Source organism: Tamandua tetradactyla, chromosome 10 (genome assembly GCF_023851605.1).
Source record: "Tamandua tetradactyla isolate mTamTet1 chromosome 10, mTamTet1.pri, whole genome shotgun sequence".
In the NCBI taxonomy this organism is placed as follows: domain Eukaryota; kingdom Metazoa; phylum Chordata; class Mammalia; order Pilosa; family Myrmecophagidae; genus Tamandua; species Tamandua tetradactyla.
The window spans coordinates 9,642,048-9,714,136 of NC_135336.1; the positions used below are offsets into that span (position 1 = coordinate 9,642,048).

Sequence of the window (72,089 nt, forward strand, 5' to 3'; positions counted from 1 at the left end):
TATAAGGAAAATGCAGATAAGACTACAATGAGATATCACCTCACATCTATAAGAATAGCTACTCATAAGCAAACAGGAAACCACAGATGTTGGAGGGGATGTGAAGAAATTGGAGCACCTATGAACTGCTCATTATAATGCATAATTGTATAGCTGCTATGGAAGACAGTTTGGCACATACTTAGAAAACTAAATATTGAGTTGCCCTGTGACCCAGCAATACTACTACTCGGTATATATCTAGAAGAGCTGAAAGCAGTGACTCAAATGGATATTTGCACACTGATGCTCATACTAGCATTATTCATAATTGCCAAAAGTTGGAAACAATTCAAATGCCCATCAACAGGCAAGTGGATAAACAAAATGTGGTATATACATACTATGGAATATTATGCAGCAGTAGGACAACATGAGGTCATGAAGCATATGACAACATGGATCAACCTTGAAGACATAATGTTGAGTGAAATAATCCAAACACGAAAGGATAGAAACCCTATGAAGTCACCATTATGATCTTCGTAAAGGTAAACTCGGAGGCTTATAATAGAGAATATATGGGACCTAGAGATACCCAGAAGTTAGAGATGGGTGAACTGTGAGCTAATAAGGTTGTAAGAAAAGGGATAAAAATGAAGTGAATTTATAAGTAATATTGCCATATTGAAGGAGACCATGATTGAAAGGGATTGTAAAGAGCCATGTGTCTCACCAATTAACACTACAAATAAAAATAAGTTATTTATATTTGCATGAACTACATCGAGGTATGAGTCTTGTATAAAGAGTAAATAATAGAAGGATATGGGGGAAAACTACTATTCCATGCTATGGTCTATGTTTAACAGGAAGAGACCAATGGTACTAAGCAATGCCGGGGTAAATAATTGGGGCAGAGGGGAAAGACAAGAGTTTAAGCGAGGTTTTTATTTTCCATCTAGTGAGGGTGGGTTTATTGGTTATTTTTCTCTTTGGAGCAATGAAAGTTATCTAAAATCGAGAGTGTTGATGATTGTACAACTAAGTGAGGATAATGTGAGGCATGGATTGCTGACTTTGGACATTATACATGATGCCCAATGCATTGAGGTGGCTGAAGAATACATTGACCGAGAAGTAGAATGGCAAACTGTGCTGTATGCATATGATGGAATATTGTGTGACTACAGAAAGGAATGAAGTCATGAAGCATGTGATGAGGTGAATGAATCTTGGGGACATTATGTGGCTCAAAGTGAGTCAGAAGCAAAAGTACAAATATTACACAGTCTTTTTTAGAAAATACTTATAAGAAAGTGGGGGCCTGGATTGTAAGCTTGTATAACAGTCACATTTAGTCTAGAGTTGTAAACATTATTTCTAGACTTTGAGATGCTGTGCTATATATGTGTAACCTAATATCTCCCTGGAAATTTGGGTACCTGTGTGACATGTAAGATTGAGTTGGAGCTCTGCAGCTCTGAAAGTCAACATTGCTATATACAACTATAAAGGAAACGAAAAGAGAGAACAGGCTTCAGAGATAAGAATGAAGCCCATTGGGTCGCGACTAAGGTAAATTAGAATACAGGGGTAAGGATGACATGGTTGATATTTTAGAACTTCACCGGAGGTATGAGACCAAAGGAAGAGAGGTTTAAGTTGTCCAAAACCTAAATTTTCTGTAGCACATAATTTAACTCAACTTGTTTGGATAGCTTATTTGAACAACACAAATACATGGGGCCCAGAATGGAATGAGGGCTTGCAATTCTGTATAGCTTCATGTATTGCCTGGATACACCCCAGAGTATGTTGGGCAGATAAATAAAAAGCATTGGCTAAGTTCCTTGAGGGATGGGACAAAAGATATGGAACTATTAAGCTTTACCACCAGGGAAGCCCCTGATACTGTCTCAAACATTAGGGACTTCCAAGTCAATAGGCCAAGCCCTTGATCTTGAGGCCTGCTCTTGTGAAGCTTATTTTTATAGTGGAAAAGCAAAGCCTACCTATTGTTATGCCTAAGAGTTGCTTCCAGAAAACCTGTTTTTCTGCTCAGATGGAACCACTCTCTCTCTAAGCCCAACTCTGAAGCAAAACCATTACCTGCTCTCCTATGTGGGACATGACACCCAGGGGCAAAAGTCTCCCTGGCAATGTGACATAGGACTCCCAGGGATGAACCTGGCTCTGGCACATTGGGATCAACAATGCCTTCCTAACCAAAGAAGGAAAATAAGGTATCAGTGGCCGGAGACGTTCAAATAGAATCGAAAGGCTATTCTGAAGGTTATTCTTACACCAGCTTTAGCTAGATATTGCTAATTACTACAGCTTGCCAAACCACAAACCAAACCATTCCTGTTAACCCTCATGAAGGGCTCTATCTGAAATTCTACAAATTTTCACCCACTAAGATTACTTTCCACAAACCTACAACCTCCAGATGGTTCCTAGGCCAGATAAGCCCTGAAACCTAGAGGGGCCAGCCTCTCCAAGAACATCAACTAGTTCCGTCCCCCTATCCCATATTATGAACACCATTTCCAACATGAAAAAGTTAGAATGGGTATAGCCCAAATACCCCTAAAGATTGGAAAAGGATGAAAGGAGAAGGAGGAGTTATAATAGAGAAGAGAGGATTTAACAAATGAGTATCACTGCTGAATCATTATATTGATATTTCTTTTAGTCTTCAGTATCTTTGAGCAACTAGAAGGAAAATCCTAAAATTGTGGAACTGTAACCCATATCAAACTCTGAAATCTTTTCTATAACTACTTGTACAATGCATTTTTAAGTTCATTGCTTTTTGAATATTTATTTCAGAATAAAAAGTGCTTAAAAAAATCAGATATCAGGCCCACATTAGAACAGTTTTAAGGTTCTCCTCTCAGCAGATATTAGAAAATTCTAAGAAGCACCACCTCAAATTAGACATTCAAGAAAGTTGAGAAGGGAAAATTTTTCCAAATTTTGCAAGAAGGGAAAATTATTCTAAATTTCGCAATTAAACTGGAACACTTTCTAGAAACAAATTTAAAGTAAAATACGTACTTTTTAAAGCCTGTGTCTTTCAGACAAGAGCTTTATCAAATAAGTAGACAACACCAAAACTACAGACAGAGTTGTTTACTAAATGAAGATTCTAGCCTTCATTATGACTGTGGGTTTTGGCTCTCCCAGTATTATCACACCTGGCTTGTTGGGCAATACCTGAAGCAGCACCATGAGTCAGAGGAACATTAACTAGCAAGTCAGGAGAACACAGTTCTAAAATGACAGCTTTCCAACTGCACTTGGTACTCACAAACGAACCAAGCTTGCTCTATATAAGAAAGGGGAAGGAAAAAAGGGTGAAAGGATAGGACCGAGAGTTCCTCTGAATCAAAATATCAGTTCTATGGACAAACCTTCAGGAATTTAGGCTATTCCTTTTGTGCTTTTGCAGTACCTTGTACCTATCTGCACAATTCATTAGGAATTTGTTGTGTGTTTTCCCCCATAAAGCAGGGGATATGTCTCATTTAATTCTATATGTTTAGTGGCACACAATGACACAGTGCTTAATACTCAGAACTCAACACAGTACTATTACTATTATTTGTTTACATGGGCAGGCACCGGGAATCGAACCCGGGTCCTCGGGCTTGGCAGGCAAGCATTCTTACCTGCTGAGCCACCGTGGCCCGCCCAACACAGTACTATTAATTGCGTATAATAAGGTAAGATTGAGAAGTATCCTAGATCCAGAACTACTACTAGCTGAAGGTAGAAAATCTGTCTTGTTGGAAATCTTTAACTTTAGGGATGATAATGAGGGATCTTTTAAAAGAAAAGGGTCATGAAATCTGGTAGAGAGAGCTCAGAGCTCTATCAAACTCTATAAAAGCTGAAGTTCTTCCTTCACAACAAGGAAGAGTCATCAGATGTTGACACCAAGATAAGGATACCGCCTCACACTTCCCAGTCACGCCTGCCCAAAGAGATAGAACTTTTTGATATGAGAGGGCTAGGCTCACTTCTCTCCTTGGCATCTTGAATTTTGGCTTCTGCATTCACTATTCTGAAATTATTTCTTCCAAATCTCAGTAGAGATCTCCTTTGGCCAATTCTCAGTCAACCATTTCCCTTTCCTAGCCACATGATTGGAATTTCCTGACTGTTCCTTCTTGTTTGAAGTCATCATATCCCTTATGTTCTATGACACTGTTCTCTCCGGGCTTTCTTCTAATTTGCAGGCACACATTTTTTGTTTCCTGTCTGTTTTGTAGGATTCTCTTTCTCCTCTCTCCAAGCCATGATTATTTACCACACAATTAGGCTTTTGGCCCTCATCTTATCTCTCTAGACAATTACCACTTTAGAGATTTAACCCACTCATGTTTTTAACTACATCAGTCCTGAAGAGATAACTTCACAATCTCTAATTCTGGTACTGACCTGTACTTTAGCTCCATATTTCCAAATGCTAGCAAGACATCTTTTATAGATGCTTCATCATCAGCTCATCACCTCTTCATGTTTTTTTTTTAATTCCATTTTTTTATTAATTAAAGAAAAAAAAGAAATTAACACAACATTTAGAAATCATTCCATTCTACATATGCAATCAGTAATTCTTAACATCATCACACAGATGCATGATCATCATTTCTTAGTACATTTGCATCGATTTAGGAAAAGAACTAGCAAAACAACAGAAAAAGATATAGAATGTTAATATAGAGAAAAAAATAAAAATAATAATAATAGTGAAAAAAAAGACACAAGCAAACAAACAGACAAACAAAAAAAACCCTATAGCTCAGATGCAGCTTCATTCAGTGTTTTAACATGATTACTTTACAATTAGGTATTATTGTGCTGTCCATTTTTGAGTTTTTGTATCTAGTTCTTCATGTTTTTATATACCACTTGTGCAAATCTGAGTAAGTCTTTCTACCCCTCTGAGTTTATGTTTTTTCATGAGTAAACTTAGGTTGTAGAAGAAATTATTTTGGAAATTCAATGTAGTTTTCAATTGTAGGATGAAAGAGTCTTCCAAGCTAAATGTATAATTTTTTTAATGTTTTTGTTATTATATTTCTTGTACACTGAGCTAAAAATCATTGTGGATGCTCTTTTACCAATATTCAAATTCTTGGACAACTCCTATTCTCTTTAACTGTTCCAAGATTTGAATAGCTATTGTTGGAATAGGCCAAGAGAAATTAAGATCTAGATTCTCAAAAAGGAATGTCTAGAGTCTAATACTTGGTTTCACACCCCTGTTTCCACTAGATTTGAGGTCCAAGATGGAAACATTAATATTTGATTCATTTCCAAATACAGTGGCCTATTTAGTGTATGCTCAGTTGAATTGTTTCAGTGATCAAGTTCTAGGCTTTTCTTTTTTGGGGGCAGTGTGGGGTGCATGGTCCAGGCAATGAACTCAGGCCTCCCGCATGGAAGGGGAGCATTCTACTACTGAACCACAAGTTCTAGGGTTTTTACATGTATTGTTCCTAATTTTTTGCAGCAGGAAGTTGCTTAATCTAGACAAGGACATGGAAGTCTATGCTTTTCATAGGGTTGTGATTGGATGTAGAGGGTCGAACTCAGTGTCCAAGAGACCTACATAGGGGACAAATAGATCCTATTCAGCCTCCAGGAGAGCCACAGAGTCAGCATAGCAGCAAAGGACTCAAGAAAATAAGGCTGCAATCACTGATGACAGGGCAGGGCCCTTTTGTCTGTCTTGGTTTTATAATCTTTGCTGAGGTAACTGGACATTGACTCATGGCTATTTGTCAGAGAACAGAGAGAGAAAGAGGCAGAAAGCAAGTCTTCCTCTGGTGTCCACACACATTCCAAGAAAGGTCCTTGCTATTGAAATTGTTCACGTTGAAGCTGAACAATTGTAAAGCAAGAATTCATCAGGTTGGTGCGAGGGGAACTAAGTTTTGGATGGAAGTGAGAGAGATTCCTTTAAGTCCTTATATAGCCATTATACTGTATTGTTTTCATCTGATCTATTTTAAAATACAAGCTACATCATTTATTGAGCATTGTGTAGGCCTTAAGCAATGCAGTTTAATATATGTAATTATAGCCAACACTCGTATAGCATTTGTTATGTGCTGCACAGTGTTCTTTGTGTATAAGTATTCTCTTAACCCTTACACAAGACTATAAAATCGGTTTTAAATTCCATTCTACACATTTGGAAACTGAGGCAGAAACAGTTCAGAAAGTTATCCAAGGATGTTAAGCTAGTAAGTATCAGTACTGGAGTTAGAACCTACAAAATCTGACTGCAGACTGTGCATTCATAGTCATTACACTATACTGCTTTAAAACAATCATGAGACAACAGGATTCCTTTACAGATGAAAACAATCAGGTGTGGACGGATTTGATGGGTGCCCTCAATGAATATGGAGCCCTCCCCTCCTTCCGGGCTGCTCCCAGCACTTGTCCTATTCCTCACTCTATACCTGTGATCTTGCAGAGATTTTTTATCTCCACTTCCAGCCTCTCTCCCTCCCTTTTGCCCTCCACACTGCTGTAGGATGTCATACAAAAATCTACATGGGCTCCTTCTTGTCTGTAGCATCAGTGTTAAAATAGCTCAGATTTGTGTGGCTCTTCATAATCTGCCTACCCCACCTTTCTAAAACTTCTTTCTAATTCTTTGAAATATAGGCTCTGTTCCCATCAGGGTTATCTCATCATTGTTCCACTTACATATTTTTGAGCTTTGTTTCCTATACAAAAGAATATTCATGTGTCCTTACTAGGGAATAGATTCAATTTACATAGTCCTCAGATATAGCTCACCCTCTCTCCCTGACATCCATACCTCTCTCTATCCCCAATATATTCTTCCTGGGCTGGTCATTACATTATTTAAAATCCTTATCATCCTCATGCAAATTACTTTTTATTTCCTGATTGCTCTGCCTCCAGTGTTGCCTCCCTAAAATCTGCTCTACACAATGCCACTAAAAACTTTTTCAATAATGCTAACTTCCTAGACAATATCCAAAATATTTAGGTTAGTGGGCCTGGAGTGCCAGACTGAGGATTTGGGCACAGAAAAATTTCTTATAGGATATAATATTATTGTATAAACACAGGCTTACTTGCTTTTGGACTATATGACTCAGATTTGTGTTGTAAACCAAGAACAGGACACCAAAGGGGCTTGAGAAAGAGTCAGATAAGATATTTGTAACTATAGCTTCTTTTAGTCCCTATCCCTATTGTGACTGTGTCTTGGAGAAGTTTGCTTTGCTAGGGAAAGCCTGCTGGGAACAGGTGACTGTAGATGGCAGGCTGATGGCATCCCCAGAACTGCCAAGCAGTTCTCCTGGGGTGGGCTGGCCCCTGAAAAACATGATAAGAGGTTCTGATTTTTGTGGGAGGAATTCAACAACCCCACAGCTACAGGGAAATTCAGAATTTGGAATGGCTTGAAAATGAAGAAGTTTGATGAAGTCTCTTAATCTCCTTTCTGATCTGTTAAATCCTGTGGCTCTTTCCATGTTGCTTCCTCCATACCCTCAGAGTGGATCTTGACATATTTCTCTCGTTATGAATTGTTCACACCATCCCTATCAGATCACAGTTTGAGCCCCTCTCTGTTCTTGCTTTCTTCTCCTTCTGATTTTCCAATTACGCTTAAGTTACACCTTTTGAAATTGCCTCGTACTTCTTGTATGTTCTGTTCTGTTTATTTATTTATTTTTCATTCCATTTTCTCTTTGCATAGCAACATGAGAAGTTCCCATTGCTCTATATTCAAGGTCACAGATTTCTCAGTTGTGCCCTATCTTCTGATGATACCATCAACTGTGCTACTCATTTCTGTTACAGGATTATTTTTTATTTATAGCATTTCCTTTTGACTCTTCCTTAAATTTACTATCTCTCTGCTTTCATTACCCATTTTTTCTTTCATGTTGTCTACTTTTTCCATTTAGATCCTTACAATATTAGTCACAAGTATTTTAAGTTTCTTGCCAGATAATTTCAAGAGCTGTGTCATATCAGAACATGGTTCTGTGAATTGTTTTGTCTTTTTATCTCTTGTGTTTTTGCTTGCCTTTTGGTATAATTTGCAACTTTTGTTGTTGTTGCGAAAGCAGTGATAAGAACTGAGGTAAACAGACGTTTAATGTATAGATTTTTGTTAACCTGGCTAGGAGTTGCTCTTCATTTCATGTTTGCTGTGGCTATATGTTGCAGAGGCCTCAAATTCCTCTAGTGACTTTGTTTTTGTCTTCCCCATTGACCCTGGGCCTCCCTAGTCTTCCTAAAAGAAAATCTGTGTCTTGTTGCCTTTTCAGCTTGAAGTGCATTGTTGTTTTACTGGAGTCCTTTTGCTGTGGTGGTATGGTGATGGGGAGGGAGCACATTCTAAAATCTTCTGATTAAAAACTCAGTCTTTTAGTGGGCTTGTGTCTCACAGCTGTGACCTTCACAAGTGTTTCTCCATTGTATAGAGCTTTCCCCACTTTGGTAAGAAAAGAAGGCTAGAGGAGACTGGAGTGGAAGGAATACCTTCCCTCCAGTTGGGATAAGGCTCTACTAAAATCTTTTTTCCCTAGAGAGTAGGCCTTTGTTATATAGAGTACTCATATTTCACAATAATGACTTTTTCCCTCTCTCTGCTACAAGGGGATCTTTCTTGGATCTTTAACATGAAAACATGGTCGTGTTCCCCAGAGGCAAGACCCTCGAAAGTGTAAGGATCCCCCAAAGACTTCAACCTTCAGGAACTTCTCACTCATACACTAGTCCACACTCAGCATCTAGCAATTCATCAAAATTGCTGTTTAAATGTTCTTACCAGTTTATGGCTCCAGTAGCTTCCGTTCCAGGTAAATAGATCTTGAGCTGTGACTCTCTGGATGCATCTATCTCTCCAGATTTGGGAGTGGCAATTTGTCTTGCAAAATGAATTCTATGATGGGTTGAAGACAAATTATGATTTTCAGTTTGTTCAGCTTTCTTTTACCCTGAGGACAAGAGTGACAGCTTCCAATCTTTTTACATGTTGAAGCTGAAACCAGAAGCACTCTGAATCCCTCTTAAATAGTCTAACATCAATGGATGTAGAATCATGTAAGAAAGAGAAATGTATGCGTTCTGCCTTATTCAACTTTGTGGTCAGCTTTATGTAAACTAGAATTGAGGAGAGGCTCAATTCTCTACTCAATGAAATCATTTAGGGTTGATTCATCAGAAAGGGACAATCTGTCCCACACATCACATCCAGAAATCGGTACATTTAGGCTAGTCAGCAGGATCAGTAAGTTGTCCTAAGTGTAAAAATTACATAAATAATTGAAGAGATTTATATAATGCAAGGCATAATAATATTTTGCAGTGGCAGATGTGTGTACCTGCATTCTTGAATAAAATTACAACCTTAAATGCAGCAGGTTATTATCCATACTGCTCATAAATCTGAAACTTAAAAAGGAAACCTATAAATTTTCACCAAATAAAAGAGCCATACACCCAATATATACATGTCTGCTAATTAACAAGCACTAGATTTTACACAGCTGCCTGGAATTTGGACAGAACACACCCCAAATGTTCCCAAGGAAGTAGATACTCATACACGCCATTCTACTATAAGCATTCAAGAGTGTACATTTCTGAATGTTCAAAAAATACAGAGTTTGGAGGAGAGAGTCCTAAGTGTGATAAAACATCAAGTAAATCTTATTATAAGAGCTTAATTGTGTGGTTCTGGCCTATAGCTCTTCCTTACCCATACTACTCTTATTACTGGCATCACTTTCACAGCACAACTCTCCTTTTGCCACCTAATCCACTTAACTTCACTGTTTTCTCCAGTAGACCCAAAGAGTTTGAACCTCTGTGCTTTTGTTTACATTAACATAAATGTAAACAGCTTCTATGCCATCAAAATCTCGTCATTCTTTCAGGAAGATAGAGTGAAACTTGTGGTTTTGGAATGGTACCAGAGGCACTCACAATTTTTAAATATATATATAGGCAGATAGGTGGAAAAATATAAAAACAGATGTATATGTACTTGGCCAATATACCTACTCATGTGTCCAGGCTCTGTCCTCTGAGAAAGCCTAGATGCAATGACACCCCTGTAGCAATAAGCACATCTAGCACTTAGATATTAGTTTATAAATATGATTTTCCAAAAAAAAAAGTAATGAGGACTCCTTGGAGAAGTGACCAAGTCCAGATTTGGGATAGGGAAAATACAAAATGAGCCTGGAACATCTTGTGCCCCCCCCCGCCCCCACTCCCAAAGTAAGGCAGATTTTTACTGGAAAAAAAAAAAAGGATGATGACATGTCAAGAGCATAGGAGGCAATTTGAAAGAGCTCCCAATATCCAAAACAGGAACAGGTTAAGCTACAAAATAATTTTAGCATTGTGCTATAACCCAAACTAAAATATAATTATCTATTAACCCACACGGATAGAAACAAAAATTGAATAAATGAATAAACTGGAGAGAAGGAACAGCTTCTCCTAAAGAAGAATTCCATTCTTTTCTTGTAACATTGTACAATAAATGAAGGAAATAGAGAATCATGATTAGAAAACCACAGTAATGATCATTGCTGGCAAAATCCATCAATGGAGGCTAAAATTGGCAGGTGAAAGTTTGAGAAGAAACAGGATTTTTCATCATCTCAAAATATTTTCCCCAAATTATATATCATTTGCAAAGGGAAAAGCAATAACTTTACAGTAGAGAACTCAGCAGCCGTCACCTTAGCTAAGTGACCAAAATTAACATCACCAATAATAGGACACATTGACATCTTATACCCCTGTTATGCCATTAAAATTGCACAATATTTCTGTGTTTTTTTTGAAAAGCAAGTATAACTTTAATTATCAGAAAATGTCAGACAAACCTAAATTGAGGGACATTCTACAAAGTATCTCTTGAGAAGTATCGAGGTCATAAAAAAAAGAGACAGACAGGATTTGCCACAGATTGGAGGAGACTAAGAAAAGATGTGACATCTAAATACAATGTAGGGTGGATCAGTGGTAGGAATGCTCACCTTCCATGCAGGAGACCTGGGTTCCATTCAGAATGATGCACCGAAAAAAAAAAGTATTTATAAATACAATGTAGGATCCTAGACTGGACCCTGGAAAAGGAAAAAAAATTAAAATTAAAATAATGGAACTCTAAATAATGTCTTTCCTTTAGTTAAAAGCATTGTCCTGATGTTATTTTCTTAGTTTTGATAAATGTACTATGGTTATGCAAGTTGTTAACATCAGAGTAAGCTGGGTGGAAGGAAAATGGAAATTTCTGTACTATTTTTGTAACTTTTCTGTAATTCTAAAGTTATTTCAAAATAAAATAAAATAAAATAAATAAAACGTCCAGAAGAGTCTTATGACATGTTAAATGTTTTGTTTAAAAAGCGAACTTAAAATACACTACAAAAACAAAAGCAAACAAGTCTTACCATGACTTCATGGTCCAAGTCAAGAGTGATTTCTACATGAAACTTCAGCAAGTCCTCCACTAGAAGTCATCTTACACTCATAAGTCTGAACTTCTAGGGTATAATTTTAGAGTTATTTTTCTGATTCTTTTACCGACTCGGAGTTCACTGGATTCCTAAACGGAATGGATTAAGGGACAGGCTAGAGAGGAAGGAGAAACTTGGGGAAGCTAAAAGGTGACTCCTGCAGTATGCATGGATTAGCTAGAATTACATTAGGAATCCAGTGAATTCCTAGAGCAAATATGCTAAACAATCATTCTTTCCCAGGAGCTGGAGAGGGGTGAGTTTTGGTGTGAGAGGGAGTCTGGCTGTAGTATAGGAAATGCACAAGCCTGGCTGGGAGCAAGAGTTTAGGAAACAATTTTAGAAAGAGCTCATGTTTCTAGGAGAGAATATTTTCCTCAACATAAGGTAAGAATCAACTCTGATGAGGCTGGGCATGTCCTATGCCTTTTGGACTCAAACTCCAAATCCAATATATAATTATGACTTTTATTCAGGAAAATTATTTTAGCAAATGAGTCTGAGTTTAGAATCAGAAAGGGCCCATGTATCTACTACAATGGTCAATAAATACCACATGGCAGAAGCCCCCTTTCTAATTATTAAAATACCCCTCTTCCTGAGAAGTAAACACTGATGTATATGATAATTATTTCTTTGCTTATCTTTATCATTTTCCCACATAAGTATTTGCCCATAAAAATATAATTTAGTTTTGGTTAGATTTTAAACTTCATAAAAATTTATTGAAATGGTATATATTCTTTTGCCTTGCTTTTTTGCTCAATACTCCATTAGATTCATCCTTGTTGCTGTCTTCAGCTATAGTTCATTACTTTTAATTGTTTCATTCTGTGAGTATACCACAATTTATTTATCTATCTTTACTGATGGACATTAATATCTTATATACTATACATAATGAATATTCTTGCATATATGATCTGTTGCCCATATACAAGAATTTCCTAAATCTGATTCTTTAATAGCTTGTATGACTTTTGTCAAGTCACACAGCATCCCTGGGCCTCAGGGCACTACAGTAAAATCTATTTCATGTCATTTTTGTGAGAATTGAAGAATAATAGATTAAACACTTACTACACTGCTTGACACCCATACATACACACACATATATATTTATGCTTCTTTATACCTTATCTATTTTGATAGACACTCGACAGTGTCTATTAGAGAATTTCAAGCATCAGAGCAGTTATCTTGAAGCTCCTTCCTATCTTCAGAGTCCATAGTCGTTCTCCAGGTCGCAGCATCTCTGTTTTTTTTTTTGCAAAGATAAAGACTCTTGAATAAATCAAAAATTTGCCCAAGATCAAAAAGCCAGTAAATAGAAGAATTAAGATTTAAATCTAGGTCTGTCTGATTATAAAGTACATGTTTTTTCTCTTTTCACTCCTTTATCTAAATGCTACATAATATTTTAGGAATATTTCTCTAACTTAACAAAACACAGAATTATATGGCTAGAAAACCAATAGGAAAGTATGAGCTATACCAAACACTTGGAATACAGTAATTACCTAAAAATGATTTCATAGCTGAATTGTTGCAAGAAATGATCAAATGTGTTGCTTCTAACCGAAAGAAAATTGTAGTTTCTAAGAAAAGATTAAGAGAATTTACAACTTTCAGATTAATATAGGCAGGAAAGTGGAGTGAAAAATTATAAGTTTAAAAGAGGTAAATAAAGAAAGGAGAGAAAAATGAGTATTAAAAAGATACGGATAAATGTAAGATACAGATTTAAATTAAGTATGTCAATAGTTGCATTAAATAAAAATTTGCATTTAAGTCTAATTGACGTCTAAATATTACAAATGAAAGACAAAGACAGTCATACTGGATGATATAAATTTTGCAATATTTATGAGAGATACTTAAAACATGAGAACACAGAAAGAATGAAAACAGAATAATGCAGAAAGATATTGCATGCAAACATTAATTAAAAGAATAACCAGTGTAGCTATGTTAATATCAGATAAGTAGACTTTTATGGCAATAAAAGCATTTCTAAAGCTGAGAAAGGTCACTCCAAAATGATTGAAGATTTAGTTCGCCAAGAAGATATAATTTGTGATCTGTATGCACCTAATAATATAGCCTCACACTATATAAAATAATGTTTTTTTAAATTTTCATATATTCTTCTTCTTTATTAATTTTTTTAAATAGCAAAAAACACCAAACAAACACAAAGATTCTTAATTTTTGATCATTCCATTCTACATATATAATCAGTAATCCACAATATCATCACATAGTTGCATATTCATCATCATGATCATTTCTTGGAACATTTCCATCTTATATAAAATAATGTTGATTTAACAAAACAATAAAAATCAATTCCTTTATAAATATTTGAAAAATATAAGGCATGCCTTGGAGATACTGCAAGTTCAGTTCCAGACCACCACAATAAAGCAAATGCCACAATAAAGTGAATAACTCAAATTTTTTGGTTTCCCAGCTCATATAAAAGTTATATTTACATTATGTTGTAGTCCATTAAGTGTGCAATAGTATTATTTCTAAAACACAAAAACAAGGTGCATACTACACAAACTGAGCACATACTATAGGAAAAAATATGCCAACATTCTTGCTCAATCTAGGGTCAACATGAAACTTCAATTCATAAACGAACACAATATCTGTGAAGCACACTGAAACAAAGCCCAATCAAATGAGGTATGGTTGTATAAAACTTGATTTAGTTGACATATAAAATACTATATCCCCAAACTTCAGAATACACATTTTTTCGATAACCAAAGGAAAATTTACAATAATTGACTGCATTCCATACCATAATAGTAAATCTGAGCAAATTCCAATGGAGTAATCTCACAATGTGATTTCTTTGACCAAAACACAATTAACATAGAAATTAATTTTTTTAAAAAGATAGCTAAAACAAAAATTCTCATTTTTTATAAATTATAAAAGGAACTTCTAAATAATCCATGGATAAATAAAGAAATCACAATAGAAATTAAATATATGTTTAACTGAATGTAATAAAAGTACTATATATCAAAACCTAGAGGATACAGCCAAAGTTGTGCTTAGAGGGAAATTCATATCTTTAAATGTATGTATTAGAAAAGAAGAGAGACAGAAAATTGGTGAGCTAAGCATCAATCTCAAGAAGTTAAAAAAGATAGCAAATTAAATTCAAATAAAGTAGAAGGAAGAAATAGAGAAAATAATAGATATAAAAACACAATAGAAAACAAATATACTATAGGAAGGATCACAAAAAGTCAAATGTTGATTTTTGGAAAAGGCTAATAAAATGACTAATCTCGGCAAGAATAACAAGAACAAAAAATGTGAGAAGGAAAATAGATTCATTTTAGGTTAATGAGTGTGAAGACAGCACTGCAGGTAGACAATAATGACAAGAGATTATTACCACAGGCAATGCCTCTGCAAATGTGGATTGGCAAATGATGTGTTTTTGCAAAGCAGTTGTTTACAAATGATCCCCTACTGCCACCGCTGTGAGGATTTACTAAATCAACTGGATTCTCCTTATAAGGCTACTCATAAAATGCTCAATTTTTATTGATGTTAAAAATATATACATTTTACATTCCCTTAGTGTTCTAGCATCCTAAGACATAGTAAAGAACAAAATCTTTTTCCTTTCTTCCTACTCTTCCATAAAAAATAATAAGCAGACAGAAATTCCCCAATTATCAAGTAATTGAGCCAAAACACTTGAATTTCTCTCCATACCGTAGGCAAAATAGTATGATTTTGAGTTATTTGTTCTGACATGTGTTATATCTTGAAACGCTACTGAACAAATATGCAGACACACTATATAAATATACATACCTTACCGCCCTAAGAATTTAGAGCTTAAAAGCACTGACAGCTGAAATCTTTAATAACCCAACTACTATCTGTATTTTAAGAAGAGAAATTGGCAAGATGTGACATTTGAATTTTGAGTGCTACATTTTATGTGCAAGCATCCTGGAATTTGAATCTGGGCAGCAAAATAAGTGTCAAAACGTGACAATGCAACATAGAGGCTGCTCTCCTACTTTAAAAGTATCCTTATTGCCTATTTAGCCATATGTATACTGTTAATCATGTTTTAGACATTCCACAAAATGGTTTCAACCCGTTTCTCACTCCTCCCTACTACTCCTACTTCTGAGAACTCCAAGATAAGGCAATCAAACTACTTCTTGGCCGCCACAATATCCCAGCATCCATGGAATATATTTTTTTTCATGCTGTTCTTATCGTTTTGTGAAGAAGCCTTAGTCTTTGAAGGCTCCTCTCAAATATCACCTCCTCCAGCGAGACTTTTCTAAGTCCCCTCACAATTCGTGATGTCTTTCTAGTTCTTTGCAACCTTATAATACATTCCTTTCATTTCTCATGTGGCTTCTTAAAAAAAAAATTGGGAGACTTCATGTGTGAACTTTTCTAATTTTGATCTTAAGGACTGGACTATGCCTTCAAAATATTTAGATGTTTGAGCATAGTGCCATGAGAAAAGTTACCCTGCCTTAGATTGAATTGATTCAAATTGGTTGGGTCAGGTAAGTGATGAGTGAAAAATGAGAGCTGATGAAGGAAGAAAGGCATGAGAAAAAACATGTAGCTGGTTGAAAGGCAAGTTATGGAGTTGGCCTGGACAGGGTAGGGAGAGAGTTTAGTTGTCTTTGCTGTTTCATGTGTGCCAGACAGTATAAGGGAATGGAAAGAACCTGAACTTTGGTGGCTAAAGACCTTGGTTTGAATCCCATACCTTCTTGAAACCTTGGTTTTTATATTTGTAAAATATGAATCGCCACTTCTTATTTAGTAGATTCTGTGTCTCTGACCTTAATGCCATAATTACAAAAGGGTGTCCAGATAGTTATTATAGGAAGCTTGATTTTAATTCTATGTCTAGTACTTGAAGGAGGAATTTATATGATGCAGGAGGAGACTTTTCCTAATAAAATCCATATAAAATAAAAAGCCTTGCTGAGAAGAAATAAAAAAAAAAAGAAAGTAGCTAACATACATAAAACTTGTGAGGAGTCAAGCATTGTGGTAAGCATTTTATATGAATATGCATTAATCTTCACAATAATCCTATTATTATCCCTACTTGAGAACAGAGGAAACTGAGGTTCTGGGAATTCAAACAATTTGCCCAAGGTTACCTTACTGATGAGAGTTGGGACCAGGGCTCAAATGCAGGTCTTTAAAACTCAGGGTCCATGCTTTTGACCACTCTACTGCACCGCCACGCCAGAGGCAAAAACAGAGACTAATTTACTCTAACCTGGAAAATTTGTGATGTAAGTACCTCTTAGGAAACCCACTTTTTTTTTGCCCTCTGAGAAATCCAGCTTGAAATGAAAATAGGCAGTAATATAATCAGAGTCCCAATTAAAAGACACTATATATTCCCCTCATGAGCATCAAATTATAAATATTGTGCTGAATCTAATTCAATGTTGTTTGGGACCCTTCTTTTGCTTCTGACTAATTTAGTTGCAGTGAGCTTATAGCCAATTAAGTCTGGAAGGAAAAGAAACCCAGCCAGACCCAAAGTGTGATTTCCATGGGACACAAATATAAAAGTAAGCATATTTTAAAATGATATAATATTGCAAGACTGCAGAGGAACATGGCAATTAACGGTGAGGCTCATACTGGTATCCTTTGCTCAATAATTATACAAAAAAAACCCAAAACAAAACAATAAAAAGGACCCTCCTTACTGGACACTTCCATTTTAACACCAATTGTGTATTATTATATCATCCTTACTTAGTCTGTCTAGACCAGTGCAGATGCTTCCCCCAATCTGATTAAAAAATAAAGAGCTAAAAGTCCAAAAGAAATCCATGTGGTAAACAATTATTAGTGGTTTAAGTGGGGAGGGGAAAGAATTCCTAGTCAGGTTTGGTGTTTTGTTTTTATATGTTGTTATTGATGTTTTCTTCTGAGGAGTGTCTCCATTCAGTTTTAGTGGTTAGCTCAAAGAACAGTCATCAAATAATCCATGATACTAGTTTTGCTATTTTGTACCATGGAATAACTTCCCCATTTTGGGAAGTAGGAGGGCAGTGCTGGAGCCTGGAGCTCCTTGGTTATAGTTTTCTGTCTCTATGACAGTTCCATTTTGGGAAGAATCCCCTGGATTTAGAGATGTAGTGAAAGTTCTGGCTTCTAATCTATTGTTACTGTGAATAGAACCAGCAATACGATACCAGGAAAGGAATTCTGCAGAACAGTAGGTCTGGGCTTGGCGATAAGCTAAAAACTGGGTGCCAAGTCCGAGGCATTAACTATGTAGTGAGACCAAGGACTAAGAGAGTCTGTATTTGCTTCCTACCCACCCTGTTCCCCCACCCCCCAGAGGAATAATCTACAGAACAGCCGCCCTGTCCTTCTCCTGCCTCGCTACTTCTATCCTATTCTTAGACTTTGATCTAGTCAAGCCCTTCCTGTACACGAGTTTACTTTTTCCTTTTTATGTGTTCTCCAAAAGAATAATTTCAATAAACTGATCCAAAGATACTTTTATAGTGAGTGAAAATGGCACTTATTACACTATAAAGAGTATCCTGCATTAGACCGAGCTGGCTCTGAGCTCATGAATGGTTTGGCAATGTCAGTAACTCACAAATCATCCCCCATTCTTCCCAGGGCCACACAGGTGTGTGTGTCCCCCCCACCCCCCTACAAATCCACAGAGCAGCCAAGAGAGAAGTTCAGAGCTATTGCTCCGTAAAATTGTAATAAAAGCCAGGTATGTGTGTGATATACTTGAAAAGCGCTGTGAGATTTTCTACAAAGGGTTAAATAGGTAGTCAAAATTCACAGCATCAGAACAAAGGTGCAGACTAAGGTGTGGCATAGAGGAATTCATGAGCACAAACACGGATCACTGCAGACAGGTCTTGTGTAGTTTCTGCAGCCTCTGAATGGGGCACATGGAGTGCCCAAAGAACACAGTGGCCTTTAGACCTGCCCTTCACTGCTGTTGCCTGATAGGTCCCTGGGGGAGTGGTCAGAGCCTCAACACCAGATAGTTTTACCATTATTATTTTATAAAATATAATTTTGGTAAAAATATGTGCGAATTATAGCTAAAGCAAATTTATTAACAATAATCCAATTATTTAAAGATAAACCGCCTCTATGGTCTAATAAATAGGCATGATTTAAGGGCCTGCAATATGCATGGTTTTCTGCCAGTTTCTGAGAGAACTACAAAGAAATATAGGGCACATTTCAGCAGAGTCACACAAGATCCTTTCATTGGTATTTCTAGTAACATAACCCAAACAATACTGAATTCCAAGCAAATTAACTTTCCTGCTGAATTCTGGTATCTCACAGGCACTAAAACCTCCATCTAAATTCTTGGGAATAAATCTAAAAGTCACAGGATTTGAAATGATCATATAATGTGGGTATTATCAAACTAGAAAGAAATAAGTAGTTTGAGATAAACAAAAAGGTAGCGAAGCAGAAAAGCTGTGTCAGAAAATCAGCAAAATGCCATCCTGCCATAAACACAATCTGTGAAGGTCAACAAGATAAATATAAGTGATGCATTCCTGCACCAGGAATTCGGAAATAATCAGATGTTTTAAGTAGGAAAATAATTGAAAACCAGCTAGGAAATAACCAGGCAATTTTCTCGAGTAAGGAAACTAAAGAACAGGTGCAAATGTCTTGATAGGAACTCTAGGAAGGTCAAATTGACTACAGTAATGAGGTGGAGATATTTTGCTTTAATGGAGCACTCACATCTAACTTCCATTCTACATGTTCAGAAACAGAATCACACTGGAGGAACGGTGAAAGATTTGCAGATTGGCCCAGGCCCTTGCCTCAGAAACTAGATGCCTGCTCTCAGAGTCCCATCAAGGATTTTGGCATCCTAGACTAGCAAGAAGGAATACTTCCAATCAGAATAATTTTATTAGGCATTGAAGACAGAAGGGGAGAGAGAGGGGAAGTGTCAAGATCCCTGACCATTCCAGGTTCTAATATGGTTGTCTTTCTCTGGAAATTTCCCTGATCTTGACCTTGGACTTCACTATATTAAGCTCCATAACTGCCAAGGAAAGTGGTCTGTTGCTTAGTCAATGGGAGGAGGGGGAAGGCATGAGGAAAGTGGAGAGTGTTTACTAGGCAGGAAGGGAACTAGTAATGGCTACACTCAAAAATCATTATCTTCAAGTTGGGAGTTGCCCACCTTCTGGTGTTTAGGTCAAAGTCTGACATGCCCAGTAGTAAATAAGGCTTTGTTTACTATGTGTCCAAGAGTGGTTTTTAAAGAGCATTTCAGAGTTCTCTGAGCCCAGGAACTAATCATAGATGATCAAGTACTATCTAGAGCTGACTGACAGTTCTTGAGAGAACTGGCTCCATGTCATTATGGATTCTAGGTGTGTCTTCTCTCCCTTTCTAGACAGTAGGCTCTCTGTGCCTTACAAGGTAACCTATCAGCATGCATTGTGTGCATCAGTTATTCACTGTATTAACAAGTGAAAATCCAGATTTCTGAACTGAGGGATGATTTATTGATTTACAATTTATGAATTGTCAAAAAGTCAGACACCTAAGAAATGCATATGTGCCCGAGGGAAGCAAAGATACCCTTTTCAGGCAAATAAAATATTAAATAGGAAAATATGGGATTTTTAAATAGGAAAACATAGACTGATTAAATTAGCAAAACAATATTGACACCAGAGACTGCAAACAGGTCATATTATCACAAAATCAATTATTACAGTTGGCAGGACAGTTGGCATTACCCTTTGGATAGCAATTTGGCAATACACATGAAATGCCATAAAAGAATTTAGTAATCACATTTATGGAAATGTGAAAAAGAAGGAAACTTAAAAGAAGGAAAAAGAGTATAGGCAAGAAGATCATTATCAAATGAAAGCAGATAATACCAAAATGTCCAATTGTAAGAGAATATTTAAGTAAAATATGCCCCATCTACTTAATGGACTATTATCTAGGTGATAAAATAATAATTATGGAGACTAATCAGCAACCATGGAAAATGTTAATACAATGAATGTTGAATGAATGAGATACAGAACATTAAATTAAGAGTCCATTCTTCAAAAATATAAAAGCATATTCTGATTACAGCAGTGAAACACTTTATCTGCTCATGAGCAGATACTGGAAGATAGATGGGGTCATACTGTTTTCTGTTGTCTTGGTTTTCTACATGAGCCAATGTACAAAGAATTTCTATCCTTCTGGAATTTTTGAGTAAAAAGTCTACCTTCTGTCCCAATGCTTGCCCATGCAAATAATAATAATAACAATAACAATAATAATAATAATAAAATTTAAAAAGTCTATCTTCGGTACTTCCCTCATCCACTCCCACACATTGGGGGAAGGGAGAACTATCTGATTGATGAATTTGATGGAGAGGACATTGCACATGTACTGTATATCCTTTCCTCTTTTCGGGGTCCATGCCAGGACCTGTGTTGCAGACATTCTTTTCTTTGCTCTAGCATTCTCCCTCGGGTAAGCATCCCAGGACAGGCCCTGCCCTTGCATAAAACTCCTGCCATTTTCCAACTCCTTAAAGGTTCAGACTCTGCTTTCAACAGACCTCAGATTCTATTTCTAGATTCACAACTTAGTAGCTGTGGGTCTTAGGCAGGTTATTTATAGCCTCAAAACTGTAAAATGTGGTAGCAAGTACTACATAAGCTATTGGGGACGATCGTGGTTAAATATGATAAGGCATCTAAAGTGGTTGGCATAGTCCCTAGCATATAGTATATGTTCCCAAAATGTTGCCTATTCTTATCACTTTCATAGTCATAATTCCTTCAGCCTTCTACTACTCTACCATTCTAGAAGCCAGATATTACATAGCCAAAAAAATCAGTTTGTTTCAAGCAGAGAGCTGACTTATACCTGGATAATGTGTGAAGTAACTTTCTTAGATATTTCCATTTAGTGTAAGTCAGTTTCACTATCTTAAGGTTTTTGCTCTCAGGGTCCAGAGGTTTAATATCCAGCAAAGTGCCAGCTATTATGTCATAGTTTAGCATATTGAACAGTACCTGGATTATGAAAAGGGCCAAATGTGGATTAGAATCTCAGTTTCATTTCTTGCTAGTTATGGGATTTTTCATAAATTGGCTTTTCTCTTCTCAATAGGAGGAGCTATTGTTAACGTTCATCTTACTTCACATCAATGGACATTTTTTTCAATATCTATCGATATATAGGGAATAATTAGACTTTACTTTTATTTCAATACATCATTTCATAACTAATGAATGGGTTTAATGTGGTTTTGTAAAAATGCTAGACTATAATATTCCTTACATTTGTAAGTGCTAACCCAGAGTCTGGGGCAAAATAGTCACTCACTAAATGTTAACTAGAACAATGGCTATAGCTCTCCTCACCCTCTGTCCATTGGCTTTTGGAGAAAATTGTATAAAAGAAAGGATTTGATTGGCCAATTCAGACTGAAAGCAAGTTTTATTAAAATTCTTTAATCATTTCATCAAATGCACTGTTTTCAAAAACATTAGATAAATCATATGCATACAGGAGTTTAACCTGCTGATTATATATTCTAATAAATTAATTAAGATAAATTTTCTAACATGGCATATATGATTCATCGTTCTATTCAACATCTGTTCCTGGCAATAGTCATTGGCTTAGAATGTTCCAGGTTTCACTACATTGTTCCTGGTGCACATTAAAAACTGGGGCAATGATCTTCCCTGGCTTCTTCACAATCCCTGGCTTGTGTATATCCATGTATCCTTCTATTTTCTTGGTCACTACCTCAAAAACTTGACGAATAGTAGCTTCTTAAACGCTAATTGCAATTTGGCTCCTGAAACTGTATTGATACATTTTTCATTCTCTGTTCCATTGATACCCATTAGTCTCTCTTTCATTTTGAATGGATATTTTCCTATGCATGATTTTGTCACATCATGCATTGGGTCATTTGTATAATATTGGCTGACTAAGTTATGCAGATCTTCCAAATATGTGTGCATTTCATTCTACAATATTAATCAATTCCATTGGTTAGTATCAACCAATCTTACCAGAAAAGTCTATGTTATTAAGAAAGCTACCAGGCTCATGGTAGCAATTATAAGTCTTCCAAATTGCTAAATATCTTTTGAAAGTACAAATTTTATCACTGGCAATAAATACTTTCAGTTCTTTCCCTTGAAGTGACACCCTTGCTTGGTTCATTTTCCAAAAAAAAAAAAATGTCTGCCTAACACCCAAGTTTAAATAACCATAGTGTGATGTTATCCCAGAAAAGATCACGTTCTTAAAGCTAATGCATTCCTGTGTGTGGGGGCCCAATGTGAATAGGATCTTTTGGTGTGTAAAATCTTAATTTAAGTTGAGACGTGACCCACCTCATTCAAGGTGGGTCTTAGTCTTCTTCCTGGACTCCTTTATAAGAGAGTAAGAACAGAAAGAAGACTTAGAAAAAAAAAAAAGCCCCAGAGAAGCTCAGAGAGAAAAAATGCCAGAGAAGCTGAGAGAAGACACCGAGAAAACAGAGAGGAAGCCACTGAAGCTGGAAGCAAGAAGACTCAGGAGAGAAGGGAGAGACCAGCAGATACATTCAAGGGGTCTGGCAATGTGACAGAAGTGTGGAGGATTGCAGGATACTAGTTTTCAGGGAGAAAACATAGCCTTTTGATAACTTGATTTGGACATTTTCACAGCCTTAGTTCTGTAAACTTGTAAGTTAATAAAACTTCATTGGAAAAGCCAACCCATTTCAAGTATATTGCATTTAGTCAGCTTTAGCAAACTAAAACACATAGTTTGCCTTTCAATGGTTCTTTTGAGTACAAATGGTATTACATGAAAAAAAAAAGAGCTGGTAGAGCTTGCCACTCAATCATACAAGTGTATTTCCTTGAGACAGCTCTCATACTTCTGTAAGCCACTAAAGCTATTCATGCATACTTACCATTTCATCACATAGAATATGAACAAGGCAAGTTCTCAAGGGTTGAGAGGTAGCAAAATTAATAATGTTTACTGCTTCATTAAGGACATTATTTAATGAAGAAGCTGGTGTGGCAGTGAAGACTACATGACTACTAATAAAGTTTGGTGACACTGCCTTGATTTTGGTTTAGATGCCAGCAGTTTAACCCACCATTGCTTCTGCACGAGCAGTGGAAAAGGCACATACATCTGGATATTATCATGAAAATAGTTTGACTTCACTAAACCTTGGACAAGTTTCAGGGTCTCCCAGAGGTTTGAGTATCGAACTTGGAAAAATCACTGAATTTGGGTGCTGGTACCATAGATTCCCTTTCTCACATTGACAAGACCATTAGTCCAATAAATTCAAACTGATTGTGTCTAAGAGACCCAGTGTTACCACGGAAGGTAACTAGAAAATAATATTTAAAAAGATGGATACAGATTGAAGTTATCAAATTTTCTAGATAATTGGCTGAAATTGATTTATTATTTATTAAGCTGAATGTCTGAAAGCACCTGATTCATTTTTACTAGAAATATTTTTAATTCTTATAAACAATTCTATTTAAATGAACAACAATTAAAATTTTTCACCAGATCTTACTAGTCATACCTTTTCATTATTTCTAAGTGAAAACTTTCACTGAACTCAATACTAGTACTAGAAGATAAAACCTAAATCCCAGTTTCCCCTGTACTATTATCAAGAAAAGATTAACTAATTATAGGTAATGATTACTGAGTAACTATTATGACTAGGAAGTATAACTCCTTATTTAATTCTGACAACAGCCACATGAATTAGGTCCTATTATTATTCCTAATTTAAGATGAGGAAATTGAGGTTTAGAGAGGATTAATGACCCCACTTAAGTCACAGATGTAGTAAGTGGAAAAGAACTTCATCATGCAGCAACTCAACTGTCATTGTGAATTCCAGAACTGGCTAGATAAAGAGATGAGATTTCTCATTCACAGTAGGTGACTCCCCATTCTTAGAACTGTAAATGGCGTTCCTATTCAGCAGCCCTGACAAGTCTCTCATGTAATCTAGTCCTGGCATAGGTTCATGGCAAAGGAGCCTCTCCTGAGAGGTTCTCAGAAATGGGTGTCTCTTCAGTGGTGTCTGTGAAGTGAGTCATGGTGACAGGAAACCTGACAACTTTACTGAAGGGCCTTGAGACTCCGAGGAAAGAACAGGGCTTAATGCAAACTTCAGTAACTGTGACAGCTTTTTATCCTTGGTTAGAGTCAATATTGTCAGAAGTTCTGGAAGGTAATTCTTTGAGGATTTGACAGGAAATATCCTTTAGTGATTAATGGAATATAATCTACTAATGTGCTGAAAGATACTCCGGAGGGTGTGGCTTACCTGGGAGAAGTTTCTGACTTATGATATGGGCTCCCCATATTTCAGTGAGTTTCCTGTGTTTGGAGGTAGAAAGGATGGCCATTTGTCCGGGATGCTTAAAGGAGTATTCACTCTATTCTAGGGTGTATCATTGAACCCATAGGACATCTTTCAGACCTAGGTAGAAGAAAATTTGTGAGCAAAAGTAAAACACTACTTTACTCCTCATCATTTTAATATCCATAAGTACCCTTCTTGGGAAACCTAGTTTGTCCCTAGAATTCTACAAGGAGGTAATTAATAAGGATGTTTCATCTTTAATCCTCTGCCTCCTCCCCATCAATGAGTATCTTAAAACAGAGAGATACTTATTTCATCTTATACAGAGGATGTAGGAAAATAAAAAGTGCAGAAATGTTTCAGTACTTGTTTATTAGGGACCTATAAAACAAAATTATACCAAAGTGCTGAAGGAAAAGAGGGAAAGTTAATTAATTAACCAACTAATTAATTATTGAATGCCTGCTCTGGTCAGGGAAATAAAAAAATATATGCACATAAACAAGTATACAGTATGTAAGTTGTTGATAAGATTTATGAAGAAAAAACACTTAATCTGTTTAGAGAGTGATGAGGTGCTGGGTTATATGCTATTTTATTTAGGGTGATCAAGAAAGGCTTCTAGAAAAAGATGATATTTGAGCAAAAAACTGAGTGCAATGAGGGAATGAACCACGTGAATATTTGGGACAAAAGGGCATAGCAAATGTAAATGTGCTGGGGTGGGAAGATGCTTTTTGCATTTGAGCAAAAGAATGGAGATCATTAAGGTTGGCAAAACATGAGCCAGGGAGAGGAGATGACATCAGAGAGATAGTTATGCTGCTATGTGAAGATGAGTTTGTGAGCGGACAAGGACTGAAGAAGGGTGACCAAAGAAGAGACCCAATGACATATCAGTAGTCCAAGTGAGAGGCTATGGTGGTTGAAATAGGGTGGTAAGAAGTGACCAGACTTTAGATACATTTTGAACTATACTTTGCAGGTTTGGCTAATGTATTGGATGTAGTGTATGAGGGAAAGAAAACAAGGCTATTGCCAAGACTTTGGCCCTGAGCACCTGAAGCAACAATGTACTGTTAACCTGAAAAGAGAGAGCCGTGGTACAGGGCAGAGCTTTTGTTTCTTTGTTTATTTTTTTATTGAGAGTAGAAGAAGAGGGATAGTGTGTCAAAAATTTAATTTTGGTTATACTTAGCTTGAGATTCTAACCAGACTTCATAGAAGAGATGTCAAGTTAAGCTGTCTGTCAAATCTGGAGTTCAGGGAATGAGTTGAGTCAAGAGTTTTAAATATGGGAACCACCAGCACACAGATGGATATTAGTTGAGAGGGAATTGCCAGCAAATCAGAAAAGGATAATCAAATGAGGCTGCCTACTGTTTTGAGAAGTATTTCTTCTCAGGATTTCCCCTACTTGGAAATTTTCCAGCTAAGTACCTTATTTAACCTAAATCCCTAGTCTCTAAACCTCTTGCAATTTCAAGCCATTCTTACATAGCTAATGATTGGGCCAGGCATCCAGTTGAATGAAAAAAATAAGTAATTTAAATTGAGAGTGTTAAATAAGTGCTCAGAACACACTATAATTTTTTTTTATCATCACAATCAACTTTATTTCTCTTTTTTGAGAAAGATAACATATATGCAAAAAAGCAACAAATTTCAAAACACAGCACAATTAACTGTAGAACAAAGTTCAGTGTTTGGTATGGGTTACAATACCACAATTTTAGGTTTTCACTTCTAGCTGCTCTAAGACACTGCAGATTAAAAGAAATACAATAATCATATTTCATTATTAAACACTACCTTCTCTGCATAACTCCACCATCACCTTTGTTCTTCCTGTCCCATTCCTTCAGAGTATTTGGGCTATGGCCATTCTAACTTTTTCATGTTGGAAGGGGTTGCCAACAATAATTGGTAGGAGGATAGAACTAGCTGATGTTCTGGAGAGGCTGGGCCATCTAGTTTTCAGGCCTTACCTGGTCCAGGCACCCATCTGGAGGTTGTAGATTTCTGGAAAGTTAGCCTAGTGCATGGAACTTTGTAGCATCTTAAATATTGCCCTAGTTGTTCTTTGGGATTGGCTAGAATGGTTTTGGCAATTTATGATAGGCAGCAAAGTCGAACTGAAGCTTTCATGAGAGTGATCTCCAGAGTAGTGTCTCAAACATATTTGAACACTCTCAGCCATGGAAACTTTATTAGTTACACTTCTTTTTCCCCTTTTGGTGAGGATGGAATTGTTGATGGCGATGGTGCCAGGGCTGAACTCATTCCTGGGAGTCATCTCCCATACCACCAGGGACGCTTTCACCCCTGGATGTCATGTCCCACGTACAGGGGAGGGCAATGATTTCACTTATAAGGTTGGGCTTAGATAGCTGTATAATTTTTTATTATTTTTGGCACTTAACTGATCATTTTAGTTGAATGAAAAACTGATTGGGATAAAGGACAACATATTAATAAAGTGAATAAGCATGCTGGGAAGTTTTAATATAGAATAAAAATCAGCTCAATGATATTGATTATTTTCTGGACAACGAAAGCTTTTAACTCACTTTTTAAAGAGAAGTTTCGAAAAAGCCATTAATAACAAGTTTCTACACACTCTGTTTAAACAATTGGTCAAATACACTCTTTTCAGGAGTTAAAAACATGCCATTTTCATGCAAATAATGTATTCAATCAATATTACTTTTATCTCCTCATTTAAAAAATAGACTCTGAAGTCCATCTACAGAATAACTTTTAATCTAATCTTGTCCCAAGAATTAGGTCATTGGTTCCTACAGATTCAGGCTTCACTTACATTGCTCCTACCACATGAAATACTTTTGGTCTATGATCTTCTAGGAAAGAGGCTATTTATTGTTTTGAGAGCATACTTAATTAAACAGAGAACAGTTTTCCCATGAGATTTTCCCCTGTTCTGCAGATGTTTTCAACTAGGAAAGACTACCAAGAAGATCTCCTGATCATTAATTTATTCCTTTAAAAATGTATACTAAACATCTATATGTTGGGATATGATCAATGTGGTAGTAATTCAGATTCCAGATGTCTGCTTCATTTGCTCTTCAGAGTTGGAATTAAAAGTGAAAGTCCAAGGGGTGCAGTGGTAGAACTTTTGCCCACCATGTGGTAGACCTGGGTTTGATTCCCAGCCCCTGCACTACAAAAAATTAAAAAACAAAACAAAACAAACAAACAAGACATTCTACAAGGTATGCTGTGATAATGATATTTTATATGGAAGAGAATGAAATGTGACTCTGACCACATAGCATACAAATAAAGTTAAAGTCCAGATATTACTAATTCAGAGGTGAGTGCTTTTAAATTATATATATTTTCTTAGAAAAGCACATACTTAACCATCTCCGCAAAATCTTATGTATCACAAATGCAGAAGAATACATTCGCTCAACCCCTCTGGCTTCCCCTCTTCTCGTTAATTTCTCATAATCCCACCACTTATTAATAACCACTCTATATAATATATTAATAACCAGTATATATATATATATATATATATATATAATATACTTATACATATAATATTTATATATATGAAGAGAGAGAGTAAAAAATATGAGGATTAAAACATAAGGTCTATCACAAAATTCCATGTTTTCTCTTCTCTAGTCAAATGAAAACATGATCTGGAAACTGTACTCTTCTCTAGCATTATCCTACCTAGTAATAGGTACTGAAAACATGGAAATACAATAAGGTATTATCTCAGAACTTGAAAATTATGAAAACTAAGAGAACTCCCCTACATGCTTTTATAATACTATAGACAAGACATATTCTTGTTCATATTTAAAGAATATAAAGTATCGAATGCATTGCTATGTGCAAACTCCTGAGCTAGACACTTTCTTATAATTCTCTAGCCTCCCAAAATTGAGTCTGTGGGGAATTATCAGATGCACGGCCTACAGAAATGGTTCTGTTGCATTCATCAGAATTCAGAGAATTAAAAGATTTAAAACTTGCAATAAACCCAGGGAAAAAAAGTATGAATGTGACATGATTCTAAGGTAAAACAAGTCTTAATAAAAGCCATTTCCCTGTCCCTAAAAATTTATAGCTTGAGTTGTACTTGCAGGATTAACCCTGATATTTTCCTTAGAGGATTTATTATTTTTTTTCTGAGCTGAACTCCCCCATGGTGAGGTGGCAGTTTAAATTTTAAAAAGATCAAATAAAACAAAAACTTCATTTCAACCTACTTAATTTCCTAGGATTCCTGGCCAGATACCAGGCTGTTTTGCAAAGGTACAACAACCTGAGATTGTGGAAGGTTTGAATATTTGTGCAACCAACTAAGCAATAGAGTGGAAAAAGACCAGGACTTAGGTTAAAACTCCCAAGCTTAAGTCAGCTTTGTCGCAAATTTTGTGAGCTTGGGCAAAACTGCTTTTTCTAGGTCTCAATTTACCTGTTTGAATATGAGGTGTTTGGTGATTATTTATTGAGGACTCCTTCAAAAGTAAATGATGTATTTTTAATGGCCTTACATGACTTCTCTTTTGTAAAATGGCTTTTCATGATTTTTTTTTCCTATTGGGTTATATATCTTTTTAAACTGATTTTTCAGGATTCTTTTTATATTATGGATATTAAACCTCCTTGTTATTTATATGGTGAGTATATTCTCCCAATTGTGGCTTGTCTTTTAGCTTTCTCATTGTGTTTGATGAACAGAAGTTCATTTTAATGTAGTTACATATATTTATCTTTTTACAACAGTAAGGTCTTTATGTTTTCCTGTATTTTCTCTGAAAAGTTTTCAGATTTTGCTTTACAGATTAACACCTCTAGAATTGAATTTTTGTGTATGCTATGAGTTAGAGATCAAGTTTTTTCCCCACATTGATAACCACCTGTCGCACAGCATATGTTGAGACCTCTTTCTCATCATAGCATTTCTCCATTGATCTGCAGCTATCACAGTCCATATATGCTTGGGTATACTTTGGACTTTATTCCACTGAACAGTTTGTGTTTACTTCTGCAGAAGATTTCTGGGAAAGTTTTGATTTTCTGACATGTGTACCAGTGCTTTCTCCTTGTTGCTTTCTTCTTTCTCTTTCTCTTTGTTTTTCATCATCTTCTTGCTTGCAATAAGATAATAGGCTGAAGGTAGAGTACCTTTTAAAGTCATAATATGATATGAGATTGAAGCAACACACTAAGGGGAAAGCACATCCTTAATGGAAACAGGAAATTGAATTGACAAGTCAATCGAAACAGAAAAAAGAAAAAAAGCTGCTTTGGGAGAACAATATGCTCCAGTCCAGGGCAATTCATTAAGAAACGTTTGTCCAGTTTTCAAACTTAAGCTTTCCCAAATTGGTTAGGGTGTGTGTGTTTTCTGTCTCTTTTTGAGTGAGGGGAGAATGAAAGCAAATGGATATTTAATGAAATGAAATCACAGAAATGCCATTAATTTAAAATTAGATGAGGCATGGTTAGGATTTAGGAAGGATTTCCTTGATAATTCTGTATAATAAAGAAAATTAACTTGGATCCCACTTTAGAAGAACTTATCTTCTTGAGCTAATACTGTTTGCTAAACAGAAGCCTGTTCTTTAAAACAGAATTTGTTTTGTATTAATGACTGTACTTGGGGGTAATTTAAAAATTAAATTAATTAAAAAAATCAAAGAAATAGGAGAAAAGTTTCCAAAGACCCCCTCCCCTTAAGCACCACCCTCTAGTTCACTGCCCCCCAAAATATGACACCAGAAAATAAAATCCTGACAAGTGAGAGGGTGAATAGACAGCCATGTAACCTATTCAGGATCTGGATGTGTATTTACTCAGAAGATTTTTAGATGAGTCCTGAGAGATGGCATAGCCTAGCGGCTGGTAACCTAAATCATACATTGGAATCACCTTGGGAGCTCATAGCTGTGTCCTTCCTCTCAGCAACTCCGATTTCCCCAGGCTGGGGCTGGACTCTGGAATTAGATGTTTCACAAAGCTCCCCAAAAGTTCCAAAACCTACAACCTCCAGATGGGTCCCTGGACCAGATAAGTCCTGAAACCTAGAGCACCCAGCCTCTCCAGAACATCAACTAATTCCATTCCCTTACCCCATATTATCAACAGCCCCTTCCCACATGAAAAAGTTAGAATGCCCCAAAGAGTGGGAGAAAGACCAAAGGTGAACTGGAGTTACACAGAGAAGGTCGGGTTTAACAAATGAGTGCTGAATCATTATACTTATATTTCTTTTAGCTTCCAGTACCTTAGAACACCTAGAAATAAAAACCTAAAATTGTGGAATTGTAACCCCATATCAAACTGAATTCTGTTCTACAACTAATTGTTGCACTGTGCTTTGAAATTAATTGCTTTTATGTATACATGTTATTTAAAGAGGAGGAGTATAACAGAGAAGATAAGATCTAACAAATGGGTATGACTGCTGAATCAGTATATTGATATTTCAATTAGTCTCCACTGTCTTGGAGCAGCTAGAAGGAAAAACGAACTGTAACCCATACCAAACTTTAAAATCTGTTGTATAACCACTGTTATAATGTATTTAGAAATTTATTGCTGTTTTGTATATATATTTCATAATCAAAAAAACATTGAAAAGATCAATCAATCGATCGAAATAAAAAATAAAGTTCCCTAGGTGACTCTTGTGTGCTGCTCTGGAGAGGAACCACTGGACTGGTCCAAGCGCTTTATTTTACAGATAAAGAAACAGCAGTTGAAATGTCCACAGTTGATATGGCTGATCAAGGACAGAACCAATACTAAATTTAAAATTCAGTTCTTTCTACTTAGCGTATTTCACACTGCTCAGGCCCAAGGCAGTGCCTTATTAGTTTCATAATTTCCTTAGCCTGAGTGCATTCAACAGGGCTGGACCTATGGAGAGTGATGAACAAATAGTAATTGAATGAATTCATATCTAATTTCCAATTGCCAATGCCGCCATGTTAGAAAATCTTAGTCAATGGAAGATGAGTTTGCAAAATACCATGAAGTTTTGAGAAGGTCTCTAGTTGCCTGAACAAATGAGTCATGTGTGAGGTAGGAAGCAGGGAACTTTAGAAATCTTAAATCTGAACCACATAGAAGAAAGGAAAAAATTCACAACCAGACCACACTAGGATTGAGAACATACTTTGAAATGTGAGAACATAGGGATTGTGCTGATTTTGCGTTTGACTGAGGCACTAAGCACCCTCAGAGCAGGTGCTAAGAGGGGAGGAAAAATGACTTGGTTTGTAGAACAATGGCACCCAGATAAGGATGAGCTCATGCAAAAGTGGTATCTACTTTGTGTGATTGGGAATCCAGGTTTTCACTCAGGAGTTCTTGGCAGGAGCACCTAGGAAATTTTTTCCTCTCAAGCTTTATGGTCCTTGCTTACAGATTTAAATTCTGTAGAAACAGAGTGGGGATTCTGGTGCATTTGCTTAATTTAAGGGGATTGCAATGATCTTAGTCTTTTTCCCAACATGCTAATGACCCATCATTAGACCTACAATCTTGTCTACAGGCCTGGTCTCTTTCATATGAGAATTGCCCAGGGGGAGGTCACATTTGGGAGTTTCATCAGTTATTGATATTTAAAGATAACCAGTGAGTTTCATCATCTGCTTTCCTAAAAACTAGTTTTGATAATAATCATGACAAACACAAGAATTGATTTTTACCTGCTGTCCTTCACTCTCCCATGGAATGAAGAATGTGACCCCTGAAGTTTGCACAGTGCTTCAGTTAACAAAATACCTCTTTTAGACGTTCATTGTACCATGTTTCCTTTTTATAGATGAGGAAAGTGATTGACTCCAGGCATCCTCTTGTATCATAAACCTTGATGAGGAGCTCGGTTTGAGAGAGATAGGGCATTTTCAAGGGTGGAGCTGCTCAAATATTTGATAGATGGCCTCGAGGCAATAGGAGCTCTTTGCCAGGAACATGTAGTGCGTCAGATTCTATCCCAAGCCGCCTCCTAGCCCTAGCGTAACAAACTTGAAATCAGTGATTAGAAAAGCAAGCCAAGAACCATTTTTATTTTTACTAAAAAACAAAAAGTTTATTGAAAAAGAGTAATTGCTTTATACAAATCCCCATTACAAAAAAAAAAAAAGGGAAACAATTTTTTTATTCGTCTGTTTCCAGGTATGTAACAGAGTATAAAAATATGAAAATGGTATAAATTTTGTAACAATTCTGCTTGTCATTTTGAACTCTAGATTTCTCTGTGGATTTTAGCAACTGTCACTCACATGCATTGGTAATCACACATCATTTGCGTCTATGAATGTGGCACAGGTTTTTGAATTTTATCTTTTAGGAACACAGACTCAAGTTTGGAAGCCACACTCAAATGTACCAGGTTCAAGTTGATATACTCCTTTGGAAAATTTTCTCATGTTGTCTCACTATGAAGCCCTATTCCCAAACTAACTATCCTAGTGGTATCAGCTACCAGCTAATAGCAGTAGCTGTCAGTGCATCACTTTTTAGATTATACCTACCTATTCTTGGGAGTTATGATACAAAAATCTCCCATATTTCCAACACGTGTGCTTTTGTTAAACACATTTCATCTGCAGATGTCCTAGGCTTAGTCCACATCGCTGAAAAGAAAAAAAACTTAGCCACAAAAAGCATCAGGCTATAATGACTAAAAAAACTAAATGCTAGAGTTCTTTTCATTTAGTGAGCTGAACTACACTTTAGTGTAGTGAACTACACTCTTGAGAAACTAAGTAAGGCAAGAAAAGTTCTCTTTTCAGTAATTTGAAAAGTAACCCCAAAACTCATGGACCTGAATTCCTCAGTTATTTTTTTCCGATGCAGCAATTTTCACCTTTCAAAACCACATTTACATGGGTGGGTGACGATGGCTGGAGCAGTGGCAGAGTTCTCGCCTGCCATGCCAGAGACCTGGGTTTGATTTCCAGTGCCTGCCCATGACAAAAAAAACAACAACAACAACAAAAAAACAAAACACATTTAAATATATGCCATCTCACCAGATCATCAGAACAGCCAGCTAAGTAGGCGGGTAAGGAGTAACCAACCCCTTTTTTTACAGATCAAGCAATAAATCTAGGGCAGCCAAATGCCTTGCCCAAATACAAACAGTAACTGATAGCACCAAGCTCAAGTCCAAGTCCAGGTCTCTAGACACCAAAGACAATACCCTTTCTATTGCATCATCTTTCTCAAGCATAAGTGGACTGGAAAACTAACAACTGTTAAAATTGAACTGAGCACCAACAATGCGCTAGGCATGACTGAAAGAAAGGAAATGATCCGGTGGAGAAAGGAAGATGCTGAATGCTGTCAAGGTGTTGCTGTAGGTTTTAAACAGCCAAGCCAGCAAACAAAAACACTACTTAGGAATATTTCATGTTCAAAGAATGAGACTAATGTCAACTAATTAAAACTCACACCACTTCTACCAGCTGATTAAATAGCATTATCTCCATTTCATTTGACAGATGGAAAAAGGGGTAGAAAGATGAAGTGATTAGCTTACAGCTACAGAGATAATATTTGTCACCCGATTATCACTCCAGAAGGCCCAGCGCTTCATTCAGACAAACAGACCACACCTCTCTGGGGGCAGAGGTAAACTATCTGGTAATTTCATATGGAGAAAGCAATACAGTTGAGGAGAGGAAGAGAAAAAAAAGACCATTTGAGAGAATATACAATTGTGAATAAGCAGCTTCAAAATTCAATCAATCAAATTGTGTTACAACACCTGGGAAAGTAGCACACAGCTACTCAATCGGACAAATATTTTCAAAGCAAACAAGAAGTGTTATAGGTCAGAGAACAGGGACTGTGTGGGAAGGTCAACAGGAATATATTTTGGTCATGTAGAAATATTTACATCCAAAGCTCAAATTCCCAATAGACTCTTATTGACTTAAGGAATTAAAACACAAGCTTATTAAACTTATCATCAACTTGGGGTTTAGAGACCAACCTAATAAAAAATTGAGTAATGACCTAAGGAGAATAACCTACTGATGAAGAAGCAAATGCTACCAGATCATGGCTTAAAAAAAAAAAAAAAAAAGCATATGTAAGGGGCACACATAAAAAAAAATTAAAAGAATTCATATTTGGTAGAGTTGGTTAGGTTTTATGTCCAAGACACTAAAACATGATAAGAATATAATGAGTTTTGACATATTGATCATATACATATACAAATAGAAAGACGGGAAATACAAAAATCAACCACTTATTTAATCAGCATGGAATTAAATATATATATTTCTTTTTTTAGTGATATTTTAAGTTGGGCAGGTGACAACATAATGAGAGTAAGAGTTTCTGTCCAATATTTTAATAGAAAAACATGTATATACACATAACTATATATATATTTAAGGAGTGCCTCTCCCCCAATTTGAGTATGATTACTCACAGTGGGAAGCAATAATTAAAATGGACAGAGCTTCCATCTTGTACTAAGATAAGAGGGAATGGAGATAAAATAAGACTAAATTATTTTTAGCAATGGGTACTTAAAAAAATATGTTGTTGTTGTTTAAACACCAAAGTTCAGACTATAAGAGTCAAAGGTCTAAGGTCTTAATGTCGACGATTATATTTTACTGTCCATTTTCTATTTGCTCCAGCAGAGTTGTCTCCTTCTCTTCTGTATCACACATAGTCTTTCCCGCTGGAGGGTGCAGGTTTTGGATAAGGCCGTGGTGTTGGGTAAGAGGTTGTTTTTCGGGGACAGGAACAGCAGAGTAGGGCACCTCCCAGAAGGCAGAGAGAAGCTGCAGCCCAGCCAATGAAGAGAGCCTGACCAAATTCATACCTAAAAAGAAAAGCCAATTCACTTGTTTAATCAATGAGTCACTGACAACTTTTCTAATAAAGCTAAGGGAGGAAATCAACACCATATTCATTTATTTCCATTGAAAATTACCTTCCAAATCCCTTGGGAAGCACTTTAAGGTTTGTAAACACTTACATGCAAGAATATCTACACTGCAACTGTTGGCAATGTGCAATAGTAGATCAGACAACAGGTCATGCAATTCAAGGTTAATTATGCAAATATTTCTAAAAACTTTTCCCTCTGTAAACTTGTAAAGCAGATTTATATACTTTGGAAGATGGGTTTGTATCATGGTTCCTAGGCTAATGCTTAACACATCATGCTATTGCCCAGTTACAACCATTATCTAAACAGAAATTTCTACAGAGTGTGTTGGAGACTAAGTGTTTTTAGTAGTTGGCCCAGGCACATATATAAACTGAAATCTCAAATTCCTGATTTTATAATAAGATTTCTAAGCATGGCGCAGATCATTCTGGATAAAACTGATTCCAGTGATTGTATTAAGCCAGACTCTTGGGGCGAGGTATCTGTAAGTGAGTGTGGCCAATGAGGGTCCAGAAGAATGGATTTGAATTGCGAGGTCTGGATTTGAATCCTGATGCAAACTCTCAACTGCTGCTGCTACAGATTAGTACCTTTACCTCCCAACCTTAATTTCTTCTGTCAAAGTAGGATGATCCATCCCATCTGCCACCTAGGACTTCCTTCAGGACCATGTAAATAACAATTGCTCAGCGCATAGAAATTTATAAAGTGCTCAGGTGAAATTTTAGCCCATTGACCTCCAGCAGTTTCTGTAACTAGTTCACAACTATTATGGGATGGGCTCCAATCCAAACACTGGGATATGTGTTCTCCTATATGTGGGTGAGTACATTTATCTCGCCAACCACTGGGATTTTTCACCCATTCATCCTAGCATTTAACAAACAATAATTATGTCTTAACATCCTGACTCTGAACGTAGTTATTAGGCTTTAAAGATGTGAGGACAATGAGATGGAGAACCTTGCTCCTGATCAAAGAGGCAGCGGCATGAGAGCCAAGAGTCAGGTCTTTAACCTCGACAACTTACATTAAGATGCCCTTTGTTAAGCCAATGTTAAAATTGAAATGGAACACAGAATTATCTCAACTTACTGAAAAATATACCGTAGCTTTAGATGTAAAATTAAACTGTTGGGAATAAAGTGTTATTCATTAGCATCTATGATAGAACTATTTTTGATTAATCATAAACTGTGTATTAATTATAAATAATCATAGCTAAATGTTAAAAGCAACAGAATACACTTCAAAGGGGAAAGTTCAAATCTAGTTTTGAAAAGAAAAAAGAAGTAAAGGCTCAGCGTAAGTGGGAAAGTACAGAACTTGGAACTTTCTACTCTGAAGAGCAATTGTCTTCAATATAGGCTGCTAATGCAATTATCAAATTCATTTTAACATGAGTCAGAGGTCGTTTAAATTGTAAGATGGACATGAAATTTCAGAAAATTCTTTAAAAAAAATCTGGGTAGCTATGGTATAATAATGCTGGACTTTGTAAAACATAAAAAGTTTATTTTTTCAGAGAAAAAAATATTTTATCTATGAATAGCATTACCTGGCATTGACTGGGGTCATTGGATCATAGAATTCTTGAACAATTCTATTGCCATACCATGCTGTGGCAACTAAAACAGCCAGACCTATAGAAATTCAGAACAAAAGACTGTTAATCACTATAGAGCTCTGAGCCTTCATAAATATCCAATCCATTTAACCTAAAATTATTTTATAAGAAATAAACCTCATCAGCAGTGCTGACGTTTTAATTTTAGCATTAGGGAAACTGGAGATTCTAATATGATTTATTCAAAGCCTTCTGTGAAAAGAGACAAAAATATTAGGTTGGAGATAAGGATAGTTTATACTCTTCAATGTCAAATTATTCACTTACAGTTCAAAGTCATTGGCACAAATTTCACTTTTTTTTCACTTTGGAAACAATTAAGCAGGTTCATATTGTTCAAGATCTCCCAAAGATATTGTTATACAGTAATATACTAACACTTTTGATAACATCGATGGCTTTATTAGTATAGATATGTAGTCATTTCTAAAAGGGAGGATGAATCCTTCCACATTCTTCTTGAGCAAAATTCAGCATTTACATTTTTTTGCAGGATCAAAAAGAAAGGAAGCAGCTACATAGCAGGGAAAACCAAGATCTGTCTCAGAGGCATGAGAACACACAAATTCACATTCTCCACTGACCAGACTTGCCAATTATTATCTTGAGACTACATCATATATAAGAAATATACAATATCTAGATTTTTCTTGTCCAAAGAAACTAAGTGAACTCTTTCATAGGAACATCTAAGAATTCTTCAATATAGACAGATGATCTGTTTTCAAGCCTACCCTTTGCTCCCCCCAAATAGTGGTCCAAACTAATTGCCTCTAATACATGACAGAAAATACCATTGGTTTTGGCTGGTCAAAGAGACCATGAGAATGCTCATGGACCTGCAATCCTCATGCCCCAGGAGGTCCCTGAAACTGAAAGTGGAGGATATAATCACTTATGGGAGTCACATAAAGGCAAGCAAAGGAAGTTGCTGGGCAGTAAATTTATGCATAGTCTCTGATGTAGAATTAAACTGTTAATTAAAATTAGCCCCCTATGCCTTTTCTGACAAGAGCTAATTTGCGTTTGGATAAACTAAAAGGCTGATCACTTTAAATCAACCACATCTGTAGCAAAGGCACAGACATTTACCCTCCATTATTGGTTAAATTCATATTTTATGCTAAGGTAGAAGCCCCTACAATGTCTTTTGTCAAGGAGAAAATAAGAAAAGAAATTGTTTAAGTTTTTCCTAGTAGTAGACTTACTTCACTGATGTCATTTTCAAAAACAATAACTACTTTAGAGCACCCTATTTTAAAAATAAATCTTATTATAAGGTTTAAATTGAGTCATCCATGTTTTCTGGCTCTTTTTCTCTCATAGCACACATGTCTAATCCATCATTAACACAAATAAAGCAACCAACAAATAAACTCCCCAATTTTTTTTCTTTTTTTGCATGGGCAGGCTCTGGGAATTGAACCCAGGTCTCCGACATGGCAGGCGAGAACTCTGCCACTGAGTTACTATTGCACAGCCCCCAAATATTTTTATTGGAAATTTTAACTTCATTCTTCTTTCCTTACTTCTTTCCTAATTTTTTCTTTCCTAACTCATTGAACCTAACTTCCTACCATTTCAGCATTCTACCACCACTCCAATTGACTTGTCTTGCCACTGAACTAAGACCTCATGGTCACTCTGGAATCAGTTTTGCCCACCTGGAATGTTGTCCTTATTTTTCTCCAATACCTCAAGGACACGTGCGATTCATATGTTCTTTATGTTTTTCTCTTACTATTTTCCAACTTCTCATCTCACAGCTGTTATCATGTAGTGTCTTTACCATAAAATATGTACTGAATTTTGAATGATATAGAATAGTTCCTTAGGATTTGCCAGCATAAAACATCTCTTTTCACTTGGGAAGAGATTGGTTCTAACAAACCAGTGAGCATCTGAAATATCAATGAATGGACCTTCCCACAGTGAGTACGAATCTCAAATTTTCATCTGGTTCTTCTGTTTGGAACATGAATGCTGACTGGACTTAAGGTCGATGTTTGCAGATTTTAAATGGATCAAAATAAATGAAGTGCAATAAACCACATAATCTAAGGAAACCAAAAGCTAGATCTCAAACCATAGCAGGATAAGTTAGTAAGGTGAAAGGGAGGCAAGTCCTGTTTTACCTGCAATTAAAAATATCACACCCCCAATGACAGCCATTCGCATCTTCTGAACTTCATCGTCTTCCATGCACTTCATACATTTCATGCCAATGGTGGCCATGAAGAGCCCCAGCAGTCCCAGCAAGATGCCAATCACCATCAAGGCACGGGTGGCCTGCAAAGTGCCTGGTAGGGAAAAAAATATCAGAACATTTAAAAATCATCATATCTAGACAAACAAGAGAAGAGTGGTAGAAATAACTAAGCCTATTTCAACATTGTATGGAAACCCTAGTTCTAGTGATGTTTGGTTACAAATAACCAACTCTTTAGATATAGACCACCAAACCATTATAATACAAAAACCTCATCATCCATCCAGCCACGTTTGAAGACCATCAAGAGGTCAACTGCTTCCAAATCACTGGTTAAAGATGTGTTCTGAGACAGCAGTACCTATATACCCTGGAATCTTCAGAATTGTGTGTGTGTGTGTGTACCTGTGCATCCTAATAAGGATGTGCATTCTTATATTTTCTTCTCCACAAAAACAAGAGCTGCATGTGAGTGTGTGTGCATGTGTGTAAATAAGAGACCCTCCAGTGCTAACATTTTATCACTCTAACAAAATTTCAAAATTAACCAGAAAACTAATTGATGACTTAGTTGGATAGGTTTAGCTGAACCAGTAATTCTTTAATCCTAAATAATGGGGTATTTTAATTCAGGAATAACAACCATATGTATTTTCCCTAATTCTAAATCATTTATAGTTAAAATTTTTTACAATATATCTTGGTATTAGTTAGTGGCTTTATACCCCATTAATAAAGCTTCAGAGAGAAAAAAACTCATGGATTTGAAAGATAAGAAATGGACTTTTCATAGATTATTATTGCTATATAAATAACATTTGTCTCTCCAGTGACTATGGGGAAATATGACAAACATTTTCTTATAAAAAAAAATCTTTGATACGTTAGTTTGAGACATAGTAGGTTCTTATTTAGAGATATTTTTAAAAACTGAATTGTCATGCTGTAAAATGGAGAATACAATAATGTGATACCATCATTGTGGCATGAAAACTAAACTGTGTCAGGATTTAATGCTAGGTAGAAGAGGTTGATTAAATTCTATGTTTATTTCCTACTTTTACATAAAGATTATCCCATTGATATTAACACATGGCAAGCAATTTTGCATGTATAATTATTAATTACACAGTAAGTAACCATGTTTCCTTGGCTAAGTGATTTAATATTCTTTGGGATCAAGTTTCTATTATGTAAAATGTGAATGAAGATACATCTCACCAATGAGTTTGAACAATTGACATCTTGGTGGTTTTTTAAAAGTGGCTGAAATCATGGAGAGGTTTTATGTCTCAATTTCTGTTTTAGACTGAGGCTCAGTTTTTATTTTTTATTTTATTTTTTGAGTGGTGCATAGTGGAAGCCAAGATGAATCTGTTTGATTTAATTAGAAAACAAAACAGTGACACACACCCTTCTCCACCTCCCGACACATCTGCCTCCTCGTAGAGGTACACAGACACACATAAACATTGTGCACGGATGTGCACACACACTTCTGAAGATTCCAGGCTGGATAGGTACTGCTGTTATCAAAATACATGTTCCATGAACCATGGGTGTACCAGAAACTGAAGCTGCTCATAAGAGCATTACAAAACTCTTCCCTTGGAACACTAACCCTACTATGGCATGAAGAGAAAAGTATCAAGAACTCCACTGTTAAGGTATGTCCTTCTTCCAATTTACCAGCAGCTCCCCGCCCCCTCCCCACAAGCACAAAGAGATACAAGGAGGTTTATTGCAGAATTCTTTGTAATAAGGAAAAATTGGAAGTCCATCAATAGTGGAATGCATAAATCAACTGTAGAATATTCATACACTGGAGTACCCTTTAAAGTAGTTAAAATGAGTAGACTAGATATATGTGTATCAATATGGCTAGATCTCAAAATAGAAATGGTGAACAAAAAAAGAAAAAGCCAAGTTTTAGTATAATATGGATGGGGGATACAATGTACATAAAAATTTAAAACAAGCCAACACTATATATGATTTACGGATACATTTATATTGTTTATGGATGCAAATGTGGACCTGAAGGATACACACTGTTATAGATTGAATTGTGTCCCCTCAAAATACCAGCAAATTTTGCAAAGACAAACATTACTTAGAAGGAAAATGAGAAAAATCCCTAAATTTTTATATATAATGAGATTTCAGATTTGGTCCTAAGAATCCCCTCCAAATGAGAGCATTCCAGGCAGAGGAATCCTGGAAGAGGTGATGCTAAAAGTAATAAAGATGATCTATGTGTCTGGAGGACTGGGTGACCAACTACTCTACCACAGGAAACTAGGATGTGGAAAGTAAAATGAGATGGGTTTAGCAAGATAGGCTGTGTTCTGCAAGCTACAGTAGAGTTTGAACTTTATTCTAATTGTAATAATTAATTAATAATTATGTAATTAATAAATAATAAGTAAGTAATTGTAATTAGAAGTTATCGGAGGGTCTCAAATAATGGGGAGGCATGATTCTGACCCTCCATATAAGGAGCACACAATTAGTAAACATTCTTTCTATTATAGCCCTTGAAATTTCTATGATAGTCCTTTATATCTCACAGCCACCCCCATCACTTTGTCTTCTCATTGACCCGGTTTTCCAACCTTTTATAGTCACTTTTGCTGCTGTGTTCTGATCTTTCTCAAAGTTTTCTACCTTGTCAAGTTGCAGGGCTCCAAACTGGACCCAGCTTATTCAATCATCCTAATCTTACTTTAAGTAGAAACAGCAAGCCACCAGCCCAGCAGGTCTGAGCACTCAGATTATAGGGTACTTTTCACAAGGAGTCTGCTGGGCATCAGTCCATGAGTCAGGCTTGCATTAAACCACTGCCCTCCAAGGCAAGGAGCACATATGCCTAAACTACTCTGGGGCTCAGTCTGTACCCACCTGGGATTACCAAATAGTCATGTTTTTAATCTCTAATTTTTTCTCTTCAAGATCTCAAAGAAAACATATTTGATTTATACCACATCTATTTTGCCCTTACTACTTCTTTTGCAAACAAATTCCTAAGTGGGGGGGTGGGGTGGGTGGGACTGGTATTTTGTTATATGCTTGCTACAAACTCTACCATGTTTTATTTCTGTATAGACTTGTGGATTGTTTGTATAATGAACAAAAAATGGTGAAAAGAAAAACCTGTATTTGGGATTCATATAAACCACATAAAGCAAGAGAATGGTATCAAGTTTCATTTAAAAAAATCTGATAGAGAATGTTATTTTGCAAAACAGTATTTTCCCCGCATGCTCTGGCATGCATTGACTTGTGAAATTTCTTTGTACTTTGCAATAGTATATTGACAAACATAAAATCTCACCTCATTTCAGTGGAGACATTTGGAGAAATACTGAACTATAGTGATAAGTTAGAAAAATATGAAAAAAAAAAAATGTGGGGGCAGCTGAAAACTCACTAACCAGGCAAATGTAACAATAGGTTACAATAGGTGTTATGGAAACTTTCTTGGCCAGAGATTTAAAATATGTCATTGTAATCTCCTTGATGACTTGGGCCAGACGCTTATTTGTATTTTCATCCATTAAGCACAATAGTCACATGGATACTACATCCATGTGGAAGTCACACGGATACCACAACTGTGTTCAATACATTTGAATTAGAACATTGCTTTATCCTTTAAAAATGGTACTAATATGATAGGTAAAATTACTCACTCCCCCATGTTTGGATGCATCTTTGAAATAATCTTGAGGAACTTCTCCCTAGAGAGCCTGCAGATGCTGAATCTTGCTACATAGAATCAGACTGGGTGTAGAGTACTAAATGCCAGAAACTCATACAGGAAGGAAGAATTTGCATTTTTTTGCTTAAATAAATCTCTTTTGAAAATTATGCAGTCAGTGAGCTCCCAGATGAAGTGCTCCTCAAATACAATGACGGGCAGCAGGGCAGAGAAGTTGAGATGTTTGAAAGCTAAAAAATAATCCTCTGAACCAGAGAGCTATGGCTAATTGCACTACTACCTCAGCCTACCTGAATGGATCAAATCTAAGAGCAAAGGTATCCCTTTATTAGGTTTCTGGAGACCTTAAATTTGCAAGTACCTGTACAATATCATCATCACTGGCTAAAGTTGTCTACAGAGAATCTGGTTAGTAAACAGTCCCAAATTTACACTGTCATCTCCAATAAGGTTCAACAGTAAACGGAAAAGGCCGCCTTTTAATTACACCTAGCTAGACTGATAATCTTGAGAATAAAGACCCCCTAACAAGTTCTCACCACTTTCAGCCTGCAAGTATAATTTTAAAATACTGACAAAGCTCTCTACTCATAAGACAAGATATGAGTTCGAAGTTATGATCTACAACAGTAAGGTTAATCAACGTAAGTACAGAAAGACAGGCATTGATAAGTATATGGATTTTTTTTCTCTTAAACTTTAAAGGTTTGCAAAACATTTACTAGCATAGTACTCTATTGCTACCCTATGTACTATATATCATGAAAAAAACATATACTTTATTCTGTTTCCTCACATAGTACCTCAGCAGTTGCTTAATAAATATCAGGTGAATAAATGAACCAACCACTGGGTGACTAGAACAAAAATGTTCTCTTCTCCCCCACAATTAAATGACCTCACCACAGTCTGTACACAGAGCTTTTCCACTTGTTAAATATTTCACTTTTACTGAAGTTTAAAGTTTCTCAACAGTCCTCAGTGTCGGGATTTCCATTTTATTGGTGCACGAGCTGATGGCCATTGGGTGTGAACTCAAAACACAAGCACAGTCAGGAACTGAAGCTCTCTGAGATGGCGCAGGATTCACAACTTTTCAGTATGTCCAGAAACATACATTTTCTGAAACATACATTTCAAAAAACATTACTGTTTTTTGTTTGTTTGCTTGTTTCTGAGAGCAATAGTCTCATGATTAAATTTACACATTTGTATTACCTCCATCCCATTGGCTCATCACTCCAATCAAGGAAACCTAAACTATATCACTTGTCCCTTCTCTTCAATCTCTGCAGTTAGTAACAAACAATGTTGGCACTGGAAGAGAATTTAGAAATCATCTGAGCCACATGCCTAGGACTGAGAATAAGGCAAGTTTCATGTTCGTTATATGGATGAATGAATCATAGATTCACCTCTCCATTCCTCCGACTCTGCCCTTATTGTTCATGTGGGGGAAACACCGCCCAGGGAAATCAACTGATTCACTATTATACACATGATTAGTTAGTACAAAACCAGAGTAAGAATTGAAATCTAATCCCAAGCCTGGATGTTTGTTTCGACTTCCATCAGTCCAAGAATCAGACCAACTCTTGGAACAGATCTGCACACTAACGGTCCTTCGCCCACCCTGGGTTCAGCAAGCATACTCATTCTGGAGAAGCATAAATGGGTGCCTTTTTCTCTGCCAATATGTCGAAGACTGTCTAGGTCAGTGATTTTGTCTCCCTGACATCATGGTGAGAGTACTGGAAAACCTCACTGACAACCAATGCTCATTAAGTACACCTACACTTATGTGGATTCATGCAAAGCAAGTTAAACACGCTAGAGGAGCTTATAAACAAATTACAGAAGTTCAGAGTTAGATGAGACTTAGAGAGAGTCTAGCCTAACCTCCCATTTGTCTGGTGCTTGGATCTTCCCTACAACATTCCTACAAAAGGATTACTCATCCTCTGTTTGAATATCTACCATGCAGCCTCCAAGGGGTTCCCAAACTTTGGACAGCTCTGGTTATTGAAGTCAAACAAGTAAAAGCAGTTAACTAAGAGCACTAAAAAGGCACCAGTTTCTCAAAAGTTTGAGACTTGGATGAAAACAAGGTAAGGTATACAGAGGAACCAAGAAAAGTCTTGGTTTTCTTGTTACAGATATATATGTACTTTGATCACTTTGCCAGTAAAATTCACTTGGTGTGTTATCATCCAGATAAACACAGTCCTGGATGCATGGGTGGTGCAGTGGTAGAATAGTTGCTTGCTACGCTGGAGACCCGAGCTCAAACTATATCGTGCCAACTATATCTGGCGCTTTCCTTCTTATATCCCGACTTTCAACTGTAAGGGTCATGAATGCCCAGTTTGGAACTGAATTGACTCATCCATAGCAAAATGACAATGCACAGTACAGCGTTTGTTTCCTCTAGGAAGTTTCTCAGCTACCATTTCATAAAGTGCTTTGAAAGAACCACCTCAAAGATGTCCTTTTATATCTCATTTTCTATGCTGTTTCAGCACATTGCATATCTCTTTAGATATCTCATTAGAACAGAACAAGGGACTTGAAAATTGGCCAGTGCTAAAGGCTTAAGGACCACCTGTACCTGGGACTACATTTGTTTGTTTGTTTTGTATTGGGGAGGTACATGGGTGGGGATTCAAACCCAGGTCTCTAGCATGGCAGAGAATATTCTATCACTGAACTGCCCATGCATCCAGGACTGCCTGCATCTGAACCGTAACACACCAAGTGTGTTTTACTGGCAAAGAGATCAAAGCACATTTTCCGGAAACCTGCAGGTAAGCTTTTCACCTTAAAAGCACTTCTTGACCATGGTGATGAATATACAACTATGTCATGATACTGTAAGCCATTGATTGTACACCATGTATGGAATGTTTGTATGTTAAGAATGTATGTGCTCGTGCATTGTATACATAAAAATTAAAAAAAAAAAGCACTTCTTGAAATGCAATACTTTCTTGGGAGTGGTATTCATATTTATAGAAAATCCTTTTCACCTCTGGACGTCACAGAACTATACCCAAAGCATCCAATGATTCATTATCTCAGGTCTTCATGTCAGGTGGGCGTGAGTGCCACTGCCCAGGTGAAGGAACAGAGACAAGATGTCTGGGCTCAAGCCAAATGGAACCAGTGAGTCATTAGCAAGTTAGGGGAGAAAACCCGTGAGCCAACCTCTCTTCTGGGAACTGGTTTTGAGAGAAAGACCTCAGCCCCACCTTGGATAAACTTTTACTACAGCCAAAATGAAAAGACAGCTCTGATCTGGAGGAAAACAAAACCATAATCAGGAAGAAATCTCCAAAGAGGGCATGGCAGTTTGAGGCAATTCCACCACAGTTTTAAAAAACTGTATTAATGATATTAATTAGGAATAAATAAAAATATTTATATGATCATGTGTAGCAAGATCTGTTTGACTATTTAAAACATGGATCAATCTGATTCTGATGGGTAAAAGAGGCTCAAGGGAATCCAATTTGAACATGTTGAAAGTAAATTATTTTCAACAGAGGACTACAATTGACCACGAGACTTCTCTAGAACTGCCCTTAGAACCTTCTCTATCAGCCAACCCCTCAGCACAGCACCACAACTGGACAGTCTCTGACACCATTTCCTTAAATATACTTATCTTTCTATAAGGAAATTCAATAATTTCTTAACTATTCACTTTAGAAATGGAAATAGAATACAGTAAAGCAATAAGCAATACAAAATTACAAAAAGTTTCTGGTATAAAGGAGAATCTTGTCCCTTTTTGGCATAAAAGGAACTTGAAAAGCTGAAATGACAACACAAAGACCATGCACGCTGACAGAATTCCATAGGTGTTTGTGTTTAAACAGAATCAGAATGCATTATTTTATAATTCCAAAATGTATGTTTGTTTGTTTGTTTTACAAAACCGCATGCACTATCAGAAGTTGCTCTGTAGTAGGAGGTAGAAACAGCAGTAAGAGGGTGATGCTGCTGGCAGCAGGTGGGTTAAAGTGCTGCTTGTTTATCTAAACAAAGACTGAGCAAACTCTTTTCAAGCTAAAGGGCATAACAGAGACAGCATACAATGACTGTGGTGGTTCTCAAGGAAAATACTCCAGTAATGCATCATTATTACCTAAGTGGCAATTTAATGACATTCTGATAAGGTATTCAAAAGGTTTTACTTAAAAAAAAAAAAAAAAAAGCTACGCTATCCTTCTCCCCAGAATCCTTAGAAATATTTTTGTCTACATAATCCTTTCCAACTTGACAGAAGTCAGAAAAGAACATCCATAATACAAGACTTCCTTCGTGGAAGATGGAAACTTGGAATAGACCCATATCCCCTCAGTCTCTCTCATGCCCCCCAGCCCAGCTGCTGATCTTTGTTTTCATCACTTGTGTCTGCTTTGCTGCCTTTTTTCTCATTGCCTTCACTGAAACTTTCATTCGATCTTATGATCAGGGGATTACTAGGACCTTTCTTTCCTGTCATCGCTTTTCCACCTGCCGCCAACCTTCTCTTTCTAAAACATCACTTCACAGCCTTACTCTTCTGAAGAAGCCCAGTTTGCAAACTGAGCCCTTTCAGGGAATCTCATGAGGCTTCTCCAAGGTGCTAAGCCTCGGAAGGGGATGAAAAGGAGCCTCCTTGCCCTTAATGAATCTTTAAAAGAAAAAAAGATCAAAAGACTCAATCACAAGTATGAGTAGAAGACACTGAGAAGGAATGTTCCACATAGGAATGAGACTTTCACTATGAAAAAGTCATAGTAAAAGTAACTGAAGCTTCCTTACCTAATACTCTGGATGATCTATTCATTTAACTTTACAAATTTGAGAAGTTACTAGGTTCCAACTTTTCAAGGCACCCCATTATCTTGTGTAAACCCTACCATTCCTCAGTTAATAGACTTAGATTGTCCAGCATAGGCCTAAGAGCTCAGCGTCTGACCCGGACTTTGCATCGCATTCGCCCCCAGCGGAATGTAAGCTGAAACCGCACTGGAGGGGGAAAAACTGTCACCCAGAGAATTAGAGGCGATACTGAGAATTTAGTTCTGAATCTCCCTTTTCCAAAAACCCGGGTTTTCTCCACTTCCTCCCTACAGAGCACATAATCAGAAGACTTGATCAACTGAAGACTGCTGACCACATGCCCTCACCATGGAATCGGTTGACAGGCAGTGCTCCATAACGGAGCCTTTAGGGCTTGAGGTCTCTGGACAGCGTTGGGGTGGGGGTTACACTCACTGTTCAGGCTCAGCAAGGAGTCGAAGACTTTGCACTGGATCTGCCCGGTGCTCTGAGACACGCAGGACATCCACAGCCCCTCGTAGATGGCTTGGGCCGTCACGATGTTGTCGGAGGCGTAGGAGTAAATTCTCCACTGGGGCAGAGCGGTGCTGACGATGGCGCCGATCCAGCCCAGAAAGGCCAGGATGAAGCCCAGCAGCTGCAGCCCCGCGTTGGCCATGGTTGCGTCTGGCGCGCGCGCTGGCTCAGAGGTGGCAGGTGGCAGAGGCGCAGAGTCTGCAGGTGCGCACCCGGGGCTCCCGAAGGTGGCGGAGCCGCGCGGAGTAGCAGCTCTAAGGGGGAGCCCTGCTCGCTGCGCTGCCACGGGAGAGGCTCTGGCTCCGGCTCGGGGTCGGCGCTGGAGGCTGGGCTGCCAAACTTGCGGCGGCTCGCAGGCTCCGGAACTGATGCTGAAGCTCGGGACACTAGGATTTAAAGCAGCCCCGCCCCCGGCCGGGCCGCGGCGCAGCACCTCCTGCCGGTTTCAGGGAGGTTCCCGGGGAGGGCCGGAGCCGGCGCCGGCCAACGCGCCCGCGGGGCGACCAGGCAGGCTCAATGCTCTCTCCACTCGCTCCTTCTCGTTTCTTTACTTGGTCAGCTTCTCGGGCTCTTTATTCACTCATTCGATCCACCCTTAGCATAAATTTACTGTGTATGTGTAAACACTAAAAATGCTTAGGTATGAAAAACAGAGCCCTCAAGAGTTCTGTAGTTTTGTTTATTTTCTTTTCCCAGTATGTATTAAAAGGCTTTTTTTTTTTTTTTTTACCTGTTATGGGCTGAATTATGTCTCACAGAAAGTTATGTTCAAGTCCTAATCTGGCCCCTCCTCCACGCGAATTTACTTGGAAATAGGATCTTTGAAGATGTGATTAGTTAAAAATGTGACCGGTTAGAGTAGGCTCTAATCCATTATGACTGGAGCCTTTATAAGAAGGGGTGAGGAAACAGCAGCCAGTCACGGGAGAAAACCTTGTGAAGTAGAGAGGTACATCGAAACCCATATACGAACAGCAAGGATTGCCGACAAACACCAGAATCTGGAAAGATTCTTCCCTTCTAGTTTCAGATGGAGCACGGTCCTGCTAACACACTTAAGGCTTCCAGAATTGTGCCCTAAATTTCTGCTTTAAGCCTTCCAGTTTGTGGCAGTTAGTTAAGGCAGCCCCTAGGAGACTAATTCAGGAATTCAGCCCCTTCTCCTGTTCTGTTCCAAAAAACCTTTCTCCTTTGTCCAGCTTCCTCCCCCTTCTTTCCTCTTCCAGTCCCCTTCTTCCCATCTCTGCACATGTCTTAACAAATTTTTATGAGTTATAGATTAGGAAACTGAGTACCAGAGAGGAAATATGATTTCCTAATATCACGCAGCAAATTTTATTAGCATTTCCAGTATTTTGTTCCCAGCCCACATATGCTTTCCATTGCATATCAGGTTGACAGGAACATATGTCCTTTAATCTATTATCCTCCTTCTGAAAATGCCATCCCATGTCCCCACCATCTCCACCATGGACTATTTCCCACAGCAGTTTGGCTTAAAGCAGAAATTCATTATCAGAGGTATATGGCCAGTGGCTCCAATGCAAAGAGTATTTCATTAATAAATTAGATGGAATTCATCAGAGGTGAGGCCATCTAAAAGTCTTTTACCAAGTAGAGAGAGGATTGGGCTGGGATTTAGGACATCTGGGTTCTGGCTGAGGTTTTTGTTGTCACTGGCTATTCCATGCCCTCAGGTTTGGTTTTACTTGAGTCTTTAGCTTACCTCTATGGGTCTCTGAAGCTTCCTTCTTTGCAAATACTTAGTGTGTTGTGGTTGGAAACAACCAAAATGTTTTCCCAATTGTTTTTGTTTGTGGTGTGAGTGTGGAGAAGGGATGCCTTTATGGTTTTAGTAAGAACAGAAGCTCTATAGAGGCAGAAATAAACCTGCTAAGAAGAAAATAAGATATGTGTCAATATCTATCTACTATGGGAACTGTCAGTTTTTGTGAGGTAGAGTGTGATGGTTAAATTTATGTGTAAAATTTGCTGGGTTATTTAGTTCGACTTTTTGTTGTTGTTGTTAAATACTGGCCTAGTTGTTGGGTGGAGGCATTTTGTAGATGGGATTAGCATCTACATCAGTTGACTTTAAATCAAAGAGATTACCCTCAATAGTGTCAATGGCTTCATCCAATCAAGTAGCAGTCTTAAGAGGAAGAAAGGAGGGTTCCAGGGAACAGAATAAATTCTGGTCTCAAGACTATACCTTCCCTTCCTTTCTGAGTTTCTAGATTGAGGAATTCAGACACAAGATGTCAACATCAGTCTTACTAGAACATCCAGCCACTGACCTGCCATAGGGAATTCGGGCATGCCAGTCCCACAATCACATGAGCCAATTCTTTCTAATACATTTAATTCATTTAACTTCTTTATCTTTATCTACATATATCCTCTCGGTTATGGAGAGGGTTCTGGAGAACCCTGACTAATACAGAGAGGTATAAAAATTCAAAGTTGGGAAGAGAAAAATGAAAAAAATCCCTACCACCCTCACCTTCACTTCACCATCACTGGATTCCAGGAAGGCTCTAAACTGTACTGCGGGGTCACATCCATGATATGTTTTCTGAGCCCAGACCCACAGTCAGTGATTCTTTCTAGGTTCAGATAGATCTCTTTTGGGGGGGCCTATTGATGTGGGTGAAGAGAAATAAATCATATTTGATTTATTTATCAGCCAGCTCCTTAGCTCAAATGAGGTTCTCAGAATTTGCTGTAGGTCTACGTCAGTCCAATGCGAATCATATAGTCATATCCTTTTTTTTACTTCCAGTCAACTCAGAATTACATTTTTGCAAAGGTTTTTCTTGATTCAGATTTGATTAAATAAGAAAAGATTTAAGTTCAAATCTGTCTAAGAACCTGTTTCTATCATTCCAGACTGTTCCTCATTCTTCCTGTGGGCAGGGAAGTAGAGGGATGAATTCTGTGGTAAACACAGCCCTCTATTTTTCTGTTTCGTTTTATTTTGTTGTATTCTAGGTCTGTCTGAGGTGATTACTTCACTGCCCACAGCCCCATTTGTGAGGCTGAGTTGAATGCGGTTTACTCCACTGTATCCATGGCCATCTCTAGCATCCTTAATCCTGTCTAGTTTTCTGTCCTTACCCTCAGAGCAGAACACAGGGTAGACAATGGCTTGGCATAAATCCATCAGCTCAAGAGGAAAAGCCACTTAGAAATGCTGGCCTTTCATAAATGAGGCAGAAACAATAAAGACTTCACTGTGACCAACCAGGTCCTAGGAAGGCCAGAAACTGAGTGGCAGATATCCTGACCTGCCAAATAGGAAAATCTGCTCTCTACCCTTGGACAGTTTCCCCATCAATAAAACTTTGGGAGTGACTTGTAAAAGGCCTCTCAGGTGTAAAGCTTTCATGACTCTAATAATAGCTGACACTTGCTGGTAATAGACTCTTTCAGCAGGTGTTGGGGTCAGGGCTTTCTATACACTTCTATGGGGAACATGACAGAGACACGAAGAGGCCAAGTCACTTGCTCAGGGTCATATTTGGTAAAAGGCAGCAACGGGATTCCAGTCTACAAAGTCTGACCCTGGAGCCCCTGCCTTTAACACCTGTCCTATTTAACACATTGCAACTGCTTCCATGGGTGAACCAAATCAATTGAGGGCAGTTGACTTGTCATGGAGGTTTGAATATCTTCACAATGTGTTTCTAGCTCCAGGCAGCTCTACTTAGTGACTGCCCCCTATGCTCCTTCCTGTCTCATCTCAATCTCTGTTGCTGCCCACTGAGAATCTTCACCTTAGGGTGGGAGGTGTTGCTGCCAAGGAGTGGGGTATGGATTTACTCACTGTCTCTAAGTGGCTGATCTTTAGACTCAGACATGGCCTTGAGAACCAGGAACAGGTAGAAGAGATACACACAGGGAATGAAGTAAAGGTGAGGCGACAGGTGGTAGAGAGTGTCAAGAAAAAACAAATTCACCAAAGGAAGGATGGCAAATTCTCAGGTATGGTTAATTATGAGAGTAAGTAAGCCTTTGGGATGTAAATTTTTCACTTAATAGTAATACATGTTTATGTTGACTTTTCAAGGCTTCTCAGGTGGTAAAAGCAGAATAGATGGACACATGACTAAACTGTCTTCTATCATTTAGGGTGCGAGGGAGAGCTCAGCGTACAAATAGAGTTCACATGAATTTCAGTGTTGGAAAATTTGGTTCACGTGTGACATTTCCTGTATCACCCCTTTGAAATTCCTTGGAGGTTTTGAGAAGTAGTGAGGTAAAGTGGTCAATGGCATAGCTTCTTTGAAACCTAGTTCTGTAGGTTGGTGTTCTAGTTTGTTACCTGCTGGAATGCAATATACCAGAAACAGAGTGGCTTTTAAAAAGGGGACGTTAATGAGTTGCTAGTTTACAGTTCTAAGGTTGAGAAAATGTCCCAATTAAAACAAGTCTATAGAAATTCCAATCAAAGGCATCCAGAGAAAGATACTTCGGTTCAAGAAGGCCAATGAAGTTCAGGGTTTCTCTCTCAAGTGAGAAGGCACATGGCAAACACAGTAAGGGTTTCTCTCTCTGCTGGAAAGGCACATGGCAAACACGGCATCATCTGCTAGTGTTTACTGCTGGCTTCCCTTCATGAAGCTCCCTGGGAGGTGTTTTCCTTCGTCATTTCCAAAGGTCGCTGGCTGATGGACCCTCTGCTTCTTGTGGCTATGTCGGTCTGCTCTCTCCGAGTCTCCTGGCTTTCTCTCTTGTTGTTCTCTTTTATAGGATTCCAGTAAACTAATCAAGACCCACCCAAATGGGTGGAGACACATCTCTACCTAATCCATTTTAAGAACCACTCTTGATCACTCAAGATCACATCTCCAAGGAGATGATCTAATTACAGTTTCAAACATACAGTGCTGAATAGGGATTAGAAGAAATGGTTGCCTTTACAAAATGGGGTTAGGATGGCTTTTCTAGGGTATATACATCCTTTCAAACCAGTAAAGTTGGAAAAGCAGCACAACATCCTTATGCCATGGATATTCTTTTCCCCGTCACATGAGTAAAACTCTACAGTCTTATTGTGAAGATTAAATAGGCTACTACACAGCAAACACTCAAGAAGTGGTAGTTATTAGTATTTTAAGTAGACTAGATACACCTTATTTGCTAACATTGCCATTTACAAAAGATGCATTTCTTCAGAGACACATTTTCTTTTTTTTTTTTTATTCTACTACAACCCCACTATATTTCATAGTTAATTCATGGTGCCAAGATATGCAGTGTCTCAAGCAAGAAGATATAATTCCATGTTCAGAAATTTAAAAAGCAGCAATGAAAGGGGATGGGCTTTACATGAGATTTCTGGATCCCTTCTTCAGGCTCTGCACAGGTTTTCCCTGGAGTCCTGTGTCATTTCCATGGCTAGGACTAAAGGCTGTGGCTATTTCCCTGATGGGGTGTGCTGAGATCTGAGGGAGGATGGTGAAGATGTGTTGCCAAATGATCAAGGAGGATCTTCAGAGGATCAGGAGAAAAACTACCCTTAGTCTAGGGTTTTGATAAATGATGGCTCTACTGTGAGAACCTAGGTGAGTGCTTCTGTTATCATATAATAGAGGTGGTAGCAGGTTGTGATTTGATCAGATTGAACTAAATGTTTGAATGAAACGCCTAACTACATAGGGGAGAGCAATCTAGGCAAAGGAAAGAGTTTACCTCAAAATATAGAGTTATAAACTGATGAGCCACATCTCAAATTTGCCCCATGTATGCACTTTGTTGAACTGCTCCATAATTTTCCAGTAACCAAAATAGCACTTAACTTTGAAAAATTGGAAACTTCCCCTAAAAATCTAGAATAATCAAAAGAGGTGGTGTTCTAGTTTGCTAGCTGCTGGAATGCAATATACCAGAAACGGAACGGCTTTTAACAAGGGGAATTATATAATGAGTTGCAAGTTTACAGTTCTAAGGCCGAGAAAATGTCCCAATTACAACACGTCTATAGAAATGTCCAGTCACAGGCATCCAGGGAAAGATACCTTGATTCAAGAAGGCTGATGAAGTTCAAGGTCTCTCTCGCAAGTGAGAAGGCATGTGGTGAACACAGTCAAGGCTTCTCTCTCAGCTGGAAGGGCACATGGTGAACATGGTGTCGTCATCTACTGGTTTTCTCTCCTGACTTCTCATTTTATGAAGCTACCCGGGAGGTGTTTTCCTTCTTCATCTCCAAAGGTTGCTGGCTCGTGGACTCTCTGCTTCATGGTGCTGCAGCATTCTCTGCTTTCTCTGAATCTCTCATTCTCCAAAATATTTCCTCTTTTATAGGACTCCAATAAACCAATCAAGACCCACCCAAATGGGTGGAGACATGTCATCTCCTAATCTAGTTTAACAACCATTCTTGACTAAATCACATCATCCAGGGAGATGATCTCATTACAGTTTCAAACATACAGTATTGAATAGAGATTATTCTACCTTTATGAAATGGGATTTATATTAAAACATGCTTTTCTTAGGGGACATGCTTCCTTTCAAACCAGCACAGGTGGTAATAATGTACTGTGCCTCTCTGGATGGGCTTGGTGGTTTCCCATTTCTTCACATCCTCTACTATGCCCTCTTTATTCATTTATGTTACTTCTCTGGGCCCTGTAAGCATTTGGTGCCAATGTACACTTAAGAAATGCATGTAGTAAGTAGTTGAATTGACAGGGCTTGAGTACCTACCATGTTAAGGAGTATGGAATTATCAGGTAGCAGGCACTAAAGAGTGCATTTTAAGCAGGGGATCGAGCAGATTTGTGTTTTTGAAAGAACTTTCTGGTCTGTGGGAGAGTCAGAAGTCAGCTTAATGAAGAGTTAGACATCAGCTTAATGAAGAGGCTGTGGAAATAGTGCAGGTTGATGAGGAGTCTTGAACGATGTTAAAGGCATTGGAGTTAGAAAGAAGAGTGCACTTTCCAGAGATGGGTAGAGGTGAACCTTGTGTGCTTTTATATGATTTTGAAGATTTATGCTTAGCCAAACAAGAGCAATTCAAGTTATTAAAATGCTGGGTGATTTTGCCCACCAATACTGGATACAGATATTACGTGTGTCTCTAATGTTAAACTTTGGAAGGGAAACATGACTCTGATTCACTTGCTCAGTTTTAACCATATAAATGAAATAACTATTTAATTATTAGCTACACTACTTTTTAGCATTAGTAGCAAATTAATTGCTATCTTTTTCTAACCATTGTTCACTGGCTATGTCATGATGAAGTTGTGGGAGTTAATTTGTGGCAAAAATCACTAAGAGCATGGGTGCAACTCCAGATTTCTTGCATTCCAATCCTGGCTTTTCTGTTTGCTAGCTGGGCAATAGTAGGCAAGTTACTTATTATTCTCTGGATGTCTCATTTCCTTGGTATGCAAAATAAGGATACCAGTAATACGTCCATCACCAGGAGGTGGTAAGGAAGGGGTTATTACATAAATACATTTAGAAAAGGGCTTGGCACATGTTAACTGCTGAATGAATCTCAGTTCTTTTGACAATTGGTAGAAGGAAGAAGAGGATAAGGATCTGAAACAGTACATAACAGTAAGGATGGGGAATGGGGTGGAGGTAGAGATTTTGCAAGGTGAAAAACTGCCTTATTGTGACATTGAGTTGAACTATAAGTGAATAATTTAAAAATGCTGTAACCAGTAGAAAAATAGCCACAGTTGACTGAAATTAATTTTCCAAAGGCGAACTGCCACCTTTCCAGGCATCTCCCGCTTCCTTCCCCCTAACTCCTTCATCTGAGAAAACTTTAGAAAAGGCTACTTATTCTATGATACATGCATAAGGTAGAGTTAAACCAGGTGAACCAGAATCAATAACTAAACATAAGAATTAAGAAGAGGACAAAAGAACCAATATTGCAAAAGGCCCAGCTAAGGATGAATTTGAACTGAGTTTCTGTTACTCTGACCTGTAATATCACACATGTTACGGGGTCCCTCCTGCGACAGAAGCCCAGCCAGTTGGGATTTGGATGCAAACATTCCATACATTTTCCCCAGTAGCTGTCTTCCTCTACCACCTGGATATTAATGGTGCTGCCCATAAACATTATTAGATATATACTGAATACATAGTTTATTAAACATGACACTGGTTCTTGGAAGAGGCAACAACTGTTTTTTTTTATTTCTAGGTTAATATTTTGTGAAAGTTGTCTTTCAAAGCTGGGCAGTTGTGGTAGTTAGATTCAGGTGTCAACTTGGCTATGTGAAGGTGTTTGGTTCTATTGCTGTGGACATGAGCTAATGGTATGTGAACCTCAATCTGTTGCCAATTACATCTGCAGTTGGCTAGGAGGCGTGCCTGCTGCAATGAGTGATGTTTGACTTAATTGACTGGTGCTTAAATGAGAGAGCTCAATGTAGCACAGCCCAGGCAGCTCAGCATACCTCACCTCAGCACTTGCAGCTCAGCCCAGGCCTTTAGAGATGCAGAAAAAAATCACCCCATGGAAAGTTGTTGGAACCCAGAGGTCTGGAGAGAAGGCCAGCAGAGATTACCCTGTGCCTTCCCACGTAAGAAAGAACCTCAATTGAAAGTTAGCTGCCTTTCCTCTGAAGAACTAATGAAATAAATCCCCTTTTATTAAAAGCCAATCCATCTCTGGTATGTTGCATTCTGGCAGCTGGCAAACTAGAACAGTAGGATATAGGGAGAAGCATTTAATTATAACTCAAGTATTAGCTGTGTTTTCCAATATGGTGGTCACTACCACTAGATAGCTATTTTAACTTAAATAAAATTAGAATTAAAAATTTAGTTCCTCTGTTGTAATTGCCACATTTTCAAGGGTTCAGTAGCCACATACTGGACAATGCAGATATACAGCATTTCTATTACCTTGGATAGTTCTATTATTCAACACTGTACTCAAGGGCTCTTATCACAGTTCTCCAATTAATTTGACAAAACACCGAGGTTCCACATCTAGTGAAATTTCCCTTCTATTTCTCTCTAAAAATGAGTGTATTCATTTTCTATAGCTACTGGAACAAATTATCACAAACTTAAAACAATATGAATTTATTATCTTACAGTGTTGTAATTCAGAAGACAGGTGTTACTGGGCTAAAATCAAGGTATAGGCTGGACTGTGGTTCTTTCTGGAGGCTCTAAGGGAAAATCCATTCCTTTCCTCTTCTACGTTCTAGAGGCTGCCTGGATTCCTTGATTTGTGGCCCTCTTCCTGCATCTTCAAAGTCGGCAACATCAGGCCAAGTCTGCTCTAGGCGGCCATTTCTCTGCTTCTCTTCTGCCTCCCTCTTCTACATCTGAGGACCTATACGATCACATTGGCATGTTCAGATAATCCAAGATAATGTACCACCTTAACATTAGTTGATTGGCAACCTTAATTCCATCTATGACCTAATTCCACCTTTGGCATATATTAAAACATATTTACAGGTTCCAGATTTCCTGATGTGAACCTAAGTAAATATTTTATAAGGTGCAGTGGATTTCCTTGGAGAGACTATATAAATATATTACAGTTATTAATATGTTTCTGATTTAACCAAAATTCTGCTTACATATACTATTGTAATTAAAATTGGTTGACTATGAGAAAAATAAGATACTTATAGCTTATACTTAATAGGTACCTGAAAGTAAGGACTTACATGTATGGACTTATGAATGAATGAGTGAAAAGAGATATTAATAACACCTTAGTGGTAGTGTGGGATAAATGAAAAGAGATGGAGGGATATTAATCAGGAAAATGAATTCTCTTTCTGGTATTGCCACGACTCACCTGGGTGATTTGTCTGAATTTAAGTCCTTCACATGCTAAAAGGAGACAAGGTCAAATTGTCCCTAAGTTCCCTTCCAACTTTTAAACTTTTCCTTTATGAATTAAGGTAGAAGAAAAAATAAAAATTATTTTTAAAAGTGCAATATTGAGCAATGCAGAATTGCTTCAAAATAAAACAAAAGAATAGATGCAAGAAGATTAAACAGATGATTTAATCAGAGACCGTAGAGCACGTTTTGTTTTCTATATAAGAGAAATTATACCATGGCTGAAGAGATAAAGAACACAGGTAAAAATATAAAACTAAGCCTGGAAACAGTGATTGCATACTATTTGCTTTATTAAGGATCAGGATTAGAAGGAGGAATACTGAGAGAATACTTGTATTTCTATTAGACTGACATTACTATTAGCATTAATCATGTTTAGATAACTTTATCTTCTTGCTTTATTTTAGCGAGTGTTTAGAAACACACATGAACATTATTACCATTAGAAGAGCTACGATTCTGTCAAAAGCCATCAGACCACATACATAAATCTTTGCACACAATAGGGTTCATAAGCAACTGAGACTTTCTGTGCTGTAGGTGTTTTGTATGTGTGTTTTACAGGAACTCAATGAAAGATCATCCCAAAAGAGCGAAATGAAAGCTTTTTCTTCATAACATGAGGCAAGGGGAAAATTTTTGGATGAAATCAACCCCAGTTTTAGAAATATGCAGAACCACAATTTTCACATTAAAATGTGCTAAAACAATTTTATTTCCTCCAAAAGGTGTTTTCCTAGGAATTAATCAGATTCTTAGAAATCTTTGGTTTGATGATACCCTAAATATATTAACAGATTAACAATGTTGAATACATAAAATACTCTAACAAGTGCATCTTTACTCAAAAAATCAAAATAGAATTATCATATGCTATCAATGGAAAATCTTCCCTTGTAGGAATTGAGAAATAAATAGATAAAAGTACTATATCAATATAATCTAAATATCTATCTAGCAATCATTTGTCTATATATCATCGATCTAGATCTATTATCTATCTATGATAGCTGCCTAATGTTTTGCAGTCCAATGGACATTCCATATTATTAAAATCCTATTGCAATTTAGAGTTCTTCCTGAAAAAGGAAAATATGATCCACCTCTTGAAAGTTCAATGATTTTCTCATTTTCCATTATGTTCATCCATCCAATCAACCAGTCACTCATTCATCTCTCATATTTCATTAAAGACCTAATATTTACCAGGAACTGGAGATACAGTGACGGAAGGCTCACATTCCAAGGGAAAAGACAGCACCTCAGCAAATTGCTGCAATGTTATATGATTGGTTCTATGAAAAATGTAGATAAAAGGTATTATGGAAACGGTATGGTGGGGCAAATAAAATTTGAGGTGGGGAGGAATGACCAGAGTTGGCATTAAAAAGATTTTACTTAAAAATTGATCTTGAAGGACATGAATGAATCCTTCTTCTATTCATTTACTCATTGCTACTCTGCCAAAGCAATGCAAAAACAAAGCCATTCATGTCTTCAAGTAATTCCTATTATATTTGAGAAAAAGATTTATAAAGTATTAAAGAGTCAGGGGTTGGGGAGGAGGGCTGGCATGGTTGGGGGGAGTTGGGATGGGAGCAGAAGGAAAAACTGAGATGGAAAGGAAAATACGAGACAAGAACAGTTGAGCAGAAGCAGAAGTCTGAGAAACTGTGGTCAGAGTATGTTAAACCAGGTATAGGTATATGAAGGGGGAGACCTCAGAGCAGGCAAAAAATAGACTGAAGAACCCAACACACTAAGGGCATTGGGTTTTATTTCTAAGGTGAAGTGGAAGCCATGAATGTGGAAACATTGACTATTTTCTAGAGCTCCTATATATCCATCTTACAAATATTTCCACCCTTTTCTGTGCCCCAGGAAGTTAATCTTTGTGGTTGTATTGCGGGCTCTCTTGCCTTCTGGCTTTGTCTATAGAGCAGCACTTCTTGGATATGTGAAAGGAGGAGGAGAAAGAAATTGGTGTGTCAGATGCTATTGGTGCCCACCTAATCCTCCCTGCTAACTTGGCCAACCCATCCCCCCAACTGCTACATATATTGTCTGTAAACAACTCACATAGTCAGCCGCTAGAAGGAAAACCTTAGGCTAGTGGGGGCCATCTCAGCAGGAGAGGCCTGGGAAGTTATGCAATCCTGCACCTGGGCAGAGGTCAGTAACCAATGAATGACTGAACTGGAGATACGTCCCCAGACCCCTCACCTCTAAGCCATACAATCTCTGAAATTTTTCAGTCCAGAATTCTTCGTGGTTTCAGGCTGAGGATATATTTCTTCTGAAATCACATTTTTGTCCAGCTATTTCCCTTGCCCTATTCAGCTTACTTCACCTCTTTAAGGGCTTATCTTGGGATCAAGCTTAAGCAGGTCCAGAGGACATAGGTAGGTATCCCTGTTTCCCACGTGCACCAGCACAATCTGTCTGACACTTCTCACTCAGCTGACACTTGTGGCCTCAAGGTGAGACCCATCAAAGGTGATGGATTCATTTGCCCATGCACTCAAATGGCCAATTCCTGAGATAGTGGGGCTTCAAAGACAGAAAAAATTTAGCAGGAGATCAAATGGCCTATTGACTCCAAAATTGGTCTCCTTGAACTGCAGTAATTCTGACAATTTTATAGCATTAAAAGTGGGGCAAGTTTTAGGATAATGAGCACAATGGACCTGAATGATATAAATAGAAGCAATTTAATTATTGAGCATGCACAGATCGAAAATGGTGGCCTTAATATGATTATAGGTGTGATTTTTAGTATTATAATGAGGTATAGATGACTTACAGGTTACTGCACATGTCAGGTGGGCCCATTTTGGTTAAACCCAGTTTCAGTTCTCAAGACAATTTGGACTTAGGGCGGGTTAGTTCTGGACAGACCCAGGACCTTTCATTAATAAACATTAGGGGCTGTCTTTAGTAATCACAAGATTCTAAAGTTGAAAAACTGGATAAATGGGTACAAGTGAAGGTTAGTCACAAGCTTTTTACAATCACGAGAGCACAGGATAAGGGCTATACTATCCTTATCAGAAAGCAAGGCAGCTGGATTACAATTTAAAGATTTAAGGTGTCTCCCTCTGTCTCCTCCAATCTACCAGAAAATAAAATGTAAAAGTAATTCAGTAATCATAATTATCCCTTAATATTAACTCCTCACCTACACCCCCTCCCTCTCATTTGATAATTATCTCTCAATCTTGAGAGATACCTGGGTATCAGAAGGGATACTCTTCTAACTTCTTCAAGGCTGAAAAGGGGCATTGTCATTAAGGGGCAGAGGGATGATACAGGTGGTTGTTCCCAGGAGAGTCCTTTATTTCTGGGTTTCAGAACTATCTAACATTGGAACAATCTGGAGGCTTTAGTTCTTTGAAAAACAAACTTTTATAGCGCCCAGGGTATCTCTTAGAGTTTCCAAGAATGCTGTTGGTTGGGGCTTGCCATATTGTGGCAGTTTCCAATATCTGGCTGAAAATTGCATAAAATTACCTCTAGAATGACCTCAACTCAATTTGAAATCTCTTAGCCATTGAAACTCTATTTTTCCCCCTTTTGTTCAATTAATCCCACGATGCCAGAGCCAGGCTCATCCCTGGGAGTTATGTCCCACAATGCCAGGCTCATACCTGAAAATCATGTCCCATGATATCAGGGCCAGGCTTACACCCCTGGAAGTCATATCCTGTGTAGGGAGGGAAGATCAGAGTTTGGCTTACAGAGAGACTGCATTTGAGTATCAGCACAGGTTCTTTGGGGATGACTCTTAGGCATTAGTTATAAGTAGATTCATATTTGTCATTTCAGAAATGTTTGATAAGGATAAGCCTTGGATTATTAAATTGGGAGCCACTATTTCTTAAGAAAGTATCAGAAATTCCCCAGATGGGGAAACTTAGTAGTTACATTTTTCTCCAGTCCCTTAAGGGACCTTGCAAATACTTTTTCATTTTATGCCCCAAATACTCTAAAATACATTAGGGTATGACAATTGCTTGTACAGAATATTAAGATTTTATTCCTTATTCTATGCTCCATATCAAATAAAGCTGAATTAGGTTGTTTAAATAAACTGACAAGATAGGTTAAATTAGATAGTGTGCTATAGGAAATTTAAATTTTGGACAAAATAAGCATTTTTTCCCCTTTGGTCTCATATAAAACTTAAGTTCTAAAGCAATATTATCTTTTACCTTGTATTTTGATTTACGTTAGTTTTAACCAGATAAGTTGCAGTCGTATCTCTAATCGGAGTCTGATCTTTTTCAGTTTTTAACAGTTGCAGTATGGAGTAATGTTGACTTTCAGAGCTGGGGAACTATCTCAGAAGTCTCAGGTGTCACACAGATGCTTAAAGCTCCAGGGAACTACCGGCTATACAAAGAGCTAAAAATTTCAGAATTTAGAAGTAACAGTTAAAGCTTATAGACTAGGCTCTAATGTTCTTATAGGCACTTTTAAATGAAGCTACTTTAGGAAATAAAAACACTTGATGGTTGTCTTAGATTGACAAACTATAGCAGAGATTTTGTGCTGTTATTAGAATTATGATGCTTAACAGATAAAATATAATTTATATATTTATCCTTTTCTTTTAAAACCTCTCCTTATTTCAGATGAGCTCTGACCTATAGCTGACCACATATACTTTTGAGAAGTATTAGGGCAAAGCAGTGCAACTGACAAGTAAATCTGGCTGTTTCTATGATATGTAGCCTTTTTTTAAGAATAACTGAAACCATATTGTTAATGACTTGACTTGCTGGTCAGAGGTCTAGAAAGAGGGAAACTGACAGATCAGGGACTGTAAGGTCCAGGAGAGAAGAATGTGGATGAACATATAGGAATGGACACATATTAAAAGGAACTCACTATCATATTTAACACCCATCAGAGAACATCCAATAAAGACCTACTAAACAACCAGATGTGGAGAATGACTGGTCTAGTAGATTGTAAGCCAGCCTCTATGCCTGCTTGATGGGCTCACAGATGGAGTACCCATGGTGGCAGAGATGAAGACTGTATTAATTTGCTAATGCTGCCAGAAAGCAATATACCAGAAATGGAATAGCTTTTATAAAGGAAATGTAATAAGTTATAAGTTTACAGGTCTAAGACCATGAAAATGTCCAAATAAAGGCACCAACAAGAGGTTACCTTCACTCAAGAAAGGCTGATGCCATCCAGAACACCTCTGTCAGCTGAGAAAGCATGTGGCTGGCATCTACTGGTCTTTCTTCCCAGTTCCATTGCTTCCAGCTTCTGATGCCAGTGCTTTCTTCTCTAAGCATCTGTAGGCATTCACTTAGCTGCTCCAGGACAAAACTCTGGGTTTCATCTCCTAGCTTAGCATCTCCCAGGGCCAGAGATTTCTTCTCTTCAAGTACTGGCTATTTTTGTGAGTGTTTGCTTAAAACCCAGGCTATTCCTGACTCAGTTGCCAAACATCTATATCTGCATCTGCATCTAAGTCTTAGTCATTTTTGAACTTTCTCCAAAATGTCTTATCTTTTAAAGGATTCCAGTAAACTAATCAAGACCCATCTTGAATGGGTGGAGTTTCACATCTCACCTAATTAAAAGGTCATACGCACAATTGGGCATGTCACATCCCCGTGAAGATAACTTAATCAAAAGTTTCTGCCCTACAATATTAAATCATGATGAAAAGAAACAGCTGCCCCCACAAGATTGAATCGGTGTTAAAACATGGCTTTTCTGGGGTATCTAATAGATTCAAACTGGCACAAAGACTATCTATGGATCCAACAGCACAGGCTCCCTCTCACCAAGGCTGATCTAGTTACATCACTGCTGCAAGTCCAACTGTTCTAGAAATAAAGTCCAATGCTGGACCCCTGATATGATACCATCCTTTAAGGAAGCAAACCAAACACTTCTTGGAAAGTTGATAACGCTGAACTTCTCTCATCCTGTCAAGAGCAGCAATCCATTCTGAGCAGCAGTGACACCCATTCCAAGTATGTGTTGACTGCGTGCCTGCAGTGTCTCAGTCAGCATCACATTTCAGTGGCTCACAGAAAGACTTATTCACATCAGATTCCTCATTCATGAACTCAGACTGAGACTCCCTTTCCTTCATGGCAAAGGAGGACTGGTGGTGGGCTCATGACTTGGGATCCTCTGGTCCTACCATATTTGTTGAATCATTTGGACACTAATAGAGCATGGAATGGCTTTCTTTTTCTGGGGTGGTGGTGCATGTTCTGGGAATCTAACCCGGGTCTCCCACATGGAAGGCAAACATTCTACCACTGAACCACGCGTGCACCCAAAATGGCTTTTTAAAGGCACAGTTGCAGTACCAACTTGAAGATGACACCTTGCAAAAGGGAGTACTACCCTTCATAAAGCAGTACATTTATCCTAGACCAACAGCCATTGCCTGGTGCTGGGTTTCCAATAAATAGAACACATGGGTTCAGTAACCAAAAGATTGAGGAAGTAGAGGCCCCTATTTCAATAGTGTTCCAGGGCCCTGTTTGGGGAATTTGTGTTTTCTGTCACTTCAACTTTAGACCCTATGATTCTAGAGGTCCTGGCCCTCTGAAAGGTGCTGCTATCATAAAGAGACACAGTGAAAATCCCACCAAACTTAAGGCTTTGGCTGGTACCTGATAGTTTTTGGGTTCTTTAAATAGAACATCAGACAAATGAATTACCACTCCGGCAGAAGTATTTTAACTTCATTATCTTAAGAAGCAAGGGTTGCTGCTACTTAATGGAGGCTTGGAGAAACATTTTTCATATTCAGGTGAGATGTAGGTCATCTGTTAGAACTCCCATACCCAATTTAATTCTAAATAAGCAAGTTCAAAGTCATTGCTAGGTAAAGACCTGGTAACCAGGGTCTCAAACCTCCCTGAGATGAGAAGCTGAGTCACTTCACGAGAAATGCCATGTAGATGATCTGAAGCTCTGAGGATAAGAGGAATCTAGGACAGTGGGTGAGGAGATGGTGAGTCTCATTCACAGCTTTGGGACCAATTGCAGCAGAGAAGGTTATAAGTCATCTTACTAACCTTCCTCTTACAAGTTTCCTCACAAATTGAGACCAGCCCAATTGGTCTCACTGTGAAAAACAAATGGTTGTGAGAGGTATAAGTGGTGAAATATGATGAAGCTGTTTGGCCCTTCTCCAGATGCCCTTCTCTGAGCTGGGACACCCATCCCCAAGCTGCCGCAGTTCTGGCTGATACCTGCTCAAGCCTGCACCTTTCTCTGGAGGACTGTCCTATGCTGATGGAAGCTGTCTCACCTGGAGATGCCTGAGAGTTTAGTCTTTCCCCTCCCCCAAGGGTCACCCCATAGCTAATGACTGAATAATGCAGGGAAATGACAGCCAAGCTTCTTTTCTCTGGGCAGAACAACCTCTGGTTACAATCTACCCTCCAGATATCCCTGTGAGATTAGCTGAACCTAAATATCTCCTAAAATCTCATCTTTGCCTAACTTCCTCCTCTGCCTTTTCTGGCTGCCCTTATTCCTTTGCAGATTTTATTTAATAGGACTCCTTCAATAAAGCACTTGCACAAGAATCCCTATCTCAGATTCTGCTTCTAGGCTAGCTGACTTAAATCAGTTGAGTGTGGCATCAACTCTCTTTTTTTTTTTTCTTTTTTAAACTTTTTTTTATTAATTAAAAAAAATTAACAAACAAAACATTTAGATATCATTCCATTCTACAGGCATCAACTCTCTTGATGACCACAGTTCTCTAATGGTCATTTCTTGTATCCACAGCCTGTTTTCTGAATTTGCTTTCCATTTTAGAATGACCTGGCAGTGGCTTTCTGTTGTGGATAGTCCTGGAAGCTTTGCTATTCCTGGTTTGTTTCCTTGAATCTTGCTCACATCTTTGAAAATAATCCCTTCATTTAACTCTTCTCAGCTCCCCATGTGAGAGTCACATTGTTTTCCTGTCAGGACCCTAATACAGGGGAAACCAGGGAGGGATATAATCAGATTTTAGAAAAAATTTAGAAAATCTTCAGGCAGATTACTCTGGCAGCAGTGTGGAGGAGAAATTGGAAAAAAGTAAGGCTAGTTTCAGACAGATTATTTAGTAGGTTATTATGATAATCCAGAAAATAATTGAAAAAACCTAAACTTCAGTATCCATGGAACTATCACATTGAGACAAAACTGAGAGAATGGTAGGCAGTAAAATTGATTTAAGGATTAAAACTTCCAAATTTCCTAAGGGAAGTGAAACCACATATATTGCCTAATGAATTCTTTAAACAATGATTGTATTCCTACAAATGTAAACAAATTCATTTTACCCTCTAGGAGATTGTGATCTTAATGGGAGCCATGCTTATTTTATAAAAAACAGAAAAAAGCAACAGTTATAAGCAAAAAACTGTGAAAGTACATAGTAAGAATAGCTATCACTCTAGGTTTTTCTATTAAATATTATTTAAACAATCATTAACATTTAATGGATTTAATGTGCATAGAAATGGACAACTTTTCCATTTTCATGTTAGTATAGTGGGGTATTGAATATGTTTATTTATACGTAGACTGCATAATTATAAATGTTACAGATTATATATTATGTATTCTCTCTATATATATTTGTGGAAAGATGTTAAAATTAAATATTAAAATTATATAATATATTAAGATTATATATGTGTGTTTATATATAATTCTAAAGCAAATTTTTATTTTAGTAAGACATCAGAATCAAATGACCAAGTTCTCCCTTGTTCCTCCATAAGTGAATAACATAAACAGAGACATGCAAATGTAAAAACTCCTTGAAGATTGCAGAGAATAATGTTATAGAACATTGAGTATATGGGGATAAATGTCTGGAGAGAGGGTTGTAAAGGTTAGCTGAGGCCAAGCTAGAAGTTTGGTTGGAATTTAGGGACTGGTTGGGTATTGGAAGAAGAGTGTCAGGTAAGCCATCAGGATGAGTTCTGGATAATTGGCCAGATTTTCCAGATCGGTTATTTGAGGGGATAAAATACTATCTACCCAAAGGTAATAAGGATTTGTGGATTTACCCAGAGGTAAATTCACCCAAGGGTAAATCTACTGGAATTTTTGGAATTAGGGGGTGTTCTAGTTTGCTAGTTGCCAGAATGCAGTATACCAGAAACGGAATGCCTTTTAGGAATTTAATAAGTTGCTAGTTTACAGTTCTAAGGCCAAGTAAATGTCCCAATTAAAACAAGTCTATAGAAATGTTCAATCTGAGGCATCCAGGGGAAGATACTTTGGTTCAAGAAGGCAGATGAAGTTCAGGGTTTCTCTCTCAAGTGAGAAGGCACATGGTGAACTCAGTCACGTTTTCTCCCTCAGCTGAAGGGCACATGGCAAACATGGTGTCATCTGCTAGCTTTCTCTCTTCTGGCTTCCTGTTTCATGAAGCTCCCTGGGAGGTGTTTTCCTTCTTCATCTCCAAAGTGCTGGCTGGTGGACTTTCTGTTTCGTGGTGCTGCAGCATTCTCTACTATCTCTGAATCTCCTTCATTCTCCAAAATGTTTCCTCTTTTATAGGATTCCAGTAAACTAATCAAGGCCCACCCAAATGGGTGGGGACACATCTCTTCTTAATCCAGGTTAACAACCACTCTTGATTGAGTCACATCTCCAGGGAGATGATCTAATTACAGATTCATACATACAGTACTGAATAGGGATTAGAAGAAACAGCTGGATTTATAAAATGGGATTAGATTAAAACATGGCTTTTCTAGGGTACATACATTCTTTCAAACCAGCACAGGGGGTGTTATGGGTTAAACTGTATTTCCCAAAAGATATGTTCAAGTCCTAACCCCTGGTCCTTTGAATGTGATCATGTTTGGAAATAGATCTTTGAAGATATTCATTAAGATATGGCCAACCTGGATTTGGGTGGGTCCTAATCCAATATGACTGGTATCCTTATAAGAAGAGAGAAATTTGGATACTGAGGTAGACACACATGAGGCAGGGAATGCCAAGGATTGCCAGCAACTACTAGAAGCTAGAAAAGGCAAGGAAGGCTCCTTCTCTACTGGTTTCAGAGGAAGGATGAGCTTACCAAATGCTTTGATTTCAGACTTCTGGCCTCCAGCACTGTGAGACAATAAATTTCTGTTGTTTTAAGTCACAAACTTGTTGTACTTGGTTATGGCAGCCCTGGAAAAATAAGACAGGGGGTAAAGGAATCTGATAAAGACACCCCTTCCCCACCCTGACACACACAAGATATCTATGTTTAGATGCTTTTTCAGTTTCTGCTTCCTGTTGTTTTACCAACTCTGATGGAAATTAGGGAGATAGAGAGCTGGCAAGAGCTTCTAGGACAAGGGAGGCAGGCATGCACAATTTTGGCTGGGGATGGCTATAACTGGAGAATGGGTCTTTCATAAATTTTCTGCTATTTCTGTGGTATGTCTCAATTTAGGGAATTTTCTCTGCTCCTCCTCCCCAGATCCCACACTCGCTGCACTTAAGGAATTTGATTTCTCCTCCCATAGTTACACATTCTCTCACTGCACTTAAGGAATTTGAGTTACTTCCTATCAGGTTTGAATCACTTTGTTTCGCAATCCTGGAATTACTTGAACATACTCTCACCTCTTCTCTGTTACTTTTGCTCACTGTAAACAAGCTTAATATTTTCCATAGATAAGTTCCTTCAATTGTATTGTCTCTTAATTATTTAATTTTAAAAGTCTGGCTCCATCCCTCTTGAATATAAGCAGTACAGTGTGATAAAAAGATTGTTTGGTAAGGTAAAGGAATTCTGGTCCTAGTTTTGCCATTTGTGGCTATAGGGTTTGGGGTAAATGCTGCAACTCGCTGGGCTTGAGGTTATTCATTCATGAAATGTAGGAAGGGGCTGAACTGTTTGCACTTTAGGAGCTTTCTTATGATTATAGAGCCATGATTCTTTGTTTGCCTTAGGTGACCTACCAGCCATCTGTTCTCCATAAAGTCATGATTGTATGTTTATTATCATATTTGTTACCTTTTATTTAAGTAATCTCATTGACTGATTGATCAATTTATGATCTAGATATTTACCAAGCTAGAGCTGATTCTATGCCAAGTACTGGGCTAAGAAGAAAGACCAGGACAGTCATGGTCAGTCTTAATGCCACTTAGAGTGTAACTGGAATAAAAATGAATAACATGTGTGACAAAAATAGCAGAAGATCAAAGTAGGAGATGCTAAGGGACATAAGACAGGGAGGATCTTTCCTGATCAGGAAATGCCTCCCTTAACACAGGACTTCACACAGAGATCTGATAGATGAGAAAGGGTTACTGGGAAAAGTAGAAGGAAGAATGTTCTAAACACAGAGAACAGCATGTTAGAAAGCATGGGGATGTGAGGGAGTAAAGATTTGAAAGACATTCTTCAGAGCTGGAGAGGAGAGAATGAAGGAGAGAAATATAAAAAGGTAGATGTGACCAGATCCTTACTCAGGATATTTTGAGCTATATAAAGATTTTGGATTCTATCTTAAAGGCAATGAAGAGCTTTTGAAAGGTGTTAACCAGGAATATGTCTTGATCATATTTGAATTTTAAGCATTTCAATCGAACTCACAATAATGATGATGAAAATGAAAGTAAAGTAACTTTGTTTGAATGTTCACTATATGATAGGCACAATTGTAAGTGCTTTACATAGATTGTTTTACTTAATCCTCACGACAACCTTAAAAGGTTAATCCTTTTAAGAGATTAAAATTTGAGAGATGAGGAAACTGAGAAACTGTGAAAAAGGTGACCAAGTTCTCAAAGCTAATAAGAAGCAGTTAAGAGCCTATTGCAGGGCTGTCAGGGTGGTAGCAGTGGAGATAGAAAAATGTGGATGGTTCAGGTAAATATTTTTATAGTAGAATTAGTAACACCTGTTAATATTCTGATATGGAGGGTAAAGAACGGGAGGAGTCAAGAAAAATTACCATGTACCAACTGGGTGAAGGTTGGTATCATTTACTGAGGGCACCAGACAAAGGGCAGATTTGGAAAGAAAGAAAAGAAATTCAAGGTTGGCAATTTTGACTTTGGGGTACTTATAATTGGATTGGCTGTAATAGTCTGGTGATCAAAAGAAAGTTCTGGGTTAGACATCAGAAAAGCGAAGTACTCCTTCCTTACTTACAAAATAGTTATGAGTACCTACCACGTGACAGTTGTTGTGGGAGGCACTGAGGACACAACTGAGCATAAGATGGGCCAAGTTCTTGCTCTCATGGGGATGTCCTTTTTGATGAGGGTGACAGACAGAAACAACTAAAGAAGAAATAAGGCAACTTCAAAGAGATAAATGTCTTATAGATACCTGTAAAACAAACAAACAAAAAGACGACAGGAGTATGAATGATTGTAGAGAATACCTTCTTCAGCTTGGATGATCTGATTAGGTTTCTCTGAGGGTGACATTTGAACTGAGACCTGCATGATATAAGGGAGCTGACATGATAGAACCAAGGGTACAAAAGGCCAGAGATAGGAACGGGCTTGTAGTTTGTGAGGGACAGAAAAGAGACCTGTATGGCTGGAGCATAGGAACCCTCGGGAGGGGTAGATGGGAGGTACTAGAGGATGAGGCTGAGATGCTGAAGTAAATAGGAAGTCTGGAAATGTGCGTGTGTGTGTGTACGTGTGCGTGCGTGTGTGTGTGTGTGCATGTGTATGTGTATGGGTGTGTTCAAAAGTAATGCAATCTGATTTTTGTTTAATTTAAATCATGATAATGGAAAATATCCACCAGGGAGAGAGAACAGAGTGAGTTAAAAACAAAGGCCTAAGGCACATGCTTGAGTTTGCATTAGTCTCATAGAGACTTTGGTCTCATGGAGAAGAAGTGATCAGACCAGAAAGAAGAAAATAATGTGCCTATATACGATTCCCCCACTAAACTGAAAGCTGTTACCCCAATGCCAAGCCAAGTCTTTTTGTACAAAATAGTGTTAATAAATACTAACCAAATTAATTTCAAACAGATGAGGCAGTATTAAAGTAGGACACCTGTTTGGCACCAAGTCTTTATTTTTTTCCTGAATCCACACCTTTTACTATGTGACTACAGTTTTTTTTGGTTCCACAAATGGGACATAGTATATAGTTTCCCAATCCTTGACTTATATAAGGTTTGACCATATGACTTGCTTTGGCCAGTAACCAGATGTGGAAGGAAGAATGTGCCAGTTCTGAAGGCCTCAAGAAGGTGTGTGTGTTTTTTCTTCCACTCTTGCACATCTACCATCACCATAGGAAGGACATGGTGAGATAGATGCATGGAATACAACTGTCCCCACTAAGCTGCCCCAGCCAAGCCCAGCCCAGAGCAGAATCCCCAGTTGAGGTATAGATATACAAGTGAGTCCTGTCTAGACTCACAAATATGAAAAACTCATAAAGACAAAAGCTAGAATAATAAAGGATT

General features: G+C 37.7%; 1 protein-coding gene across 1 annotated transcript; it reads right to left on the bottom strand.

Annotated features, from left to right (window-relative positions):
- Positions 1-34,827: 34,827 nt before the first annotated feature.
- On the bottom strand, positions 34,828-49,143 carry CLDN1 (claudin 1). Its single transcript, XM_077117876.1, has 4 exons — positions 48,710-49,143; positions 39,650-39,814; positions 37,446-37,530; positions 34,828-35,815 (listed from the first exon to the last, which is right to left on the bottom strand). Exons 1-4 carry the CDS (start codon positions 48,930-48,932, stop codon positions 35,653-35,655), a joined length of 636 nt encoding a protein of 211 aa, XP_076973991.1. The 5' UTR covers positions 48,933-49,143; the 3' UTR covers positions 34,828-35,652.
- Positions 49,144-72,089: the final 22,946 nt, after the last annotated feature.

Bases quoted from the DNA above. Each gene is read 5' to 3' on its own strand.
- CLDN1 (XM_077117876.1), bottom strand. From the start codon at position 48,932: ATGGCCAACGCGGGGCTGCAGCTGCTGGGCTTCATCCTGGCCTTTCTG. The intron at 37,531-39,649 runs GTAAAACAGGAC...GAATTTCTATAG, and splicing joins TGTGATATTTTTAATTGCAG to GTCTGGCTGTTTTAGTTGCC. The intron at 35,816-37,445 runs GTAATGCTATTC...TTTTCTTTTTAG, and splicing joins ATGACCCCAGTCAATGCCAG to GTATGAATTTGGTCAGGCTC.